The following is a 72089-nucleotide window of genomic DNA, read 5'->3' as shown; positions in this document are numbered from 1 at the left end:
CTGGTTCCCTGGCTGCTTCTTCAACTCTGCTGTGTATCTCCTGTGACTCCACTGCTCCCAGGGCCGCACAGTAGGAAACAGTAAAAAAGAAAAAGGGATTTACCTCACCTTCTTGGGTCCATAGCTCCTCTGATCAGAGAGGAGGGATCTCCTATTGCAGAGTTTTGGATTCTTGTGTGACTCCAGTGCCAAGTCTCTGGCTGCTTCTGCTGCTATGAGATTCCCTTGTGCTGGGAACTTAAGAGGATGGAGGATGAAAAAGAGAAAAAACTGGGAGATTCCACTGTCGAGCTGTATGTGCAGAGAATGAAATCTTGCTATTTGTGACAACATGGATGGGCCTGGAGGGCATTATGCTTGGTGAAATAAGTCAGAGAAAGACAAATATCATATGACCTTACGTATACATAGAATCTAAAAAACATCCCCTACCCCTCCACAAAAAATCAAGCTGGCAGATACAGAGAACAGGTGGGTGGTTTCCAGAGGTGAGGTCTGGGGAGGGAATGAGTGAAAATGTTCAAAAAATTCAAATTTCCAGTTTTAAAGTAAGTAAGTCATAGACATATGTAACTGCACAGCATGTGACTGTAGTTGGTGACATTGTATCACATATTTGAAAATTGCTGAGTGGATCTTAAAACTTCTCATTCCATGGAAAAAATTATAATTATGTATGGTGATGTGTTAACTAGACTTACTGTGATTACTCTAACAATATATACAAATATTGAATCTTATGTTGAATACCTGAAACTAATATGTTGTATGTCATTATAGCTCAATAAAAATAAACAAACAAAATAAAACATATCACAAAGCTACAGCAATCAAAACAGCATGTTACTGCCATAAAGACAAATACACAGACCAACGGAACAGAATAAAGAATCCAGAAATAAATCCACACACATAGGGCCAATGGATCTCAACTGAGGGTGCCAGACATAATGGGGAAAGGATAATCTTTTTAATAAATGGTGATGAGAATACTGGATATCCACATACTCTGCTATGAAATCGGACCTTTATCTTACATCATACACAGAAGTTAGCCCCAAATGGATGACTTGAAACTAAAAAAAAAAATACTAGCAGAAAACATAGGGAAAAATTTCATGACGTTGGCCTTGGCAATGATTTCTTTTTTTAAAAACTTTTTTTTATTGAGTTATAGTCATTCTACAACGTTGTGTCAAGTTCCAGCGTTGGTAATGATTTCTTGAATATGACAACAAAAGCCCAAGCAACAAAAGCAAAAATTGACAATTGAGACTATTTAAAATGAAAAAGTTCTGCAGAGCAAAGGAAACAATCAACAAAGTGCAAAGGCAACCTATGGAATGGGGGAAAAATTCGCAAACCATATACTTGATAAGGGGTTAATCTCCAAAATATGTAAGGAATTCCTGTAACCCAACAACAAAACCCCTCAAATAATCCAATTAAAAATGAGCAAAGGATCCGAAGAGATACTTCTCCAAAGAAGACATACAAATGGCCGACAGATGTATGAAAAATTGCTCAACATCAGTAATAACCAGAGAAATACAAATTAAAACTGAAATGCGCTGCCACCTTATACCTGTTAGGATAGCCATTATCACAGGCATACAAAAAGGAATTAACAGGTGTTGGTGAAGATGTGGAGAAACTGGAACCCTTGTGTACTGTTGATAGGGATGTAAATGATGCAGCTGCCATGGAGAACAGGACAGGGTTCCCTCAAAAAATTAAAAGTAGAATTACCATACACTCCAACAACCCCACCTCTGGGTATTTACCCAAAAGAATGGACATCAGTATCTGGAAGAGATATCGGCATTCCCATGTTCACTGAAGTACTGTTCACAGTGGACAAGATGCAGAAACAACCTAAATGTCAAATGATGGATGAGTGAATGAACAGAAGCAATGTATCCCTACAGGGGACATTACTCAGCCATAAGAAAGAAGGAAATTCTGTCATTTGCCACGACGTGGGTGAAACTTGACATCATTATGCTAAGTGAAAAAAGACAGTCCCAGAAGGGCAAACACTGCGTGATTCCACTTCTGTGAAGTGAGTGGTGTTACCTGGGGCTGGAGCTGGGCTGGGGGAAAGGAGAGTCCTTGTTCAATGTGTGTAAAGTTTCAGTCATGCAGTGATTAAGTTCTAGAAAGCTGCTGCACAATACTGTGCTTATAGTTAACAATGCTATAATGTACACTTAGTTTTTTTGTTTAAGAGAATAGATCTCATGTTATGTGTTTTTTATAAAAGGGGGTGGGAAATGGGTCAGGTAGACAGCCAACACTCGGCCATGTCTGTGTGTACCAATGCTGACCCACTGCTATCTCTAGGGTGTGCAATTTTGAGGAACATTTCACTTTCTTGGTGTTGCTGTTTTCTACCTGATCTTATATGATGACGCCCAAACACATATTTCATATTTTGAGAAAGGATAAAGAGTTTCCTGGCTTTTATTCACTTCTCCATGGAGCCTTCTTGGTCTGCTCCCTTCTCTGGGTGGTGGGAAGCTCTCGAGGTCAGTCTCGTGAAGTTTAGGATTTCAGTCTAACCCATCTTGTTTTGTTTGTGGCTCTGATCTCTGCATTTATCTTCTACCCCAGACTCGGTTGTAAGTTCTTTGAGGTCAAACATATTTCTTCTTGGATCTCCAGGGCATCCAGGGGTGAGAACTTGGGCAGAGCAGAAAAAGAAATTATTAAGTGATTTGTAGAGTACTCTGTTTCTGGGCAGGCCCTGGGGAGAGAGGCTAACATGTGGTCATTTTCTACCAATCCATTTATGAAAAAATATGATCCCTTTTGTGTATGGATCCTGGAAGAGAAGACACAATTCAAAGAACTGAAATTTTGCCAGGGCGATGTAAGCAGGAAGCAAATGATTACTTACTCAAAACAAGTCCTATTCAAGTCATTCTATGGCAGCTCCACTGAGCAAAATTGCATCTTAAAGGACTTTTGCATGTTAATGGACCATGGACTTTGGTTAGCAAATGTTTCAACTTAGATTCAAATATTCCTTCTTGTTGTCTGCAGGATTTATAACTCCTTAGTTACCCAAAGAATCCTCTCTCAATTTTCCAATAACACACCTTAAAATGAATCAAATGGTGCTGTGTAGTTAAGTATATCTACTTACACAATGCTTTTTACCTCTCAAAGTCTTTCCACCTACATCACAGTATGTCCCAAGTGAAAAGTACCATTGACATCATGACTCCAATCACTTTAGACAGGTAGGTAGGGAAACAGGACCCAGGAGAAGAAATGCTTTTCTAAGACACACACTTAATCGCTGGCAGTCTTGGACCGGAGTCTAGGAGGAATGATCCTTAGCTTTATCACTTTGTCAGGCTGCTTGGAAAATCTCGGTTCTCGAAGGGTTATCATTTGTTTTGGCCTCTCAGATAGAGCTGTCAGGGCAAACGAATTAAGTAAGCAAGACTGGAAAACAAGTGAGGATCAACAGCGATGTATTTCACTGGGAACGAGTGTATCAGATTCTCCCTGGGAGAGGTGTTGGGCAGAGTGTGGGGTGGTGGGCACTTGAGTCTGAGATGTCTGAGGATATCCCCAGGGGGTGGAGGCACAGGAAGCAGAATGGGCAGAACTTGGAAGGAAATCATCACCCACTGCTACAATCACGGGGCATTAACCCCGTGTCGGAGGTGCCAACTTTCCCTGTGCTGCTGTGGCACCCAAGCTCCTGTGCCTGATGCACAGTGAGGCCGAACAAACCAACACGTTGGAGTTTGGAGCAGAGTGTGAGTGTAAACAGAATTCACAAATGCTCCTCAACCTTTGCAACACTCAAAACCCACTGCCTGCTCTGTCTGGGCCCCGTCCGCCTTCTATCACTTCTCATCTCCAGCAACACGGGAAAACGCCCCCGGGGGCTGGCAGGTGCCGCGAGCCGACTCGCGAGCCTGCTGGGATCTGCAGGGCTCTTCAGAGCTTCCCCAGTGAGTCCCTGGACTGTGGTTCCTCGGAGCAGCCTTGCTTCTCTGTTCCGGGTGGTGGCTGGAGACACCTGCAGCCCCAAGCAATGCTGTCTTCCCTCCGACTTCCTGCTGTGGAGATCCCTCCGGTCCTCTGGGGGATCCTGGTGACTCGAAGACATCCCGCCTCCTTCTCTTCTGCAGGGCCCATGGGACTCCCGGGGAAGCACTCACATGTCCATCCCCTGTTCTCTGTGAGTGCAGGCTGGTCCTATCTTTGCCCTGCTCTCTTTGCCCAGCTGTGGACCTCTGGATTTCCCAGGTGGAGGTCGGAGCCCAGCCCACCCCACTCCAGCTGCCGGGGCGCATACTGAGCCCTTCCTGAAGCCCTGTCTGCCCCCTTCTCTAAGTGCTTCCTCCCTGCCTCCGCACCTCCGTCTGTGGGAGGAAGTGGGGTTCACAGCACAGTGTGCTCTCAAGATATGGTGCCTGTTTGTGTCACGGGGAGAGAGAGGGAGTTCTCAGGTGTGGATGAGGTCCACATTTGACCTTCCTGAATTCTGCATTTGGTGATCTGTCTCGCAGAGTCCTGGATGTCTCGGTGCTCAGCAGAAGTTGAAGCAGGAGGATTTCCACCCTACCATCCTATGGTATAAATGAGTCACGCTGCCTGCAAAAGGTTCTGGTTTTAAATAATACCTTTTATCTCCCCTCTACAGATGGACGCCTGATCTGTGTACAGCCCCTTCTATGGAAGGGCAAGCCCGACGGAAGCCAGCACGAGTGTCCTGCCCCATCCCTGCCTCCCACTCCTGCTCACGCCCCGCACAGCATGAAAGACTGCGTGGGACAATCTCTCTGAATAGGATTTTTGTCCCCAGCTGTCTGCGGAGCAGCCCAGCTGGGGAAATCACGGTTCCATATCCGTATGACCTGTGGGTGTTCCCTTTAAACTCAGCAAAACCGAGCCTTCGGACTCTGCACTTTTCCTGTCACATAAATTACGATGATCAGGTCGGTGGAGAGGTAGCAGTGGGGGCAGCCCAAGGCTGTGTTTATTAGACCGAATTAGCATAGACCTTGGATTAATACGTGTCCACGTCACGTGTCCAAGCCCTTTCCAAGGCTGTGCATCTGTAGAAGGACTTACGGGAAGGGCAGTGGCCTGAGTCACACCCAGCCACCCGGAGACCTACTGCTGTGCCAATACGGCTGAGTCTCAGAGCACATAGCTGAGGGGATTCACATCCACACACCCTAGCTGGATGCCTGCTGAGTGCTCAGCACTGAGGGGCCACATGCTCGGGATGGAGAAGACAGCCCTGCCCTGCAGGAGCTGGGAGCCAGCACTTGGTGAGGAAGTGAGTGGAAGCAGGCCCCTGGAGGAAGCATCCTCTCTGTGGGCTGCTCCTCCGGCTGGGATCAGCCGGCACTGCCCCCTCACCAGTGTGCTCATCCACCCCACCTCCTCACCCGGCTTCCAGATTCACGCCGACCCCCTGTCTCGGGTCCTCCTACTGCCCATTCATCTCAGGGTCCTGAACTCCCTCCTTTGAGTTCAGTTCTTGCCTGCATTGCTCATGGAGTACCCTTGACTAATGATATGAACTGGCTTGGACCCACCAGCTTTGACCTCCCACCCTATCCAGGGCGTCACTGCCAGAGTCCACCCTGCCGTGACCGTGGGGACCCATCACACACCGCAGAGCCTCACCCCAGCCCTGAGCGATGCTCTGTGATCTCGGTCCAGCTCTGCCCTCTGGGGGAGAGGATGCAAACCTGGGGTTTAACGTCCAGAGGGAATGGGCAGTCCTGTTCATACTACTTGCTGTTATTTATATGTTCCAGCTGTTTCTTTGTTTTAAAAAATTGAGACATAATTGACATGCAACATTATATTAGTTTCAGGTGTACAACATACTGATTCGATATCTGTATACACTGTGAAATGATCACCACAAAAAGTCTAGTTAACATCTGTCACCTGCAGGGCAGGTGAATACAGCAGCCTCCCCTGGTTCCAGAAAAGCTTTCAGGTATTGAGGTGCAGGTGCTGGCAGGAGGTAGCTATTCAGGGCACCTAGAACGGTGTGGTTTGCAGGGAGGAAGTGGAGCCCCGAGAGCATCTACTGTGCCCCAGACAGCCCTGGGCCCTGGGTTCCAGTCCTGATTCCATCGCTAACGAGCTGTTTGATTTTGGATGAGTCGTGTGCCCCTCCTGCCTCAGTTTCCTCACAAGCACAACAGGGGATTAATAATTCCCTCTCTCCAAGTAGCATACAAGCTCCCTGGGAGCAGGGGCCGTGCTGCGGACACCTGTTCCTCCAGGCACGGGTCCAGTTCATTGCACACCTCATCTTCCTGCCTCTTCTGTCAGTCCCTTTAATCAAGACCTTCGGGAGACCAAACGTGCAGATGGTTTGTCTTTCCCGAAGACACAATATTACCACGTGTGGTGCTTGTTCTCCCACGCTGGCCCCTCCTTTGATGCTGGGCACACCTCTGGAGGCAGGTAGAGAGGATGGTATGTGAGCCATCGGACAGAGAGGGAAATGGACACAGAGCTCTGTACACACTCTGTGCTCAGAAGTGCTCGGCACAGCCAAGGACTGAACCGTTTCCTAAGCTTTGGCTGCGTGGCAGGTGCTGGATCACAGATGGTCACAGAGTCTAAAATGTCACCCACAGCCATTAGGAATGCAGAGCTGCTCCTTGGGATGGGCCATTAACTGCCGTTTATGAACTGGTTTAAATCCCGTGAACGGTGCACCAGGGATGACCTTGGCGCAGGTGTCAGTAAATTACGCTGCACAGCGTTTGGTTCACTCTACAGTCCCTGGTCTCAAGGTGGCAAATTATTACTCAGTCAGCAGGCATGTCTTTTCCGTATTCATGGGGTTTCCACTTCTTCGTTGTCTGCTCATTTCTAAGTACTTTCCGAATGAGTCTCTGAATCCTTTCTGACTTCTCTCAAATGTATGGTTTAATTTCCATCAAGAATCACCCATGTTCATAAATAACCTCCAAAGTGACTCTGGGTGTTCAACCCGTGAAAAGCTGTTTTTGAGATGCTGGGGCTTCTGAACAGGGAGCCTGGGGATACTGCCCCAAACTTTGAGGCTTCAGTTCTTCTTTACTGGAGTTCCCATTTTGCACTAAGGTTGAACTGTAAAACACAATCATTTAAAAAGTAAGGTAAATTCACAGCCAGGCTGGGAAACAAATGCTGGTCCTAGGGTTTTGGGGCAGATCATTACAGATTTGGTTCTGAGCTTCCTAGCGGCCACAGGAAAGAAACCCTATCCACAAAACTCACGTTATCATTAGAAAAATAGAATCCAATTACTTAGCAAAATCTCAGAGTTTTCTATTATTGAAGCCTGTGGATTTTCACAAAAAGGCAGAGTATCTCACCACCCTTTTCAGAGGATGGGCTTGTGTTGGGGAGCAGTGCTTGGCTGTGAGGACCCCGTGTGTGTTTCTGCCTTGGGGTGGAGACCCTTGAGGGGCCTCTAGGGAGCCGAGGCTCCGTGGGAAGGGGGCTCCCTTGCTGTAGCTGGTTCTCCTGTGTGGTCCAAAACTTGATAGAGGACCTTGGGGATGAGCTCCCTGTCCTGGGTCAGCGTGGACATCTGCGCGGACTCAGAAGAGGGCCCCTCGTCCACAGGGACCCCTTACCGGGCACACTTGCTGGGGATGGGTGTGAGCACTATCGTGGCTGTCAGAGGCCCCCGGTCTTCTGCTCCACCTTATAGGGCCTGGAGCAGTTCTCGGGCCTCCCCTGCACCTGGGGGTCCTAGAACCGGGCAGTCAGGGTGGCCGACCTGCTGTGCAAAGGGCAAAGCTGATGCCAGGCACCTCAGGGAGGCTGTGAGCTCCTACCACACAGGGATGCCGTGTGTGTTCTCAGGACCTAATGTGTCACCGTGTTCTGAGATTTGTTTGGAGATGCAGCCCCAGCATGAAATAGCGATGTGAATGGGGTCATGTTTTCAGCCAGGGAGACTGACCCTGTGTTTTGACAATCGCTTGTGTTGCAGATAGACTTAAAGATCTTTGGCTCACTGAGCATGCAGGCATGAAACGCTGTCTCCCAAAGGTGACAGTGCCATCATGCCTTCTGATGGCCCCCTCTCCACCACCAGTGTCCCCTCGCTCTGATGACTGACCTCGGATCGTTTTCAGTTTCCAGGAGAGCTGTCTCAGGATCACAACTCAGCTCCTGGCTCTGCAGACAAGCACCTCCTTTGCACCTGGGGCTTGGGAACCCTCACTGTGGGAATGGTAGGGACATCCACGGCTGTGACCTGCCGGACTACTGGTCTCTGGTAGCCTCCAACAGCAGCTGTTACAGACACTTATGGTTCAGAGGGACGCCTCACACTCAGAGATAACTTCTCTGCAGGAGTGGTCAGGCCTTGAGATATGAAAAGTGCTTATTGGGCGGCTGCTGGGTATTTCAAGTCGCTGGACAGCGCCTGGGGTGTGAGGAGCTTTTTGTGCGTTTCAGGGCACTTTTCCCCCTTAATTCTCCCCACGCCACTGACGGAGGCCATCAGTTAGCCTGGCTTTGGTTGCAACTGATATGAAACGCTCCAACCAGCTTGATCTGTAAAGGGGACCTCCTGGCTCACCTCGTACTTGGGGTAGGAGGGGTGCTGACCTGGGCTCAGGAGGGTCCCCAGGGGCTGGCGCCCCTTCCCGTTCCTGCCTCCTGGCCCCGCTCATCCTCGTCCACACCGAGGCTCCTGGCAGCCCGAGAAACCTCGCAGCTACAGCCGCACGTGTGTCACCCAGAGAAGGAGGAAGGGTCTCTTACAACAGATTCACAGAATGAGGAGGGGTTTTGATTTCCCTCAAGCCCAGGAAGGTCTCTCTGCATTTCCTCGCCTCTGACTAGTTTACGTCTCCCTCCATGAACCAATTTTTGATGATCAGAGCGGGGGATTCCCTGACTGACCTGGGGACCTTCTCCCAGACCCGGGGGTGGGTTTCAACCTCATCAAGTCACATGGTTAAGAATGGGAAGGGAAGCAAAGGACTCTGATGAAAGGGGAGATTTGTGTGCAGGTGGGTAATGGGTGAGCAATTGGGGCTTCTCCAGGGTCAGAGGACAATGTGATGGCGCATGTTAGGGGTTTATTTCCTCTCTGTGATTAACTGAGCTAATTGAGGGCCTGGAGTCACAGATTTTATTCTATTTCTCTAAGATCTGGGACAAGGCAGTGCCTGGAAAGGGTGCTTCCTGAGTGTTTGTTGAGGGGAGTCAGGGATGTGTGAGGTAGGCAACAGAACTGGTTTGGCACAAGTGGTGGATTAAAACAGGGCCCTGGGTAGTAAATCCAAACAGATTTGAAACTCCATAGAGCAGCTGAGAGCCCAGGCTTGATCATCTGCACAGACGGGGCTGATGGGGAAGTTGGTGACAGTAGCCCAGCCGGTCCGGTGAGGGAGGGACTGCATGAGATCCCGCCCCCCCGACCGCCACCATCCCCCTGACTCTGGAAGAGAAGTGGCTGTCCTGGAATTCAGGGCACAACCGACAGAGAGCCCCGCAGTTCCTTTTCCCGTCCTGTAGGGTTTGGTGTACTTGGCGCTAGACAGTGAAATGTGGGTGGAGCTTTGGGTCCCGAGGTCTGGGCAGATGGGAGGCTGGCGGGCTTCCCGCAGTTGCAGGGCTCGCCCAAGCACGGGGTGTGGCATTTAGCAGGAGTTCTGGAAATGTGACCTCCCTCACGGTGCTTTGTGCCCGGCCTTGCTGTGGGGTTGCTGCAAGGTTCTCACTTTCCCAGGGACTGGCTGGCTTCCCCATCTGGGCAAATGGAACGCAGTTTCCTGGCTCTCCAAACCACCACTGGAGGGAGAGCACTCCCACCTCGGGGTTCTGTTCTTCTTACACAGAAGGCCAAGGCAGACCCCCCTCCCCACACCCACCACACGCCCTGCTCATCAGGCCTGTCTGCATCTCCCACAGGGTGAGAGATCTCTGGGCTCCCAGCCTCCTGGTACCCAGTCTTCCGATCCTCCAGTGAAGTGTCCTCTCAGGGACATGCAAGCCATGTGTCCCAGCTGATTTCATCTTTCCAAGGCACCACATTGTCACCGGGCGGCCTCTGTCAGGCTTAACTCTGCTGAGAGCCATGGAACAAGCCAGGCTTGATTTCCCAGCTGGGTGCCCACCCTCTGGGGAACACAGGACACTTGGGATAAGCAGGCAGTGCAGAGAGTGGTCCCTTCCTCTGAGCAGGAGGAGGAAGGGCAGTTAGCCAAGTGAGGATGAGGTTCTGGGACAGGGCCTCCCAAAGGAGGGAGTGTCCGCGGCTTCTGGAGGGAAAAGAGACTCCTGGTGGGCAGAAGTGGTCCAGAGGAGGGAGTGGGCCTGGGGACAGCAGGCACTACTCTGCAGTAGCTGGACCAGGAAGGGTCCCCTTCACCAGACTGTGGGCTCTCTGGACCTTCATCTTTGACAAACCAGAGGCAATAACAGCACACGGGCGTCTGGAGGTGGCGGTCACTGGCCTGGCTGTCTTTGTTCTCCTGCTTCCGCTGGTGAGTCCCTTGCTTTCTCTGGGTCCTCCTGCTTTGCATCAGAGTGTGTTTGGACCAGTGTTAGGTCAGGCCCCATCTGACCTGGGGAGGTCAGCTCCCTACCGCCTGCTGCGAGGATATGGGTGGGAAGGCAAAGGCTGGGAGGCAGAACAGAGAGGCAAAGAGGGTAGGAACGCATTCCTGGAATTATTCCAAACATAAAGAGCAAATCGCTGGCCCCAGAGTGCGCACTACATGAAGAGCACACGGGGAAAGCCATGACCTGAACGAGGCTTTTACTTGTGCTAAATGCAGCCTTTAGTGGTGCTGTCAGCAGAGCAGATGGCAGGCAGTGACAGGAGGGGAGGGGGTCAGGCCTCCTTCACAGCGCTCTTCAGGCGGCATCCAGGCCGGAGACAAGGGCTGCTGCGCCGCGGTGTGTTGGGACCTGGTTGCTCTCTCCTCCCGAAGGCGGTGTTGGTACATGCCGTATGGCTATTACAGGTAGATTTGTTTTACTTCGGGTATGTATTTCCTTCTGGAGTAACTAGCTCTTGGCAGATCAAGCTGAAAATTAATTGAAGGCCCTAAAGAGAGCTATTGGGAAGAACGAACGCCGTTCAGACCTAGGAGAGATACGTTCTGTTTCGAGAGACGCCCCGTTTGAGGGATGTGAAATCACAGGAGGGACTTCCAGGTTACCCCGATCCAGGCGAGCCTCGGTGTCTTGAAATCCAGAAGAAGGAACACGCACTGCATAGGAGCACTTGCTGGAATTTTAGAGGGATTTGGCTTTATGGAAACATCCCTTTAAACCGAGACTCCCTTAGTGCTGAAAAGCCACCCGTGGTGCTGAAACTGCACACAGACAGCAGAGCCAGCAAGGGTCCAGAGCTCAGAACTGCCGAACTTGCAGATAACCGAGGAAGGAGGATGATTGTGGCTCTGTGATGGGGTGCTAAGGGACTTGTTTTGGGATTCCTTATTAAACAATTATGTTTTTGGAAAATAACTAGCTTGCAATATTAAAAATGTAATATATATCTATGGCTAAATCCAAATTGTCCAGCAGAATATGTCTCCCCGCACCCCCTCCCTTATGACGTTACTGTGATGAATCGTTGATCATTTATCTGTCTGGAGGTTTCCTTTGCAGAGGAAAGGGTGTACAGGGTACCATTAAAAAGTCACCCTCGGGATCGCTTTGTATGGATTGTGCTTCAAACTGCTTTTTCACTTCGTATTCTGCCTTGGCGACTCCCCCACATCTGTGTCAGGATCGGCACTGCTCTCTGAAATGGCCACACGATATTTCATTGTGTGGCTATATCATCAATTTTCTACCTTGTTCTCTGATGGAGAGTATGTGTGCTGTTTCCTTGGCCTTTGCTGTTCTGCAAAACGCTGCAAGCAGCATGCTCGTTCACTGACTTTGTGCACATCTACAAGTATAGCTAATAGAGACATTCACCCAAATGTAGCTGAATTGTGAAGGCACAGTTTAAATTGGCTGGCAACAATTTTTCTTGCTGGTAGTGTGTGACAGTACTTGATTCTCTCTGCACATTTTTAATATTTGTCAAAATCACAGGAGAGAAGCATGCTTTCATTTATTCAGCCACTGAAAAATATTTATGAAGCACCTATTACATTTATTGAAAAATGTACATTTATTGAGTACCTACTGTATGCTGAGCATGTGTGTTGGGTTCTGGGAAAACATGGAAGGAAAAAGCAAATGGCAGGACCCTCTCCTGATGGAGATCGCAGTTCAGAAGGGGAGACAGACTTTAATGACATAGTCACACTGGCAAATGTAAGTTACCACTTTTGTAAGGACGGTAAAAAGGAAAGACACAGTAATCAGAGAGGCATGTAAAAGAGTGACCTGATCAGGGCATGGGCTGGGTGGCCAGGACCAGCTACCCCCAGGCAGGGACCACTGAGCTGCAACCTGCATGGTGTGTAGAGGCTCGTCAGGTGAAGGAGGAGGGGAGAGAACTTGGTAGAGAGAGGGACCACACCACGGATGAACATCCTGGGAAAACCCAGGTGGGGGAACTTAGGAGGGGGGTTCAGGGCCAGACCACACAGGATCCACTAAGGGTTTAGATCCTTTCCTAAAGGGAGGGGAAAACTTTTAAAAGGTTTAAACAGGGGGATACACAATCAGATTTGTGTTTTGAAGATTGTTGTGTTTGCTCTTAGAGGGAGATGACAGTAGAAGGTAACTCACTTTGCTCTAATTTACATTCATTTAATTTTGAGCGAGGCTGATCATTGTTCTTATGTGATCGATGGTCAATTTCATTTAATTTTCTTTAAATTGTTTGCTAATGGCCTGGACAACTTTTTTTTTTTTCTATTGGGTTCATCTTATTGATTTATAATAGCTCTTTGTATATTAAAGACATTAGACTTACATATATCAAGAGTTATAAATACTTTCCCAATTTTGTCTTTTAGCTGTATTTAGATGCTATTTAATATATATATCATCAAATTTATCATTATTTCCTTTAAGCTCCTCAATTTTGTGTCATGTGCATAAAGGCCTTCTCTCCTCTAAGTTTATACATGTATTTCCTTATTTTTCTAATGCTAATATGTTTTTATTTCTTACATTTTAATTGACTTATCTGGAATTTATTTCTGCTGGGAATTGAGGTAGGTTTACTTACTTAGTTTTGCTGATTGCTGGTCAGTTGTACATCACCATTTCTTAAATCTATTCATTTTTCTTGCCAATTTGAAATGTTACCTTTAACACCTACTAAATTTCCATTCCTGGGTTATGCATTTAGATGTAACTATTCTTTTTCTATTTCATTTTATTTATTCTTGTCTATTCCTGTACAAGTACTAATTAAAAAATTATAGTAGCTTTGGGATATATTTTAACATCTGGTAGTGTTCAATTTTATTTCCCCACCACAATTTTGTTTGCAGGGCTCACTGGGAGAAGTGACCAGCCAAGTGCCCATCACCAGTGTGAAGGTGCTTGTCATGGTCCCATCCTGTGTGTGACATTCAGCTGTCCATTCTAGAACTTTCCCTTGTTTTCAGTGTGATCTGTGCTCCCCACTTCTTGGTTTCAAGATGCCGGTGGGTTCAATGTACCCAAGCATCAGTGAAATAGGCAGATTTCAGAAGCATCTAAACCCTGCGTCACTTGGGAAGTGGGGAGTGCAGGCAATCCTTTGCTCTCTCTTACCTAAAGGTTCCGATAGCCAATGTCATCAGGAGAAATGAAACTTCCACTGTAGAACAAAAGGGGAATAATTTCACCTGCGTGGGCCTGACTGCAGACCCCTCTCCCCTCCTCTCATGCTGGAGCCTAGTTTTGCTCAGCCAGGTCTAGAGCACCTGCTTTCAAGTCTCCCTCAACAGACACAGCTTGAACTTGAGAGTCAGGTAGAACAGGTACAAACTGTTACCTTCTTGCGCTCTGACCTCAGACCTCTTAACCCCTGAGAACTGCAGGTCCTTCTCGGGACAGAGGAGGTAATGATGCTTGCTTTGAAGAGTTGTTCTGAGAAAAAGAACTAATACATGGATTGTATCTGGCACAATGGAGCTGCTAAATGATAACCATTGTTATTACACACATCACACATTTGTTCCAATAATAGCCAACCTTTCTGGATGTTGATTTAAATCAAACCCCAGACTGGAGTTTTCAAGGTCCCTACAGTCATTGCTTGGTCATTTATGGACAGTTTTTAAAGGAAGATGGGAGGGGGCATTCTAAACTATGAAAGCAAACAGTGAAGAATCGTGTCCGAATTATTAGAATTTCCCTGGTAGGCGTCACAGTCGAGACCCCACCCCCACGCTCCTGGCACACAGCCAGCCTGCAGCAGGCGGCCCAGGCCCCGTCAGCATGTGGGATCGCACCAGCCTGTGCCTGCGGAACGCACTTCTCAGAAACGGGAGGAGGGCAGTCGATGGTGGCGAGTCCTCTGGCTTCCTGAGGCCAGGAGCCACTGCTGGGCCCCTGGGATGGAGGCATGAGGCTAGGGTACAACCTCCATTCTCAGGGGCCTGCGGCTGAGCCAGGCATGAGCCGGTGACTGACCAGTCCTGCAGGGGAGCAGCGGGCTTCTTTAAGTGGTAGCGACAAGGAAGCTGAGCCTGGAGCCTGGAGCCAGGCTGTGGGGTTCCCAGCCCAGCTGACCTGCACAGATGTGGGCTTTCTGAGCTTCTATCCCTCATCAGAAGAATGGAGGAGGGTAATCACTCTTTTCTAGCAGGCTTGTTGCATGGATTCAATGAGCTGATATTTGCAAAGCACTTAGAACCATTACTGGCACTTGGTAAACACTCAGTAAATGTCTCGTCATTGCTAACATTTACTGAGCGTGGACTGTGTGCCAAGAGCCAGGCTGGGCGATACAGGCGTACAGAATGACGGCAGCCTCACAGGAGCCCTGACGGTGGTCTTCTTCCACTTCGATACAGGAGGAAACCGACCTGAGATCATGTAATGCCTTGAGATCGGGCTGCTGGTAAGTAACAGAGTTACCCAGTTACCCAGTGACTGGACGAGTGTGCAGGAAATACGGTTAGTTCATAGGATTATTCTTTCGGGGCTTAATACTGGGCTCAGAAAGAGTTATTGGAGCAGGTGGCAACCCCAGGTGTGACCTCTTCTGGTCTTCAGGTGTGGGCAGGTGGGCCACCTGCTGCTGGCGGTGAGGGCATCTAATGTCCTGCAGGGGACAGCATGGGGTTGGAGCCAAAGGCTGGTCCTGTCTTCACTGGGGGAAACGCGAGCTCAGGCCAACTCAGAAAATTATGACGGCTGTTTTTCCGTGGAAGGATCTTTTAATAAGAGCACCATGGCAGCCCCGAGGATCGGGATGTGCTAAGTTTGCCCTGTGAAGGATCAGCTGGCAGCCAGCGTCCACCATGTGTTTCCTCCCGGCCCCAGTCTTGGCAGGTGCACACGGGCTCCGCGTGGCTTGGCCCCGGCCCTTGGCTGTCTCGCTGCTAACCAGGCTGTACAGCTGCCGCGCAGGAGGTTTTAGTTAAAGAGTAACTGGCGAGAAAGAGGAGGACTCAGCCCATAAACTTTTATTTAAAGGAGATTGAAGGCTGCTCAGATGATGGTTTTGTGGCCCAGAAATCTGTGTGTAGCCATCAGAATGGGGCTGGAAGCCCACTCCCTGCCAACATCATGGTTCATGGACTGTTTGCTGTCCCCGCATCATGCGAGCTGCCCTGCAGACCTCGTCTCTGCTCCCCACCCCCGTGTGCAAGGTCAGCATCACGCAGGAGGACACTGAGGCTCAGCAAGCCCGCGGGACTTTGCCAAGACCCCCAGGGGGAAGCCAGCAGGTGGGATGTCATCACCAGGACTCGCATCTGCCTGGCCCCCGGCGGCTTCCACAACTGATTGACTGGCAAAACTCTCTCATTTTGACCCAACTTGGTTCAGATGGGACTGAAACGTCCCTTTGCGAAATTTCCAAGCAGGAAACAAGCTGGTCCAAACTGCAGCACAGACGGACCCTGCTTGAGGAAATGACACAGGTCACAGGTTGGTAAGTGATGTTAATAAACTGGGAGATGGGGGGCCAGACTTACAAAAGCATCCAAAGCGTTTTCTGTTAACAGGATGTCCCTCTCATCTCATTTGATGAATCCAGTGCCTTGTCTGAGACAGAGTCACGCAATTTAGGCAACTGTCACCTGCTCCCCTCTGCTTTTCCAGCTCTAAGGTTTGCACTGGACTGAATGCTTGTGTCCCCCCCAAATTCATATGCCAAAATCCACAAAGTGATGGTCTCAGGAGCCGCGGCCTTTGGGAGGTGCTTAATAGAATGAGTGCCCTTATAGAAGTGGCCTGAGGAAGTCTCCTTGTCCTTGCTAACTAAAAATTGGCACTGGGTCATGTTGGCACTTGCCATCTACCTCTGCTTGGCTTAAATCGCGAGCCGCTGCAGCCGCTGATCTCCAGCACTCCCTGTGTTCGGGATCGTGTGGCCCAGAAAGCCTGGGTTTAGTTTGAGCTCCCCCTCTGCTCAAGCCCATCATTCTGTAAAGCAGGTGGATTTACAGGACAACCACACCATGGACTTCTTGAGAATTAGGGAAGGCTTATTTCTTTAAAAAATTCCAATTCAGAACTGATCACCATTCCCCCAAAAAGGCAAGGCCAGAGCTTACTGTGTTCTGTCGAAGAAAATATCTGTTAAACAAATTACGAGTATAAACAAGATTTTAGTGGTGCACTTAACCAACTTAAAAGAACAATTGTTTTTGCATTTGATCCAATGCTGCTAATGTGAGATGTGTTTTCACCCATCAAAGCTGGGTCAGCAAATGTCTCCTTTGGTGAGACAGTGTGCATGGCGAGGTCAGGAGGTAACAGGCACGTGGAGCTGTTAAGTTCAATTTTACATCATCAGCCTGCAGGCCGGCCTCTCCTCTCTGAGAACGGAGAGTCTTAGACCTTTGGTGGGAGAAGCTGGAAGTCCATCCATCTCCCCTTTGCCCAGGCGGGGCTGTGGCCACACGGTCCCAGGGGCCCTGCCAACACCGTGGACTGGTGTGGAGTGCATCCCCTGCAGATGCCTGGTCTGTTGAGGGGAGGTGGCTCCCCTGACGAAAAAGATCCATCCCCTCCTGAGTTACAAAGCCCATCCTGGTGCCCTTTGCCTCGATTGGCCACACATAGCAAGTTCTGGTCCCTCCAGCCAAGACAGCCCCTCAGAGAGATAAGATGACCAGCTCTGGGGCTGGACGAGCCTCCTGTGAATAGCCAGAGCTGAAATTGTCTGGAGGGAGCGAGTCTTAGGAGAGAAGGGAGGTGCCGCCCCACTCCCCTCCCTCCCCAGCCACTCCCTCCGAAGGGAAGACGGTTGAGGTGGGAACTGCTTCTTTATCTGAATCCTCCCTGCTAGAGCACCATTTACGTTTGAAAGAGATGACTTGAAACTACCATTTTCCGAGGACTGACACTTGTGGCAGGCCCTCTCCTAAGGCTTTACATGCCCGGTGTATTTAATCCTCACAATCTCCCTCGAGGCAGGTACACGACCTGTTGGCTGAAAAAAAAAAAAAAGCGCAACCTCAAAGTTGAGAATTACGTTTTATTTGTTAGACATACTGAAGTCTTAAGACCAGGAGGCAGTCTCTCAGATCCCTCTAAGAGACCCTTCTGAAGAGTTAAGGGAAGAACCAGGATAAATAGAAGTTTTTGCAAAAACAAAAACAAAAACGAAAAACAAAACCCAAGGAGTCAAACATCAAAAGATTACTGTGAATTAAAGAAAAAGCAGACATCCCAAGTTAAGGAATTTAGTGCTTTCCTGTGTACGGGAAGATGCAAGAGTCTGGGCTCATTGAATCATTCCTTTGATGTGTGTGTTAGCTCTCTAGGGCCAGTATCATGTTTTCTCCATCCTGAATCCCCACAGGGTGGACAGTTGGGGGCGGATGCAATGTCCCTTGTTTGCTGAAGTGGCAGGTGACGTTCTTTGTCCACTGGATGCACACGGTGCACAAGTGCAGAGGGAGGTGCTAGGACGGTAGAATTTCTCTGAACAATACAGGGAGGAGTTTGATGCTGGGAACAGAGGTATCTAGGCGTGAGTAGATTAACTGACTACAAGTGCTCGGGTTTATTTCTGGACTTTCTATCCTGTTCCATTGATCTATGTGTCTGTTTTTGTGCCAGCATCATTACTGTTTTGATTACTCCAGCTTTGTAGTATAGTCTGAAGTCAGGGAGTGTGATTCCCCCAGCTCCATTTCTTCTTTCTCAAGACTGATATGATTATTTGGGGTCTTTCGTGTTTCCATACAAATTTTAGCTTTTTTGCTCCAGTTCTGTGAAAAATGCCATTGGTATTTTGATAGGAATTGCACTGAATCTGTAGATTGCCTTTGGTAGTATGGTCATTTTAGCAATATTGAGTTTTCCAACCCAAGAACATGGTATGTCTTTCCATCTGTTTGTGTCTTCTTCCATTTCTTTCATCAGTGCCTTATAGTTTTTGGAGTACAGGTCTTTTGCCTCCTTAGGTAGGTTTATTCCTAGGTATTTTCTTCTTTTTGACCCAGTGGTAAATGGAACTGTTTCCTTAATTTCACTTTCTGGTATTTCATTGTTACTGTATAGAAATGAAACAGATTTCTGTGTATTAATTTTGTATCCTGCACCTTTATTGAATTCGTTGATAAGCTTTGGCAGTTTTCTGGTGGCATCTTTAGGATTTTTTCTATATAGGATCATGTTGTTTGCAAACAGTGACAGTTTCACTTTTTCCTTTCCAATTTAGATTCATTTTGTTTCTTTTTCTTCTCTGATTGCTATGGCGAGGACTTCCAGAACCATGTTGAATAAAAATGGTGACAGTGGGCATCCTTGTCTTGTTTCTGATCTTAGAGAAAATGATCAGAAAACAACAGTTTCAACTAATTGCACTGAGGGGGTGGGGGGGTTAGGGCTGATGATTAAGACAGAAGGTCTACCCCTCACCACTAGGTTAGGCTACCGTTACGCATTAGTGGGTGCTGGGATGCTTGAGGATGTGCTGTCACTGACCGGAATGCCAGAGTCCCAGGTGGGGTGGGTTACTTAGATGTTGAGACTCTCCACCCCTCCTGTGAGAACTGTTGCCCGTGGCACAGTGCAAGGGTTCTGGTCCTGGCCCAGCCCCCTGCTCCCAACCTGCAGATTGGCAGGGCAGCCCCCATCTGTGGAGCTGTCTGATGAGGTTATGGGATGCTTAAGTGAAATAAAAGAAATGATCTACCTGATTAGTGTCACGTCTTCAGCAGATGCTGTAATTGTCAAAGCAGTTATTATTATTGTATTACTATAACTTCTCTTCCATTCCCCTTTAATTTTATAACCCTGGACCAAACTGCTTAACTTCTCTGCTTCGGTTTTTCCCCATCAGATAGGAAGGTTAATTCCTACATCTCAGGCTTGTGGGAGTATTATGTAAATTGGGACAAGGATGTCAAGAAGCTACACTCAGCGTCCGGTGCAAAGATGGTGCTTAAGAACAGCGAGTCCCTTTTGCTCTATCCTTGAAGATTATGATGTGTTTACTCCCTCCATGCATGAGCTTCACATCTGCTCACAGCTTCCTTCCCTTCCGTGACTCAGGAAGGAGAGGGTCTGAAGCCAGTCAATGCGTTGTAGAAGGTTCTAACTGCACTGAGGCTGCGAGGTCTGCCCTGGAAAACTTGCCTCCTCTTCCTTGTGGGAGGCGAGGCTCACCCTCTCCGAGGACCCCGCTGGAGGCTGAGTCTTAGCAGAATGGTCTTCCTCGACCTCTTCTCTCCTTCCTCCTCCTGAAGCAGAACAGCTCTTGCTAAAGGATTTTGCTCTCCGGCTTGGTATTTCCTGCCCTCCTCAGTTATCTTCAAGTCAAGCATTTTTTCGACCGTGAGCACGTATGCAGATCATTCTAAACAGAATCCTGTCGTGTGCTTTATATTCATGGAAACTTCAGAGCAAACGTTTAAAAGCCAAGCCATCTTGGAGTAATTTGCATTTTAATTAATACTTCAAATAAATTGCCCTTTAAAATTTTTTTCTGTTTTTGGCTTTTGGAATCTTTAAGAGCAAAGAATGAGTGTGAATGTTCCCACTCCAGCAGGGCTGCCTTTGGCCCCTGCTTTGGCTGCTGGGGCCATTCTGGTGCTGGGGGAGAGCCCTGAGATTTAACTGCCTGCCAATTGTTCTTTTGTGAGGGGGCTGAAAAGTCTTACTTTATTCTTTTCTTCGAAGAATAATGTATTAGGGTCGCTATCTAATTGAAGGTGGTGAAGGGATGGAGGTCCTGCACGGAAGAAACAGTTGTCCAAATTCCTCAAACCGTTGTTTGAAGGTGGCCAAATGAACCTCCACACTGTTTTCCATAGAGGCTGCACCAAATTACATCAGGGATGAATCCAAACGTGATTTCTGTGCAGGCACACAAAGATTTCCTGAGACAGATACACGGAAGGGGAGTTGCCGGGTGGAAGGGTACCTATTTCCGATTTGGCTGGAGATGAACTGCTCTCCAAAAAGGCTGTACCTGTTTACACATTTGCCAAAAACCGTGAATGACAGTGCCAATTTACCTGAATTAAAAAAATATTACCCTCGGGAGGAGGATATAGCTCAGTGGTAGAGCGCATGCTTTGCATGCTCGAGGTCCTGGGTTCAATCCCCAGTGCCTCCACTAAATAAATAAACCTAATTACCCTCAAAATCAAAAATAAGCCCCCCCAAAATAAATAAAGTTCACCTTAAAATATTACTACCCTCCATGTCTGGATCTTTTGAAAATCCTTTCCAACTACACCTAGTCCAGCCCGTCCTGCGTGAAGACGTTGCTCAGCGCCAGCTGCTCAGAGGAGGGAAGGCGGAGACGGGATGGGGAGTCAGGGTGAATCAGAGCCGGGTGCTAACGAGACAAGCCTCAGGGAGTCCAGACCCGGGAGGTGAGCGCGGAAGCTTGGAGAGAGGAAGGGCGTGGTCCCGGCGAGAGGAATCAGCAAGGTTAGGAGAAAAGAGGACAGGCGTGCGGGTGAAGGGGAGCTGGCTTCCGTCCTCTCGGCGGCCGGGCTGCCGCGCACCCGCCCGGAGACGCACGGGAGGCCGCGGTTCCCGCCCCAGATGCTCGCTTTCGGGGGCGCGGCGCGCAGAGAGCTGGGGGCGGGGCAGGATGTGCGCCGCCGGGTGCGGACGTTGGGGATGGTGGCGGTGGGGCGCAGAGAGGCAGCGCCGCAGCAGCTGTATTTCTGTGCCATGGAGGAAAGTCGCTCTCGGCGAGGGGGCCACCAGGAAGGTAGTGCTCCCACCAAACGAGCCGGACATCCCCTCCTCCTTGTCCCTGGGCGGGCGAAGCGCAGCGCAAAGGGGAGGGAGCGGGGAGATGTCCCTGGGGCGGGGGCTCGGACGCTTGGGCTGGAGCGCACGCTTGGGCTGGAGCAGAGGCTCTGAGCGCGCAAGAGATGGGAGGCTGCTCCTTGGGGGCAGATATTTGCGCAGACGTGTTACAAAGCCCCGGAGGGGACGGATTCCTGACAACAGTACCAGTTATTGACCGCCTATTATGCACTGCCAATGCTCTGAGCGTTTTGCAAGTTCACTCATCCAGCCAGCCCCACAGCAATTTTATTATTATTATTTTTGTTCCTTTTGAGGGAAATGAGAGAGCGGTTAAGTCATTCCATAATTAAGAGGCAGAGTCAGGAGCTGAGCTCCAGGCACACTGACTCCTGAGTTACGGTTCAAAGTAAACCACTTTGTGATATTGGTAATGGCCAGCTGTATGTCTCTGGGCATGTTTCTTGACCTCTCTGTGCCTCCATTTCTTCATTACAAATTAGGTGCAGCGCTAGGACCTCACGGGGACCTTAAATCTCAATTATTATAGTTTCTCCTCCTATGCCATCTCCTTAAGTTGAGAATTACAGATGGATGAGGAGACTGAGGATTGTTCCTGTGCGGTGAGGGGCTCTGACAGAGCAGACTGGCACTGGAGGAGAGCTGGTCGGGAGAGGGACTCTAGCAGAACCTGGAGAAGACTTCGGTCTGGCTGAGGACAGAGCGCAGGCTCTGAGCAGCTCGGGTTAAGGGGCTTCTCTATTTTCTGAAGAGGAAGAACTGGTAGCCATCCAGGAGCCCCTGAGAGGACCGTTCACAGGATGCTCCGATATTATGGTCAACTTAACCTTCCAGGTGCTCCTCAGCACAGACTCGGTGTTCAGCCATTTCCACAGCCCACATGTCCCCATAAAGTTGTGGAATAACCACTACCTCTCTGTAAACTCTGGGGAGTTGTTGCCACTGCTTCTGTGGGTCTGGGGTGGCGGGGAGTGAGGGTGCATCTCTGCACACACACTCTGCATGCACACTTTGCACACACACTCTGCACACTCACTGCATCACGGGTCATCTGGGCTCGGGTCCTCACACCTGCCTCGAGAGGCTGGTGGACAGGACGTCGCCTCATTAAGGCAGATAGTCCTCTGTGTGCAGAAGGCATCTGTGATACACACGTCGTTAGGTGTCTGTCAGTTACACTTCCTCGCGGAAACAGACATGTCACCAGGCCCAATCTCATGCTGGCTTAGTTCCCAGTCTTGAGAAGACGTTCAATTCGAATGTTCAGACATGAATATTTGCCATTTATTATTCTTCATCAGTTGAATTGTCCTTGCAAGTGGGACAATTAGTCCCAGTCTCCCGAAAGTCCTTTAAAAGAGGCCGTCAGGTTTTGCACCCTCATTCTGTAGAATTCTCCAGGGGTGAGTCCGTGGGCTGGAGGAAGGGGTTTGGTTATGGCCTGTCATGGTCAAGTCAGCTGAGGAGTGGGGACGGAGTTTTGACAACTCAAGCACTGATAACATTTAAAATCAAGGCAGGAGAACGGCTTTTATTAATTACCCATGTCTCCTCCTGCCCGTCTGTCCTCCGCCCCCCCCCACCAGCTGTGAAGCATTTGAGAAAATGGCAAATGAACATGATTATAAGCAATTATGAGTTTTTCTTTTTTAAGAGACAGATGGAATCAAGGTTTCTATTTTCAGAGGTTTTCAAATTTAGGTTATGTCTACATAATGCCACATTATTACCCAGGAACCATATGTTTTCTTTCAGTGCCATTGAAATTTCCTTCTAGAATGGGCCTGAATCAATGGTCAGCGGTGTGTGTTGGAGCAAGTTCACAGATGTTTTACCTGATACAGACCACTTCAAACTACTAACTCCACTTTCCCCCACGTTGATTTTTTTCACCTATCCACATGTTCCTCCCTTCAGCAAGCATTAATTCTGGGCCAGTTTTGTGCTGTGGGATTAAGATGCAGAGGTGAAAAGCAGCATGTTCTGCCTTCAATGAGCTCATTGTTAACTTCATATGGTAATTTGGGAGGATTCAACTTACTATAACGACACTGTCAAGTTTCATATATTTTCTGGATGTAGAAAACACTGGGAGGAATTACAAATTAGCCTCCAAGCTTGCAGCAAATCATAGGACAATCAGCACCTTTGAGAGATTATTACAGAAGTCTGCCAGCAAGAATAGGGCCTCCGTTCTAGGGGCATTTGTTTGTTTGTTTTTAATTTTTAAAAATGGAGGTACTGGGGATTGAATCCAGGACCTCACCCATGCTAAGTGCACACTCTGTCACTGAGCTATACCCTCCCCACCCCGTTAGGGGCATTTGGTTTAAGCTTCTGTGATTGAACAGCCAAGGTCTAAGGGAATTTTGCATTGAATGTCTGATTCCACAGAACAGAGGGTCCCAACTCCACTGTTTATCAGCATTACCTGGAGGGCTGGTTTTAACATGAGTTGCTGGTCCCCCACTCCAGACTTTCTGACTCAGTAGATGTGAGACGAGGCCTGAGAACCTGTGTTTCTAGCAAGTTCCTGGGGGTTGCTGCTGCTGGTACAGGGACCACACTTGGAGAAGCATTGCCTTGGAGGTCTGGGGATGTGTGGGTTCCTCAGTGCTTTGAATGAAAATGCTGTTCAGTAAATAAAAACATCTAACTGTTGAGCACCCACCCAGGTGCTACCCCAGTTCTCAGCCAGCACTTCATAGGTAAGAGGAGAGATGGGGCGATGAAGGCAGAAAACAGTCCAGTTCACAAGGGAGACCCTCTGGGTTGCCCGTGGCTGCCCCCGGATCCCCGCACGGAGGGCTGCACGCGATGGCGAGCCCTGCAGGGGCCAGGGCAGGACCTCTGTCCCAGCTGCGCCTTTGTGACTTCTGCCATCTGGCTCTGGGGGACGAGGCTGCTTTTCACACAGTGACTTTTCCCCCAGCACCATGGTTTCTCACCCCAAAATACGCTGCATAAATAAGAAGTGGGATTCTGGCACTGCACTTTGGGCAGATGCACACTCAGTGACTGACCGGACATAACAGTCTCGCGTCGGAGAAGACCATGTGGGACAGTTAAATTTGAGCCATTTGTTCACTGTGGATGAACCCAAGCTCTTTGGTAAGCATGTGTACCCCGAACGAGGAGGGGAGAGTTTCTGCATCTCTTTAGGATGCAGAATCCTTGCGCCAAGTCCCCAGACTTTGAAGCCCCCTCCCCTCCTTTTTACCTACAGATCCCACGTCTTCTACAGACATACTTTCCACGTCAGCAGCTCCTTCTAGTATCAGTATTTAAAAAAAAGAAAGTTATTGTTAAGCTGGCATGATTTTGATACAAAAAGTCTGCCTGAAATCCAACCCCCAACTCTCTACCACCTTCTGGAGAGCGACCCCCTTCCCCCTTCGCCCCCACTAAGAAGCTTCACTTCTTCCTTTGTGTACAATCTTTCAAATGGTTGTTTATTACTTAAACTTATTTCCCCGATTCAATTCAGATGTTGTTCTATCTATAAAAGTTGAAAACACCTCCCATTTAAAATCGATGAAAATATTTTCCATATGACTTTTTTTTGGTAGGCATTGTTTTTATTTTTAATTAATTTTTTTCCAATTGTAGTTTTAAAAAATTGAAGTAGAGTTGACTTACAATGTTGTGTTAGTTTCTGGAGTACAGCACAGTGATTCAGTTACATGTATATATCTCTATTCTTTTTCAGATTCTTTTCCATGATTGTTTACTATGAGATGCTGAATTCAGGTCTCTGTGCTGTACAGTAGTGGTCCTTGCTGTTCCCTATGGATTTTCCCTTAGCATTAGGGACTTGGGGATGAAGGAGGAGGGTACCAAGGGGAGAGGTGTGATGACTGCACAGAAGATGAGGGAGGCGTAGGCCAGGAACTTGGCCAGCGTCACCACTTACTGTGAATTGTTCCAGCTAACATGTCGCTCTTCAGCCAGAGGAAAGGGTGAAACAGGAGGAGAAGAAATAGGAGAAGTAACCTTGCTCATTAGGAGGCCAGCTGAAGCGAGGATGGAGGTCCTGGAGGGGGAGGAGGACGCTGCCTCGGGCACAGAGCCGGGCGCTGAGAGATGAGAGCTGGCGCCTGCCAGGCACGCAGCCCCGGCTTAGCCAGCTGCCAGCCTCGCCAGCAAGCGGCCTTGGAAAAGCTGCTGTCCCATCCATCTTCATTCAATTAGAGCTCATTGCACATAGGTCCTCAGGGGTATTTGGTTCGCGGTGGAACAATACAGATGACAAACTCACTTAACTTTGAACCAGAGCAGCAGCCAGAAATCGATGGCTCCTGGGACAGCCGTCACCGGGAGTGAGCTGGACCCCCCTCTCTGGCTGGGGCTGGACTCTGGTCCTTTCCCACGGGCAGCTCTGTCTTCCATCCTGGCAGATGCCTAATATCTCCCAGTAACCTTCGTAAACAGCCCAGCAGGTGCCACTGATGGCTTTGACCCCGAGAGAGAGCAAGTGCTAGTTGGATGGAAGGGCTTTGAAAACAATAACCATAAAACAAATATTTCCGGGCTGTGCTTTGCACGCCAGTTTGATGGTGGCCCAGGGCTCTTCTTGGCTGTGGCGTGGGCTGGCAGGGATGTGCGTGGTGCAGGCAGAACAGGCTGCTGGAGCGGTTCTGATAGACCAACAAAAAGGTCCCACTGTGTAGCACAGGGAACTATATGCAGTACCTTGTAATAGTGGAAAAGAATAAGAGAAGGAATATATGTGTAACTGAATCACCATGCTGTACACTAGAAATTAACACAACATTGTAAACCAGCTACACTTTAATTTGAAAAAAGCAGCAGTTCTGAGTGTCCTCTGCTTCACTGACAGGCTGCTCCCTGCCCCATCCCCTCCCCAAGTGCCTAGAAGATGATAAAATGATTGCACAGAGCTTTGGCTGGAACGTTGTGCTTGTGTGCTGCATGCAAGTTGGAAGCTGCCTGAATGTCGTGTTATTTTCTTATGACACTTGGAGTTTTCAAAGTTCCTTTTTGTAGCAGAGGGAGCATGGCATTTGAAGCTAATGAACTCATTCCCTTTATCTCGTCCTGCTCTAAGTTACATTGGTATGCTTCTAAAATGTAGACTCTTAATTGCTATTTTTAAAAGGCCATCTTGCTGGGAAGGGTCTGGTTAAGTAATGGCTTTCTTCTTAATTAATAGTAAGCAAGGAAGCTCCTTGAGTCCTCCACTTAGGCGGGGAGAAGCCTGACCTCTATGGGGACCCACGCTGACACTCAAGTGTTTAGGAGCAGAAGAAAAGCTCAGGCTTTGTCGTCAGACTGACATGGCTAGGAATCCAGCCTCCACCCCTCTGGTGCAGTAATGAACAAGACCCTCAAGTTCAAGTCATAATTTTATCATCTTTAAAGTGGGAACCATAACAAAGGTCCACCCTACAGGTGGCTGCAGGGAAGGGAGATAATGTCGTAAAGCACCTGGTCTGGGGCACAGCATCTCCAAGGGCCAGGCAGGTGGTGGCCATTACCAACTGGTTCTGGCTTCAGCGGGGCCAGACCCTGGGGAGGATAATATGGGTCCTAGAATAAGGAATGGTGCACCAGGGAACCAGCGCGGACATATCTGGGGACTGGGCTGGGAATAACACACGCTGACTTGGTGCTGGGAGGCAATTCTCCACGATGTCTCTTAGACTCTGTCTCTGTTCAGGCATGTGTGAGCCGCAGGCAGCCTTAAGAGCTAGAGGTGATGAAGCTCAGAGATGCCCCCCTGTGTGGAGACGGTACAGGATGGTGAATTCCCACCACTCTGGAGAGATGTACGTACATTCCAAGTGAAAAAGAGCTCTCTTCTCTCTCTCTCTCTCTCTGAGCGTGGGCAGCTACCAGCAGCCCCATCTAAATCTAGGACCGGAGCTTCCTCCTGTGGGGGTTCCTCCCCTGTGATGCTCTCCGCGGCAGGTGCAGGCACTATGTGGCCCTCACCGTGTCACCCGTGAGGCTTGGGGTTTAGGTGACTGCTGCTTTTGCCATGACAAGCAGTTGGTCTTTGTCTCTGCGCTGGAGGTCTTGTGTCTCCTGTTAGGATACGGACATAAACTGGGGGCGGTGGCCTTGTTGGCTGGCAAGGAGGGTGAAATCTCAGGCCCTTCATGCTTCTGATTTAACATTTTAACATTTGGTGCTGAGTCTTTGAAAAACAGATAACTCTCCCTACCCAGAAGGGTTATATATGTATAAATATAGCATCTGTCTGTCTGTCTGTCTATCTATCTACCTATTATCTATCTATCTACCTATCCATCTATCATCTATTAATCTATCTGTCATCTATCTATTATCTATTTATCTCTTTCTTTCTTTCTCTTTCTTTCTTTCTATTATTTATCTATCTACCTATTATCTATCACCTATCTATCCATCCATCAATTATCTATTATCTGTCTTTCCATCTATCTATTATCTATCTATCTATCTGTCTATCTATCTACCTACCTACCTGTTATCTATCATCTATCTATCCATCCATCCATCCATTATCTATTTATCTATCTACCTTTCTATTATTTATCTTTCTTTCTATTATCTATCTATCTATCTGGGCAGACGGGCAGAGTGACAACAGATAGAGAGATAAACAGATAGACTCCCATCCTAACATGCTGTCTGGTCCATACCTGGCTCTCAAACCGTGATGACAGTTTGAGAGCCAGTTACCAGTTGCATCCACTGAGCCTGCTGTGTGGCACTCGTACGTGCAGGAGGGGATGAGATGATGCTGATCTCTCAGGAAGATGTGGAGCAACACTGCAGGGTGGGGGGACCTGGCCCCACAGTCCCCACCAGGGAGCCACGCTGAACAGGCACGTGGAGCAGGGAGGAAAGTGCCAGGGACCCTCGCTCAGGTTCCATGATTGACAACTGTGTGGTCCAGAAAGGAGCAAGCAGGGATGCTTGCTCCTGGAGATGCTAGGGATGGCTTCCTGGAGGAGGTGACAGCAGTTCTCTGCTTGGTGGATGAGGACAGAGCGGGGGCACTTGAGGCTGGGGAGCCACTGGGTCAAGGCTCAGAGGAAGGAATGAGCATAAACATACTTGCCTTTCCTTCAAACCTGAGTTTTAGCCTGCTTTTTTTTTTTTTTTTTTTTGCCACAAATAGTCACCAAATGCTGCGTATTGACTTCTTGAATGCTGCTTACGTCCACCCTCCTCTTCCAGAGGCCGGGCTCCCTGCCCTCCTGCCGGCCAGGGTATCTTCACCAGGACCACTGTGGTTGTCCCAGAACCAGCCTTCAGCTTGCGCCCTCTCCCCTCCCAGCCTCCCTGGAGAGGGAAATGCGTCTTCCTTTGCTTAAACCATTGGGGGGTTTCATTGGCTTCAGGATTCCTCCACTTGGCTCACCAGCTCCTCGGTGGGCTGGCTGGTGCCGGGCATGTAACCCCATCTCGTCCCAACCCACCCTTGAATCTGCTGCTCCTGCTTCTCTAAAGGGACCACGGCTCTTTGAACGGCCCATGCTGTTTTTTGCTCCTCCGACTTCATCCCTCGGCTCGGATGGTGCTCTCTCCTGTCTGAAGGTCCAGTGCCCTCTCCCTGCACACAGGACTCCCGCCCTTCCCGTGTGTGCAGACCCTGGCTCTCCCATGCGTCTTCCTCACTGATGGAATTTCTCTAAAGGCGGGGTCCTGTTGCACTTGACTTTGCTCCCTGGGTCGAGGACTGCACCCAACCCATCACAGGTGCAGGTGGATAATGGCCATGAGGTCAGCTTGGCTGGAGATGGAAGAGGTTTTGGGGAGCAGCAGAGTGGACGTGGTGGAGGGCAGCAGGGGAGCCATCGGAGGTTTCGAGAGCCAGAGAGAGGGGTCTAAACTGGATCTGAAGGAGAGGGACCAAGAGATGTTGTGTTTCCACCTTGAAAGATGGCAAAACGGCAGTATTCTTCTCTGCAGTTTGAATTGGTGGCTTTGAAAGACAATCTCCTGGTTCCAACACAAGTATTGGGGGTAAAAAAAGAATATTTTTTCCCGCACCTGCTCACCTCTGGCTTTGCACGTCAGTATCTCCTCTTATCAACCCTGGTGCTGTGTGCAGGTGTGGCTGTTTGCTGAGGCCATGACTGTGACCCTGTGGGCAGGTAGGACCTCCTTCTAGGGGGTGGTCACTTTGGGGTTCTCCCAGGTGGCTCCTTGGAGAAGAAGCCAGCCCTGAAGTATGGGCAGGAAACCCTCTCCTCTAAAAGCATCTCCTACTCTGATCCAGATTTGGAGGAGAGTGTCCTGGCCTGGGGGCCTTCCTGGTGAAGCCAACATGGTGCCCACTGCACGGATATAAGGCAGGACCAGGAAAAAAGGGCTCCTGGGGGAGGGAGAGCTAGGAGCAAAGATGAGGTTGTCACGTTGGGTGATCTGCACTGTTTTCTAAGTTAGCTCAATCTCCACCCCCTTACTCTTGGCACCTGAATGAGTCTTACCTGAATGTGCTGGCTCCTGAAGGAAAGGCTGCACATCAGGATTGGTTCTGATGAGTCAAGGCACCCTTCCCATGTCCCCGAGTCCAGGAGAAGGTGGCATGAGGGGACAGAGCTGTGCTGTGCCTCTCCCCTGGGGTGTCCCCTCCCCTGGGCAGTCAGCTGGAGTACTCACTGGTTCCCCTTCCCCAGGAGAGCTGCTGCTCCAAGGAGAAACACATCTCAGCTGCTTTTTCTGGTCTTCAGCCATCCCTGGTTAGCAGGAATTGCTTTATTTCTCTCTCTGTTATGAACGTCTCCACACAAGCCTGATTCTTTGGCCAGATCGTAAACTCTTTGAGGATGGGGACTACATCTTTCAGTCTCTTCATAGTCCATCAAAGTTTACTAGACATTAGGAACGGGTGCTGGGTGACCTGGGGCAGCCCACTTCGCCCAGAATGCCTCACTTCCTGCCTCCCGCCCTGTAAGACCGCACTGTGAAACATTTCACCTGTCTTGATTTCACTCAAGTGGAACATTCTGTTGACAGAATGGGATTGCCTGGGGCAGTTTCCTCAAGGCAACATTCAGGATGACTTCAGGTTTTCCATTTTATCAGGCTCCCACCTGCACCCCGCCCGCCCTCTGAAATTGCTTTCCTGTGGCTTTTGCTAATGGCCCATACCTCGCTGCCACAGCGAGAACCTTAATGGAAGAAAACAGAAGTGAGTGGAAGTTGCCTCTCAGTAAATCCAAGATTGGGTGTGGGAGGAATGTTGTCCCTCAGTTTGATGTGAGTGTCAAAATGTCATGCAAGTTTCTTACCATTTAATTGAAACACATTCACTGCATCCCTAACATGAGACACAATCTTTTTAAGGCCTCTGTGAAACAAAAAAATTATAACCCAATTGTCTATTAATTTATCCAGTGAATTTAAGAGTGTCTCCTCCCGGAACCCAAGAGCGTATGAAGGTGGGGTTTGTTTCATCTGTGTCCACCTTCCCACCGCCCACCCAAAATTTCTTATTGTCTCCACGCAGTAGGTGCTCAATAACTGTTGTTGACCTGCAGGTGCACGAGGGGTCTTCTCCACCTGGGGTTTCTTATGTTCTGTGGCATGAGGTCCATAGCAACAGCTGCATCTCCTTAGCAACCATGGAGGTGATGGAGATGGATAATACAACCAGTGTACATCCCTGGACTCTGGAAAGGAATGTGACTGTTTGGAGCCACAGTGACGGATGAAAGGAGTCTTATGGGAGGCAGAATTAGCAAGAAGCCTTAGGTCAGGGCTCAATCCCCAAACAGCCCACTGCCTGTTGTCTTTGGAAATCAAGAACTCTGAATGTCAGGGGCTCTACCCTCCTCCCAAAGGTCCACACCAGCTGTTGAACTCAACACAGCTTCTAAAATACTGGGAGCTATTATTCAGTTTACTCCAGCCTTTTTGTTGTCATTTTATATTGACATTTCACGGGAGCTGTGTTGTTTGATCTCCAGACTGTCTTTGGCTCCCTCTTGGTCTGAGTCAGGATTTAAATAGGAGGGGGGTGTACAAAACAGATGGCGGCCTGCTGCTGTGATCTGTAGAGGTGGCGTGCCTCTGACAACTTCCTTTCTCCCCGGAGTTCCACTTTTGGGGCGTGCAGAGCCCAGAATGCTCTTATTGATCTTGAAACGGAAAGAGTTAGTTCCCAGTCACTGCAATTGACAAAGGGTTTTTGCAGCTCATTACCCGCCAGATTACGTGGCACAATTCATTAAAATTCTGTTTCATTGACTGCGTTTGCAAATAGGCTTGGGGAAGTTTATCACGTTTTGCCTCTCTCAGAACTTTCCTTCGGTGAGTGCCTTTTCTTCTCCTTTTTCCTGATAGAAAAAGTCTGAAATATTTTGCCACAAGATGTGTTATCATTTAAATGCAAACAGAAATGAAATACTGACTGGGAATCGCAGGCTCCCAGATTCCCCCTCTTTCTATTTGTTGCTGATTACGTGGGTTACTTTGATAAATGCATTTGCTTCAACCTCTTGTTACATTAATCTTGTGTAATTGTCATACTATTTAGCGGGCCTCTCTAAATTGCTCTTATTTGAATACAAGCAGAAAGAGAAAGATGGAAGGTAATTAAAAAATATCTTTTCCTTTGTTAATACTGAAGCATTAAAAAAGTTATTCTTTGTAAAGTTCCCATCTTCAGATGAACCCAGAGCACTGGTCAGAGGGCAGGAAATTGGGAGGGCTGTGGGTCGAACGCTTCCCCCCTCAGGTGTGTTGTGAGGCCACCTGCTTATCCTAGAAGAAGGTTTTCCTGCAAAGGACCACATGGTAAGTACTTGTCGGTTACGATGACTTAGCTCTGCTGATGTACGCGGACACAGCCACTGACAGCAGGTAGTTAAGCATGGCTGCGTTTCAACAAACCTTTATCTACAGACACTGACAAGAGAATCTCACACGATTCTCAGGTGTCATGAGATACTCCTCCCCACCCTCTCCCAATCACTAAAAAAATGTAAAACTATTCACATTCCTGGGCCGTATAAACACAGAGGGCAGGTGGGATTCAGCCCACCACTGGCAGGCTGTAATTTGCGGACCCCTGCCCTAGAGCAGTGGTTTTCAGCGGTGGTCCCCTGATGGACCTGGGAGCTTGGGAGATGGGCTGATGGCCAGTCTCGATCTGAGTTGGGGAGAGTGTAATGCCACAGGCTGTAGTTGGAGTAAGAATTTCTCTAGGCACCTTCTTGTGTTCTTCTAATACTTATAAGAAAGTCATCCTTTGCCTTGGTTCTCCCAGCCACGCCAAGGTGGATGGTGGTGTGAGATCTCTTGCCACGGACATTGTTGTGGTTGGAGTGGCACTTGGGTATCCCATGTGTCTGCTATTTGCCCATTTTCATCGGAGGCAGAGCAGGCAGAGTCCTGACATCTCAGCCTCTCCTGAGCAATAACAGGTAAGGTTGACGTGCCTTGTATGCAGTTACCTGGGGTGTTCCCGGCACCCTGACAGAATGTCAAATGGCAGCCATTCCATCCTTCGGCTCAACCTCCAGATCTCCGCCTCTGTCAATACCCGGCGAGCCTCAGGGTCAGTCCATCGCTTGGACGGTCTAATCACCCTTCTCCGCAGCTGCGCCCAGCCAGTACCAACTCATATTAATGATTTGATCCTGACTTGATATGTCACAACAACAGTAATGACTCCCTCCTGCACTGGGATCTGCTAATATTCCTGGAGCTTCACGATCATTAGCTCAGAGCCTTAAAGTGGGACTCTGGGAACGGAGGCTGTCTGCTAATAGCCGCATCCCGGAAACGAAGCCTCCAACGCGCTGACTTTAAACTGTTTTGCTGAGCTCTCACAGTTGGAAAGTGACTGAGCCAAACTGCACACACAGATTTACCAGAATTAAAATGTCTGTTTTTTTCTTCTAGGCCACTCTGGGTTTAGAAACTATAAATTTATTACATTGTCCAAGAAACAGGCATCAGGTAAAAATAAACTGCTTGAGGTTCCAGTCTGCATTATGGAATCTCTAGCTACCCAGGAATGTCCAGTGAGGGTTCCATTAGTCACAAGAGCCAGACCAGGAGTGTCCTCCCCACCTGGGCTGGTAATGAGCCCCCTCCAGGGCTCTGAAAGTTATGCAGAGCTGCGCCTGCGGGGGAAGGGGTGACTGGCCATTCTGCTAAGTCTCCCGCTGCAATTCTTAAGCATGGCTGAGCCTGGAAAAGCACTCGTGGGTTCCATCTCTGTGACTCCTCTGCATGCTTGGAGGGGTTGTAATTGCACAACATTATTGGAGGCCATTTTTCCTTTCTTGTAAAAGGAAAAAAAAAAACATTGGCTTGTTTAAGACATTGCAACTGGAATTATATTTGCAAAGCTTGAGGCCCAATACTGGCATAAAAGTTGGGTTTGCAATGTTTCTTCTTTTCCTCCTGTGGAAGCACAAGGAAACCTGTGAATCAAGCTCTGCTGCTCAGTGGTAGGCGGTGTGCTTCGGGAGACAACAGTCCCTCCGGCATCTTCTGCTCTCAAATGCGATGTGGGAATTAGCTTCTTCCCAGATTTGCCTCCTCTGCCTTAGCTTTTCTGCCAGTAAATCTCACCTGGAGGCTGACACTGATTGCCCAGGGAAGGGGAAAGTGGCTGTTGCCTGGAACAAAATGCCAGTTTTAGGCTTGAGTGTCAAATGGAAGACTTTAACATCTTGAGAACCAAGCTTACAAAAGAGAAAAAAGGCTTTGATTGGATTCTCCTGAACTGTGTTTTTACCTATGGTCCCTGACAAGCCATTTCCTTTTCTTTCACAGGGATGGACTTTTTTTTTTTTGTGTGTGTGTGCCTGTGTGTGTGTCTGGGGTGGGGGGGTTATTCGGTTTATTTATTTAGTAAGTAATGGAGGTACTGGGGATTGAACCCAGGACCACGTGCATGCCAAACATGAGCTCTACCATTTGAGCTATACCCTCTCCCCATAGTGATGAAATTCTGGGCACAGTACCACCCAGAATACAGCTGCCTTGCCAGCCTCCTGTGCAGTGTGAGAGGATGTCACCAAGTCCCAAGGCTGGAACAATGGGATGAAGCTGGAAGTGTCATGAAGCAGCTGCTGGGAGCCTCCCTTAAAACCTGGTTAGAGTGAACTCCATGCTGCCTCCTGGACTGTGGGGGATGAGGGCAGTAGTGGAGAGTTACAGAAAGGAGCCTGGTCCTGGAAGGCAGAGCTCTGGCCCCATGACCTCTGCCCCTGGTGTTATCCCATGAGCATGCTTCCTGACATGGTGAAGAATGGACTTTGCAGATGTATTTAAGGTTACTAATCAGTTGACCTTAAGCTGGGAAGAGCATCCTCGATTAATCAGGTGGACCAAATCTAAGTTGCGTGAGTCCCTGCAAGGAAAGATCTTTAACCAGCTGGTAGGAGAAGGATGTCAGAGATTTAAAGCTTGAGAAGAATTCAACTTGTGGTTGTTGGCTTGAAGATGAAGGAGTCCAGGGGTCAAGGAAGTGGGGATTTCAGTCTTAAAGCTGCAATGAACTGCAACAACCTGGATGAACTTGGAAGTGGATTCCTCTCCAGAGCTTCCAGGTAAGCGGTCAGCCCCACCAGCACCCGGATCTCAGCTTTGAGAGGCTCTGAGCAGAGAGCACAGGTGAGCTGTGTCTGGATGTCTGACCCACTGTGAGATGATAGTTTCATGTTGTTTGAAGCTGCTACCTTTGTGGTAACTTGTTACGCAGTGAGAGAAAACTGGTGTGCTAACCTTCACGTGAGTGGAAAAGGACTTATTATTTGGATCTTTTACAAATTGCGGCCAAATCTAATCATGACCTATGCCCATATCAAGACTAAAGTTGACATGTTGACTCCAGAGACAGTGGTGGAGAGCAAGGATGTTCCCATAGGAGGGGCTGGACTGAGCAAGGGAGAGTGGGTGGAGAGCACAGGGATTTGAGCGTTCTTTATGGGCCCCATCCTTCCTTCTGTGGGGAGGAGGCAGACGGACAGAGGCTTCCTGATGTGTGGGTGAGTCCTGTCCGTCACTTTTTTTTCAGAAAAAAAAAAGGAGAGGGGCTGCCATTTCTCACATGGCACTAGATGGCAAAGAAAAAGTGCTTGGAGATGGGTGTACGGGGTGACTCCCAGGTTCCCAGGGTTTCAGGCAAGCTGTCCCTAGAAGATGGGGACCCTGTGGGTGATGCTGGCCTCGGGTTCCCCGAGGAATGGAGCGCCAGCCGGAAGGCTGGGTAAGTGGAAGGAGCCGTTGACACCCACCTTCGTGGTAGGTCTGGCGAGAACCAACCTCCCTCCTTGAGCATCCAAGGGCCCCTGGACAGGCAGGAAGGAGAGAGAGATATTCTTGAAGAGAGGAGGCAGTCAAGAAGACTAGTTGCCCAAATGCTTTCAACTGGCAAGATCAAGCAGTTACAGATAGCCTGCCATCAACAGGGGTTCAAGACCAAGTTTAAGTTGAGAGACAGATAATAATGGTTGTGACAGATTTTTTTTTACATTTGGCTCATACTGTATAGTTTTCTAGCCTGTGACATCCAGAGTTACCCTTTCCACATTTTTGGTTCATTTTCCCTTGCCATTTTCACTCTTTATTTTCAAAGACTTTCCTCTTTCGAGAAACAAAACCAAACATAATTCTCTGTCACCACTGTGCTGAGCGCTATTGAGTTAATTTGTTAGTTATTTTTTTCCTTTTAAAAATTGTGCAGTATGTCGGTCATATAAAATAACACACATAAGGGTATTTGCGTTAGTAACTCATAATGGAATAGATATCCACCCCAGATTTTGTGTTATTTACGTGTTTGTTTTTCTCTATTGTTTCACTATGTTCCTGTACATTCTTCAGTGATACAGTATTTTGTTTTGCCTGCTTTCGACTTTCTAGTGAGTGAATCCTGCAGTTTCGCAGGGGCTTCCTTCACTTCCCCGTGCTCTGGTCCGCCTCTATTTGTGTCTGTGTCTGACCGGGTTTGCATCGCTGTGTTGAATAAAGATGCCAACGTTCAGTTATTCGTTCTGCGGAGCAGGCCCGGTCAGGTCACTTCTAGTGTTTTTGCTGTGAACACCCCCCGCCGTCTCCTGGTGCACATTAGCAAACGTTGCTCGAGGGTGAAACTGCGGCCGGAATTGCTGGGTGATGGGTGTGTGTCTGTCCTGGCCGGGTCGGGGCAGGGGGCTTCCAATGTTCGGGGTGTTTGACCCTCTCCTTCTCTTACGGGACCTGCAGCACAGCGGGGACACAACACTGTCCCCGGGAATAAGCTGGTACCCACACCGCATAACCAGGACCTACACGGTTCATCTCAGGCATTGATAAGAACACCCTGTGCAGGGCTTGGGACGCTTCTGCAGAGAAATTGGCCCGCAGGCTGGCTGGGCAGGAAGCGATTACTTGACACCGTGGAAGAAAGCTGGAAACAACACAGGGAAACTGGGTGGGGGAAGATGTGAGTAAAGGGCAGTAAATGACCCTCCTCCGGTCTGAACGGTGAGCGTGGGGCTCCTTCCCTCCTGACCCCTGGCAGTGCGCTGGCCGCATCCCGGCAAACCCAGGCCTCGCACAGAGCTGCGGCTCGCTCTGTCTGGGGAACCCACCAGCCCTCCTGCCACGTCTTCTCCAGGCCTCCTGGCATCACTGTGCTCTGTGGATGGTTCCCACGGGTCTGGGCGCCCCATTCAAGGTTTGCTTGCTCTGTCCCGGCCCCCCTTTCAGTTTCTGGGATGTCTGGTCCATTCCTCCGCCGAAGCCAGATAGAGGGACTTTCTCCCGCTGCTCAGCCTGATTTGGGCCCTTAACCATCGGCCCTGGCCAGGAAGGCCCTTCCCTGATCCTACCTGACAGCCCAGGGGGCAGGCAGTACAGCTCCCCAAATCTGAAGTCCCTGTTTGAAGGAGGAGGGGACTAAGGTAAGGAACTGACTTTGGGCTGCTCTGCACACAGCAGGGTGGGAACCCTTGTCTGCTGGCTCTAAACTCTGCTCCTTCTCAGCTCTGGGGGTGGCAAACCTCAGTGCCCTCAGGGGCCAGGAAGACGGTGTGAAGTCACTACGGTGAAAAGAAAGGGAGAAACTGGCCCCTAATTGGAGAGGACGAGTCCTGCTGCAGGCATTTACGTGCGTGCAGAGCAAGAAGGAAGGTTGATCCTTGTCCAGGCTGAGCCACTGTGTGACTTCTGTTGGGCTCTCTCCACGGGGGATTGTGGGCCACCTGGCAGAGAGCCATCCGGTCCACCGGGCTGTGTGTGGCTGGATGCAACCATCCACTTCACACATCCCCAGAGCCTAGCACTGTGCCCAGGACACACGGCACTCCTGAGTCATGGCTTAGGGGACCTTACGTCTGTTCTGGAACAAGACAGATTTAGAACTCCGATGAGTTTTGAATGCACAGTTGTCTCAAAGGCTGAAACCCTCACCCTTGCTTTGCATTCATGGCTTCCGTCCTGTTCCAAACAGGGCTAGGGTGGAAGGAGCCCCATGCTCCCATCTGCCTAGATTCCGCTGTACCCTCCCTGCACAACCTTCTCTCTTTGAGTCCCCTTCTGTGACTTTGTACTCCCTGACTTAGGCCCTCGTCACGTGTCGCCTAGCCCCCCAGCAGCCTGTGACGGTGAGCACCTACCCAGTCTCCAGGTGACACAGCTGAAAACTTTGCTTCTCAGAAGTGTTTCCGACCCCAGCCCAAGATGACTTTATTTTTTTAAGTATGTCCTTGGGGTATCATATTCCTTTCTCTCCGGGCACTCAATATGTTTGTAATTATGCAGTCAATCGTGTGACTCTCTCTTTAAAGACTCCCTCATACTGGAACTTGAAGGGGGACTGGGTCTGCTTTTGCTCAGTGCTTGCTCCGTATCTCCTGGCACAGGGCTGGGCGCTGGAAACCTTGGTCAGATGATTGCTGACTGTTGCACCCCTCCCCGCCTCCCCTCACCCACGCCGTGCACTCCATCTTGAAAACACAGCGCACGGGGCTGGCGGGAACCTACACACCCTGAAGGAAAAACCATCAGTGTGCTGTTTACAAGCTGAGACAAAAGCCTACATTCATACTAATTTCTAAAGAGCTTGGGCTGGTTGTTTGGGTTTTTTAAAAATTAATTCATCTGCTGAGAGTTGAGGAGCACACACCCTAAGGGACAGTGATTATGTGCTAATTAACCTTGCTGATTAACAGTAAATTGGCATTTGGTTGCAGTGAAAAACTTATAAGCCCACCCACACTTGTTTTTGGGGAGTCAGATCTGCTGTTAGGGAGATTTTCCTGACTCAGTGCCTGCTTTTGATGACAAACTAGCCTGCAGAACAAAATCTGGAGATGATGTCCCTTCCTCAGAGTGATCCTGCTTACACATTTTGTCCTTCGGGGAGTGACCCATGCAACCCTCCCCTCTCACCACCCTCCATACCTGTCTACCCCCTTCTCTACTCCCAACTCCGGTTGAATGATCTGTATTCATTTCTGTGAAAGTCAGAGGTATTAAGAAATACTTCCGGGCATATATCTGTAGGAAAGTCTAATTCAAAAAGACACAGGCACCCTAATGTTCACAGCAGCACTATTTACAATAGCCAAGACAGAAACAACCTGAATGTCCATCGACAGATGACTGGATAAAGAGGCTGTGTTATATTTATACAATGGAATACTACTCAGCCATAAAAAGAATAAAATAATGCCATTTGCAGCAATGTGGATGGACCTGGAGATTGTCATTCTAAGTAAAGTAAGCCAGAAAGAAAGAAAAATACCATATGATATTGCTCATATGTGGAAACTAAAAAAAAAAAAAAAAAAAATGACAGAAATGGACTTATTTACAAAACAGAGACAGACTCACAGACGTAGAAAATAAACTTATGGTTACCAAGGTGGGGAAGGGGAAGTTGAAGGGATAAATTGGGAGTTTGGGATTTGCAAATATTAACTACTATATATAAAATAGATAAATAACAAGTTTCTACTGTACAGCACAGGGAACTATATTCAATATCTTTTAGTAACCTATAATGGAAAAGGATCTGAAAAGGAATATATGTGTGTGTGTGTGTGTGTGTGTGTATACGTATATATATGTATATATATAACTGAATCACTCTGCTGTACACCAGCAATTAACACAACATTGTAAACTGACTATACTTCAGTTAAAATAAAAACTGTCTAAAACTTGGAGACAAGTCAAAAAGATGACAGCTTGTCTTTTCAGTTTCACACTGGAGAAGTGATGTAATCTCCAAAGAGTGGGCTGGGGATCCCAGGAAATCCCAAGGCCCTTGCAGGGTGTCCATGGGGTCAAAACTATTTTCATGATAACACAAAGACGTTATTTTATTTTCCCTGGGTTGACATTTGCAGCTGTTGTAAAACCAACAGTGGGTCAGACTGCTTGCGCCTTAGCGCTAATCAAGGCTGTGATGCTTCCTGCCACATGCTCATGGTAAAAAAAAAAATCTGCTTCTTTGACAAAATCGGTGCTGATATGAATGAAGTTTTTGCTACAGTATAATGGAGATGTCATCCCTTGCAAGATCTGCAGAATTTAGTGAGTCAACATTTCTAAATGACTTGCCATGAGAGAAGAATGCAGGGATAACATAGCCAGTCATAGTCTAAGGTAGACCAGTGGGTTTTCTTGTAACAGAACAAAAACTTATAAGTTACTTATACGTACGTCAGGTTGCAACTTGCAAGGAGAAACTACCACTTGTTTAGTTTCAGTGACGTGTCAAAGGAGATGATCCACAGGATCTAGAAGAGTTAAGGTAGTAACCCCCTTCCCAGTTCTGACAGCGTATCCAGGTGAGGTTGGATTTCTTCCGTGTCCTCAACCAAAACAACATCTAGTAACAGAGTGAGTGCAGAAGCAGAATCCCGCTGTCTTCTATTAAGCCGGACATTAACAAAATTTACAAAGATGGAAACCATGCCCAATTTTCTCGCTGAAATTTTTTTGTTGGAAAATATAGTTATTTTTCATAAAAATATGTTATTTATATTAACTTATGATGGGTTTATCATCATTATTTTAAAATTAAATACTATTAATAAAGTCCTTATTTAAATTTTTATTTTAGCGAATATTGATGGATGCAACTCACGTCAACAAAGCTCCTTGGGGTGCTCTCTGCTGGGTTCTCCCTTGATCAGTTATGTAAAACTGACCTGTTCACCATTGACACGAAAATCGTTTCTTAAAAACATGATGAGAATTTCGTTTGGCAAGGGATACGGGTAAAAATTTTGGTATTAATGCCCACCTCTGTTCACTTCCTGGTTGTATATGTTGGAAAGACACCAGCCCAGGGCCCCCTCCGGCTGTGGGGTGCTGCACCCTCGTCTGCCTCCCAGGCTGAGCCATCTTACCGGGACTGGGAGGTCCGGAACCCATCCCGTGTAGCTGTTCTGGGACAGGATGATGCCTGTGGGGTGCCTGCCTCTTCTCCAAGCCTCAGTGATCCCAGTGCAGTAGTCGGCTAGGGGTATGGAGGCTGGAAGTCTGACATCAAAGTGCTGGCAGTGTTGGTTTCCTCTGAGGACCATCATGAGAACCTTTGTTCCGGGCTTCTCTCCTTGTTGGCAGATGGCATATGGCCACCTTCTCCCTGTGTCCTCATGTAGTCTTTCCTTGGTGCCCACGTGCCCTTGGTGGCTCTTTGTGTGTCCAAATTTCCTCTTCACGACAGATTGGGACCCATCTGAAGACCTCTTTTTGACTTAATTATCTCTCTAAAGGCCCTATCTCCATATACAGTCACGTTTTAAAGTACTGAGAGTTAGGTCTTCAACAAAGGAAATTGGTGGGGCGGGCGGTGGGGGGTGGGGTGGACACAGCTCAGCCCACAACACTGGATGAGCTCTTATCACAACCTTTGTGTGTAACTGTAACCCAGCAGGACCCCATTGTCATCGGTGACCATCTGATATCTGTAATGGTGTTTGTAACCGCTTAGCTGAATCATGGTTTAAAGGGCTTTTCTCATGCTCTTGCTGACCAGGGTTGGGAGAGGAGGGAGGCTTGGGTGGTCCACCCAGTCCCCTCTTGGTGCCCTGCTCTTGCCCCCAGTGCCCTGCTTTTGCTCCTCAGAAATGGCAGTTGGGTTTCCGCTTTCTGTATCTTATTGTTCATAACTCGCCCCGACTGGCATGCATGCAGTTATTTTTAGTCCCTTGTGGCTTTTTTGTGTTCTGTTGTTTGAGGTACAGGTCCTGGCCTGTGCAAACATTGCAGAAAGAGGTCTCAGGCTCAGCCTGCCTAAAATGCCAGAAGCTTTTACCAACCTGACTTTAAAATGCACAAGTTTTTCTCTAGAGCATTTCCCCACAGACCCTGTTCCTATGCATCCTTTGTTTTAGGCACAAGAATAATAGAAGAGTCCTAAGGTTGGAGGTGAACTTCACACCCAGCAGAGGGAAGGGGACCACTGCATTTGAGAAAACAAGAACAACTTTGCAACAATTTGCTACCCTGTATGTGATCTCTATGGAAACCAGCATGGCTCCTTGAACTCTTGAAATTTTGCCATAAACCTCCCCCCACCGCTGGCCTTCTCTCCCCAGCAGCCTCACAGTCTTGGAGGCAGTAGACCACTGTGACCTCCTTTGCCTGCAAAGAAATAAAGCTGCCTTTTCTACTTCGTCCAAAACTCTGTCCTTGAGTCTCAGTTTGGTAAGCGGGGTGTGGAGACTGCATTTTGGCAACATGACGAACACCTGGAACAGCTCAGGGGCCCTCAGCAGTAAACAGTTGTGTAGCTCACTGGTGGGCTTGCTTTCGGGTCGGGGGTCCACTGCAGGCTGGCCAGGTGACTCTGGCTTGGCTTGCCCACCTCTCTGGGGGATGGCTGGCTCTTGGCCCACTGAGAAGGGCCTTGGCTAGGGAAACCGAGATGACTGGGCTCTCCCTCTGCATCTGCTTCTCTAGCAGCTACACCCACTGTGACCTCTCAAGGTGTTGGGAGAAAGCACATCAGGGAAAGCTGAGTGTAAAGACACCTTTAAGTCCCTGCTTGAATTCTGTTCCTCAAATCCCAGCCCTTAAAGCCGGATGCTGTAGACTGAGCATTTGTGTCCCCCCCAACCCCGCTTTCATATGTTGAAGCATGACACCCAACATGATGGTGTTAGGAGGTGGGCCTTCGGGGCTGATGAGGCCATGAAGGTGGAACCCTCGAGAACTTGATTTGTGTCCTTGTAGAAGGGACCCTGGAGATCTCCCTTGTGCCTTCCTCCACATGAGGACACTGCGAGATGGGTGTGGTCTGTGAACAGGTGGTTCTCACCAGTCACCGAAGCTGCCAGTGCCCTGACTTCTCTTCCTCTAGAACTGTGAGGAATGAATTTCTGTTGTTTACAACCACTCTGCTATGGCAGCCAGAATGGACTAAGACACCAGTCATAGGGCTGAGCGTGGAATCAGAGGGAGAGCGTCACAAAGTCACACACAAAGGGAGGGGTAGGGGTGGGAGGGTCCAAGACTGGGCCCAAAGCCATCTGGCTACCACACCCCTCCTGGGCTCACAGAGCTGTCGCTGATCTTCTATGTCAGCCCTCCTTGAGCCCGTTTGAGTTTCCATTTGTTTCCAGCTTATAAAATGAGGAAGCAGACGTGTTTATCATGTGCTGACTGCATTCCAGACATTTGATTCCGCTCCCCCATTTGACTTTCCCAACAGCCCTAGGAAGTGGGCATTATCATCCACCTCTGACAGGAAACTGGGACTCAGGAGAGTTACATAACTCATCCCAAATGACTCTGTAGGAAGAATTTTTTGAGTCCAGATCTCTCTGATTCCCGAGAGCTTTTCCCCTCACAGGACTTTTTAAGCCTTTCCACCAGATTACTCTGGGCAGAGAATGGATTCAAACCCCTAGGGGGCCTGAAGGCTACTGCCCAAATTACCCACAACAGTATGAAAATTCTTCAAAGTTCTACATTTTGTCTTAAAAATTAATATCAATTTGGCATTCTACTGCATCGTATATCCTTTTAGCTGCAAAAGCTACTGACATCTGTAAGTGGAGTAGGTGCCCCAGGAAGAAAGGCATGCCATGAACATTCTGCAGTACCCCTGGCATGCAGCTGCGCTCCCCGGGAGCTGGCCCAACTCAGTGTGTGAGGCACGGCTTGCGCTGGGCAGCCTTCCTGGAACAATAAAATTGAATGGCAGGCCTTGTTTGGTTGTTAGCATGCACGGCTGCAAATTGATGTGACAGATTTTTGGCATCTCCTGTCGCTTTTTTTTGACATTCCCAGGCGCTTCACTGGTCCTACATTTAATTTGTCAACTGGGTTTTCTGTAAGAGCTAAGGAACAGCTTAGCAAGGAGAAGACAGTGTTGATCTTGGGCTTTTGAAGTCTGCTACTTAAAGGCTTCTTTAGAACTGACCCATTTTCTTTCAGAGCTCTATTGCATGTTGACACCAAACCTGGCGTTAGGGGTGCCTTAGAGGTGACAGACAGCTATCTCACCATACTCTGTGCCTTCAAGGAGCTCAGGGTTTCCTTTCAACAGCATTCCAGACCACCATGTGACCACAGGGTAGAGTTGGAATATTACATGGTGAGTTTTTACATTTTGGGGCTTCAGAGCAATATGTAAATGAATCTCTGGTTAGAACTTTGAGTCTGGTTAGAACCTTGAGTATCTGGTTATACCTTGAGTCTCTGATTGGAACCTTGAGCCTCTGGTTGGAACCTTGAGACTCTGGTTGGAATCTTGAGCCTCTGGTTGGAACCCTGAGTCTCCGGTTGGAAATTTGAATCTCTGGTTAGAATCTTGAGTCTCTGGTTGGACAATAGGTTATAAGACCATGGGCTTCCTAAGTCTTTCAGAAATTATTTAGGTCATTGTCATAGACCTGTGACCCACAGAATACGATTTAGTGTTATGGGAACAGCTCAAGATGTGTTGTATGTGGTAGACGGCTCTGGTCTGCCAACTTGCCTTCTTTTGACCTCACCTCTGAGTCCAGCCATGGCAAGGGTGGACAGTTCCATGCAGGCTTTGATTCTCTCTCTACTGATGGTGTCTAGCCTTAAGCATGTGCCCCTTGTCTTGGCCTTCTGCCCTAGGGCTCTTTCAATAGTGGAGCTACAGAAGCTTGCTCAGCCAGTGTGTGTGCAGAAGTGCAGGGGAGTTACAACCTGAGGGGTCAGCCCCATGTCCCTGGGGACAGGACCTGACCAGATGAATGCTCCTGCCATTTGTGCTCTGGCAATAATACTGAGGGGGCACTGTGTGCACTGCTCAGGGGTCCTACTGGACTAGGGGCTCCCTATTGCCCAAGGCAGTGACCTTGGCAATGCTATCCTTGGTTGACTTTCCCTCCTTCTCTGTCTCAGGCTTCCCAGCCCCTGTTTCCTGCCATCACCCCCCAGCACAGATGGCCTGCACCCAAGCCTTTTCTTCAGGCTCTGCTCTCTGAGGAATCCAGATGGACACTGCCTTCTTTGGGCAAGTTGCTTCATTCTTCTGGTCTTTCCCAATTGTCTCAACTCTTTGAAAGTCTATAGTTCTATTTGAATGTTTCTTCCCTCCTGGGGACATCTTTCTCTTCCCCAGTCATTCATAAGCCGAGTTTTTGACATCCATTTTGGCTGGTTCTCGCTTTCGGATGACCCCCTTTATACTCCCGGGTGCTCTGGAATGATGACAGGCACCACTCCTCCTTGGAGACCTTCTCTTCTCCTCTGCATAGCACACTCATTGTAGCCCATTTTTGGAACAAAAGGCAGGCACTCTTTGAAATCTGGGCTTTAGCACCAAGACACCGATGCTCATTGTGAAGTTTATAGTCAGTTATTTCTTACTGACAATTTTTCTTCTTTTTTTTAAAAAAATTCTGACTCTCCTTCATTTGGTTTACCTAAGTAAAGGCTGCCCATGTAGGAAAAGCTAATGGGTGCCTGACATGGAGTCCTTGCTCGCACTGATGGCACCAAACACTTGTGGGAAGTGGCTTAGGTAACAGCAGCTTTGTGTGTCTGTCTGCTGCTCCCCAGCTCCTCTCACATCCCTGAAGATCATCCACTGTAAGCTCGTGACCTGTGCACATGATGGGGTGGGACTAGGGGATTGCCAGGTGGAGGGGAAAGACTCACCTCACTTCTGGCTTTTACTGAACATTTTCTGAGTTGTAGGAATTCACTCTAACTCCTGACTATGAATTCTTATACTGGACTCCAACCTAGAGTGTCAGCCTGCAGCAACGGGTACCACTTACCAAGCGTGTGTGTGACGAGCTGGGCCCCCTCCCTGTGTTCTCACAGCCACCCTGCATGGCTGGCATTGTGGTATTCGTTTTGATCAGTGGGGCAACTGAGACAACTCAGAAGACTCCAGTCCCCTAGTTCTTATTTTCACTCAGAGTAGGTGGTTGATAAATATTTGCTGAAGAAATCAATGAGCAAATGGGACTCAGAAGTTAAGAATTTATCCCTGGGTGGCAGAGCCGACTGGAGTTTGAACCCACATCTGGTTGAGTTCTAAGCCTGCCCACACCCCCAGGGCACCCATTTTATTCCATCAGGGTCTCTACTCTACCCAGACAATTTTGCCGTTGCTCTTTGTGTACCAAGCTCATTTCTGCATCAATACATCGGTTCACACATCTCTACCAATCTAGAACATTCCTCTCCCTTCTGTTTAACCAATTTCTTGCTTTTCTCCAAAATCATACATTGGTTCAACACACGCACGCAGTACCTGGGATTATATTGCACAGATAACTTTGTGACATTTTCCACTTAGCACAAGTTATTGAAGACTCTTTGTAAATACCATACATTAGGGTTGCATACATGGGAAGGCAGGGCTGGGTTAGGTAGGTTTCTAGTTAGCTCACAAGTCTTTCCATTGGAATGTTAGTAGGCAGCTGAAGGGCTCAGCTAGAGAGGGCTAGAGAGCTGGTGTAAGTCTGCCGGAAGCTCACCTCCCCAAACCTTGGGTTTTTCACTTGGAAACTGCAGGGGCAGCTCCTATGATTTCAGCTCTTTTGCACTCGAAGTCATTTGATTTTGTGAAGTCAAGACTAGCAAAATGAATAGTCATAACAATGTTGTTGACAGAACAAGGTTTGCCCTTATGATGTTTCCACCTCAGTGCTGGGCTGATCTTTGCAGTTCTTGTCTCAGGAAGAAAGGGCTGTGCTGACCTTCAGAGAGTACCTGCCACCCCCTTCCAGGCATGGTATTGTTCTTTCTCTGTGCTGTGAGACCCTTTGATGTCTGCCAAAGAGAGTGGAAAAAATAGTTTCACTCCTGCCTCCTCTGCTGAGTGGGGCCCTCAGGGGCACGTGCCATTCCAGCCCTGCATCCCCAGTGTGTGTCCAGCAGAAGACCTGTTACTGTGGAAGACACTGCCTGATCTCAGCCCCATGCATGGTTCTCCTGTCTCCCAGCCCTGTATTCTTTCCACTGCAGAAAGTGTTACCAACCTCCTCATAACTCAGCGATTCTGCAGGAGCAGAAAGCTTGCTGTCCTCTGCCACTTTAAGTGTCCCCAGGTGCTTTAGCTAATGGTGTGTGCGTTTTCAAGTCCAAGAATTACAGCCACCAACAGTTACATCTTTCCAGCATCTGATCAGCCATCACCAGGTCAGTCTCTCTTGGGACATTCTAATAAGCAGTAATTCACTCTCCCAAATGAGACATTCCCATACCACATTTGCCTTTTAATTAAACTATCATTGTCTCTAGAATTTAATGATCCTAATCTCCCTGAGGAGGAGGAAAAGACAACAGTTTTCACCAGGTGGTGCTCCTGGGTTTACACAGACCTGTTGATTTGAATGAGCTCAATTACTTTGAATAAGTAATGGATGCCAATGGATGTGGATTGATTAATGTGGATCATATTCCATAGATGTCTTAGGGTTGCTTTCTCATTCTGTGAACAGTTTAAAGTGGTGGTTACATGCACAGGTGTTACTGAACTCAAATTTGGCTGCTTGCCACTAGAAAAGCCAGTACTTGAGAGACAAGTGTTGGTTGGAAAGGAAAGCTTGCTTTATTCAGGAAGCTGGCAACCTGGGGAGAAGGTAGACTCATGTCCCAAAACCAACTCTGAAGATCCTACTTGGCCATGACAGCTTTTAAAGGGAGAAAAGGGAAAGTAACCTTGGTGACTCATTGAGGCAGGAGTTTAGGCTCTGTCATTTTCCATCATGTGCAGACTGGATGCCTCCTCATGGTCTCTCTTCAGATGTTATTTTGTCCACATGGTCTACCTGCAGGATTGCAGAGGGGGCCCTTGGGAGTAGAGAGCTAATCGTTTTTTAACTGCTTAATTCTTCATTCCTACTTCTTTTAATCTAGGAAAAGAATCAACAGTTTAGGCAAGGCATGGTGTGCGTTCAGAAGACATAAGTCAGGAATCAGGTTAAATGTGGCTTAGAGATCTCACTTCTGTGAGGTTTGAGGGGAAGAGAAATGGGCAAACAGGAAAGGGGCAAAAGGGCTGCCTGCAAGTCCCCATTCCCTTTCTATGGGATGAGGGGTGAAGGTCTGTCTTCTGCAATGCTTCATACTAAATAGGACACGGAGTCTCAGAGGGGAAGATGCCCACCTGGGTCTGCAGCATCTCTCTGCAGAGAGTTGTAGTTGCCCACTTACATATACGGGCAGAGAAAGCCACAATTGCTTTGATGCCCACACAGATACAGATTATTATGAGCAACAGTGCACTTCCCCTGCACAGCGAGACTCACTGGGAAGAGATGGTGACATGTGCTCCATGGGGACGCTGTCTCTGTCACAGGCCTGGAGGATTCCAGCAATGGTAAGCACTCTTGCTCCCAGAACAGACTCCCCACATTTTCCAATTTATTTTTCTGTCCCAGGCCTCCAGTCTGGTTGTCTAGCCTGGGCAAAATATTTCCCCCATCCTATGACAACACTGTGTATGTTTCTTTCAAGGACTGTTGGGAAGATGGATGGTGCTGGGGAGAGTCTTTAGAGTAAGAATTAGATCTCAGTCCCTACTGTGGGCCACTGGATGTGTTTCTTAAACTCACTGGAGCTTCATGGCTTCATCTGTGAAATGAGGATGATAGTATCTGCTTCATGGGGATCTTGCAGGGATAAGATATCATAAACTTAATTCATGTTAACATGCCCTTTTTATTACTTTATTTTATTCTTAAACTTATAAATTTTTTGTTGAAGTGTAGTTGATTTGCAATGTTAGTTTCAGGTGTACAGCAAAGTAATTCAGCTATACATATAGACACATATATATTTTCTTTTCAGATTCTTTTCCATTATATGTTATTACAAGAAACTGAATACAGTTCTCAGTGCTATACAGTAGGTCCTTGTTGTTTATCTATTTTATATTCAGTAGTGTGTGTATGTTAATCCCCAACTCCTAATTTATCTCTCCCCAACATTTCCCCTAATTTGCTCTTTTCCAAGTTGGGCCTCGGCGAAGTACTTGTTAAGAGACAGACAGACAGATAGACAGACAGACAGATAGATGGATAAACAAGCACTAGATTTCCTTTGGTTTCCACATTTACTTAGGGATTTCTAGATGAGTGGGTCATCAAGTCGCTGTGTTAGGATGACAGCTCTCTGCCTCCTGCTCCCCAGGGGGCTACACTGGGGGTGTTTGAACAGTTCCTACCAGCATGGACTGGGGGCCCAGGTTGCTTGCTTTAAATCTCACCTTGACTGCCTCCTCGCTGTGTGCTACTGAGCAAATCACTTAACCTCTCTGTTTCTAGGTTTCCCCACTTATAAAATGAGGAAAATAACAGCCCCCTCACAATGTGGTTGCAAGGATTAAATAAATCAATGTGTTCAAATTCTGATAAAAGTCCTTGGCAATAACTTGTTAAAAAATTTTTTTTAATGGAGGTACTGGGGATTGCACCTAGGACCCTGTTCATGCTAAGCATGTGTTCTATCACTGAGCCATACCCTCCCCCATCAGGGATAACTTGTTAATTTGCCTTCTCCTTCACCCTTACAGTCTGTCCTGAGAATAGACAGAGGGCTCTGACCAAAACTTGCAGGTGGATTGTTTGTTCCTCCGGTGGAGCCCTCCGGGGGCTCCTATTAGCTGAGAAGAAATCAAGTCCCCACTGGGCTTGTTGTCAGCCCCAGTCCCCTGTCTGGTGTCTTTCTTCCCACCCTGCCCAGACTCCCTCCTTCCTCTCCACAGACAAAGAAAACCCAGACCCTCTCCTGAAAGGTCACCCCTAACCTACCACCTGGCCGGCCCTCAGCTTGGAATCTCTGCTCCGGCCACCTTGCCAGAGGAGCCCCAGTTAGCTGTGCCCTGGAAACCTCTGCCACCTGTCAGCTCCATCTCCCAAAACTGCGTTCTTTTTAGGAGGCATTTATCTGTACTCAACCCGATTTCTGTGTATTTGCTCATTTGCTTATTATCTGCCCCTCCCATTACAGTGTAAACCCCGCGAAGACAGGAGGCTGATCTGTTCAGGTAGCTGCTGTATTTGCAGCGCGGAGAATGGTGCTTGGTGTTTGGTAGAAATCCCCACAGTATTTGTGACTGTAACTGAATGAACGAATTACCTGCAACCCAACCAGTCTGGGTTGGCCGGTGTTTGGGCGTTGCTGGTGCATTGAGCCCTCGGTGCCAGGGTAAGTTTGTGTCACGTGACTTGTGCGGGTCCCCGGCGGGGAAGCCAGGCCCCTTAGGGCATCGACGGGGTCCTGGGGGCACGTTCATGCCTGCCCAGCTCTGTGGACTCCTGCTTGACGAAGCCCATAGGCCGAGATATGAGAACATCTCAGAGCTTCGGTTTCTCTGGCTGGTGATCTGATAAAAAAAATATTTACACGAGGACTCCTGGAGGTGGGAGGGGACACTGAGGCGCTCCCTGCCTCACAGAGACTTGTGAAAAAGGGACAGCTGCAGTTCTTTTGAAATTCTGGATTTCCACCTCTACTTGCAAACTGGCGTAAGGGTATTTGCTCTTCCCTAGAGGAGTGGTTTCCCTATAAAGTTCTTTGTTATGAATTTGTCTACCTATTACTCATTTCAGTCACAGATGTTTCGTGAGCAAGTACTGAACACAGAACATCTTAGGGTGACGGTAACAGCTTTTGTGCTGGGCCCGTTGCCACCTGCCCCTAATTGTCACATCAGTGTTGGGAGGCAGTTATTCTAATCCCTTTTGCATAAAGGAAGAAACAGAGGTGCAGAGAGGTACTTCTGCCCAAGGTCACGGTGAGCAGACAGCAGTCCTGGAGTCGGACCCTAGCCTGTGACCTTCTTCTGTCCCTGACGTCTGCCCTCTCTGGCCCCAGGCATCTCCCCTCGCAGGGTACCACTGACAGAGCCACACTGGGGTCCTGCTCCCCCGACCTCCCCTGTCTGCAGCTGCAGTGACCCAGCCCCATGTACTCCCAGTGTGGCCGGCACCCAGTGACCCCTCATCCAAGGTGACGGGGTGACCACGAGGAAAGCCCAGCCCATCACTTCCCCATCTTCACTCACAAACCTTCCTTGCTTCTCCAGAAGAGTCCCAGGAGGGAGAGAAGCAGTTTTCCAAAGAGTTCAGGAGACCAGCACACTCGGTCAGTGTGAGGCTCCAGTGCCCGGCCAGGCCATTAGCCATCTGTACTGTGTTCCACCTCCTCTGTGAGGGTTGCCTCCTGGCAGGTGGAGGACCAGGCATTTGGCACCTAGCTGATCCTGTGGGGTGTGCCGGGCAGACACTGGCTGTGAGGTTGGGGCAGCTGCCCATGTGAGCCTGGCTCCACCTAGACTCGCAGCAGTGTGGTGTTTCAGAAGCCAAGTTCGTCCAAAATTAAGACATTGATATTATATTCAAGAGAAGTCTAGCTGCGAAGGTGAGCCACTTTCTGTTCCAAATGGGGCATCCCAGTGTGGGGAGATGCTGGTTAGGTGGGTGTGGGTTCTGGTGGTGGTAATGGTCTCTGCTCTCTTCTGGCTGAGCTGGGAGGAAAAAATTTAGAGATAAACATGTACCTGGAAGGGTGTTCTGAAGGACAGTGTACTGAGACAGGTCAAAGTGCGGAGCTATCTGCTTTTTAGATAATTAAATAGATCTCGTTTCTACAACTATTACCTGAGTGTACAGCATTGCTTCAGATTTGGTCATGATGTGAAGACGTCTGCTTTGTCTGTATCTGGGCCTGGGAACCACATTCCAGATTCTGCTTTTCCTACACTCAGTGTTTTGAACACAAATATTTGAATAAGGATTATACTCGCATTGAGGAATTTTCATAGAAAATGTATTTTTCAGAGTAAACACTATTATCCTATTTAATTTCTTGGTCAATTTTCTATGCAGTGCAGTTAAACTGCCTCCAGTTGCTTCCACTTTTATTCCTCTGAAATTAGTTTTACCTAAATCAGTTCTTTTCATATACTGTTTTTTTTTTTTTTTTGCTCTGGAGATTTAATTTATTGGCCAGCTTTATTATTCATAAGAAACGTTACTGATTATGGCTTCTGCCATTGTGAGTTTTCTTTTGTGGTCATTAATTCAACAAAGTCCAATTTTCTGGGTCAAATTTTACCACGTGCAATGTCACTGCCAGATTTGAGTTGATTATTTCTACCACTATTACTTGCTATGTATTGGACAAAAGATTGATTACATTTATTCCTTCACTAATCCATGAGAAAATAAAAGCAATTCTCTGCACACAATTCCAAGTGTGCCCAACAGTTCAGGATCATCTATTATTGGTTAAACCATGTTTCCCACATATTTCTGTCCATTTGTGTTCTGTGAATGAATGTGTCCATGCTGCTCTTAGATCAACAAGTCAATGCTGGGGTCAGAACAGCAGACTTGGGGCAGTCTTTGGGTGTTGATGAACCTTCCTGACAGGGTGGCAACACGGGGCCCTGGGAGTGACCTCGTGCCTCTGGCCCTTCACAGCCCCCACTGCGATGGGTCTACGCAGACCCCAGGGCCCTGGTCGGGGCTGGACCATGAGTGCGCTGGGCTTTCCGTCTGGGGTTCTTGTCCAGCTGGAAGTGACAGGGTTTGTCCAGGGAGAAGTCAGGAGGCAGAGACAAATGGATGCACCAGAACAGCATTCAGGGAGAGCACTGAGTTCATCGCGAAGAATTACCTTAGAGAGCTTCTTGGGACAGACCTCATGCTCAACCACCATGATGTCAGGGCTGAACTGCCAAGAGGAAATGAGGATGGAGTCTTGGAGGGGACCCCTTGGGAAGGAACGAGATGGAGAGGGGGAGGTCATGATGGAGCTGGTGTGAGTCTGGGGTGCTGTAACAAAGCACCCCAGATGGGTGCTCTAAACATCAGAAATGCTGGAGGCTGGAAATTCCAGTGCCAAGGTGCCAGTGAGTGCAAATGAAACACTTTCTAAGCCTCTAAGATACATATGACACACAAGTGACCAGTGATTTTCATTTATCTCAGGATCTTCATAGGATTTGATGAGAGTAGCCAGCTTTGACAGCAAAGGGGAATATTTAAAACTGAGATAGATACATTAAACTTTTAACAACACTTCTCTTCTATAAGTAAACTTCCCAGGTGTCTTCTTCAGCCACTGAGGATGTTCTAGAAACGACACCTCACAGAGGAACCTCACTCATCCGGATTAATTCATCCGGCATCGGTGGCTGCCTGCTTTGTAACAGAGCACATGCCGGGGGCATCGTAGTCCATATCATTGTGTTTCCTGACATACACATGTAAGTGAGGATGGACTAGAGACATCTTAGTTTACTTCCGCTTCATTCATTTTCCATGAACGATGTAACTCTCCAAGGTACTGGTTTGGGTAGCTCTCCAAGGTACTTATTTTGAGCCTGGCCCCAGGGGCCCCTCTCCGGATTCATCTCTGCCGGTGCCACCGTCTCTGCCTGCCATTCCTTCCTCTGAAGTTCAAGGCCCTCATGGTCTCAATCACACTAAATTACACTGCTCTGGATGGTCAAATGTCTTCCTCAACTAGAATGTACCCCCCTTGTGGGCAAGAACCAACTTTCATGCCACCTTCTCCATCACAACTTCCTTGGCCACTGTATCATTACCTGGTTGTGTTTTTTCCCTAGCACTCACCAGTATCTGAAATAGTTTACTCATTTATCACCTGCCTGTCCACTAGACTAACATTTTGGTTACCTTTCCTGCCCTACCCCCTAGTATCTAGAAAGGTGGGTGCCAAAGAAATTATGGGCCCTCTGTAAATACTTGGGAGTGGGGAGATACACCTCTTCAGCAACCCCCCCCCCTCCATGGCCAGCACGGGTCTGAGCATATCTCGAGCTCAACACAGGCTTTCTTGTCGATCAGTGGGGTGATTGACTGGTACACAGGGCCAGACCCTGTCAACAGATGGTCAGGGATGGGACTGTGAAGGCCCCAGGTGTCTGGCCTGAATGGGCACAAGGCATGGCTGATTTTATGGGCCCACTCATGGTTGCTGATTGTAGCAGTACCAACAGAAATGGCTTCAGTTACAGAGGACAGCACCATCCATCACCAGTGTCTCGTCGCTCTGCTCTGAAAACTGATTTCTATGAAAGAGGATTTTGATGGGAAAGCCAGGTCTGTGCAGTGGGAGTCAAAGATAAAGAATGAGGGATGCTTTTGGGGTCTTTGAGTAATTTTTATTTTTAATTGAGGAGGCAAATTCTGAATGGGGAATTGGCAGGTTTTCTCCTCCCTCAATTTTCAGATGAGATACATCTTGGTTCCTCATTAGGATTCTAGGTTAGGCCATCAATTTCCTTTTAAGCAGAAGTCCATTCTGTGGGGATGACCTTTGTCTCAACCTATCTAATAAGAACAGACCAGTGCAGCAATGCTGCAGAGGGTCAACACAACTGCCACCTAAATCTTCTTGTAGAGCACTGTGCAATCCAGCAGATCCCAGAAAAATCCCAGGACATGGTCCCTGATTCCCCCAACCCTGCAAGTGGGACATCCACGGAACAAATGGACCCACTGAACAGAACCTGGCACCTGAAGACCAAGCTTTGTAAGTTGCAGGGGCAGCTGTAGGCTTCCTGGAGGAGGCAGTCAGATGGATTTCAGAAGATGGATGGGGCTTCCTTGTCCAGAGAGGAGGGTGAGACCGTCCAGGTGGAGGCAGGTGTGAACATGGTGTGGTAACAGGGAGGAAGGAGGTGGAGACAGCAGTGGGTTTGCCAGGAGTGAGGAGGGCCCTTTAAAAAGGGAGGCTGGGAAGTGAAACTTTGTGACCTGGGGGACTCCTCCAGTCATACAGCTGGCAGTGGTAGAGCTGGGGGAGTTTAGCTCAACTGGCTTAACCACCAGAAGTGCCAGTCCACAGGATGCGATGTGACTCAGTGAAGGTGGGTGGTGAGGTCACACGTAGTGTCCTTGTCCAGGCTCCTCAGTGACTTGGTCCCTTACCTCTAGCTGGTCCCCTTGCCCTTCTTGGTACCAGGACACCCACCCTCAAACTGCCCAGTGAGTGGAGTCTGGAGCCATAACCACGCATCTGACATAGGGGGAGGGTCCACGGCTCAGACCCAGCAGGAGGCTTCAGTGGCACCTCCAGCTCCTGCCTAGATCCCGTTTCTTCGACTGAGAGAAGCTCTCAGCTTTCAACCTGGCTCTGGACAGGACAGAACTAGACACAGTCAGAGGAATGTGCATCCATGATGGATACTCTCCAGCCCTCTCCTACTGAACTCCTTATCCGGCTGAGATGGAGATGATCACATTCAGTAGTTTGGGACCTAAAAATAGTTCAGCTTTACTCCACTGGGTTAGGGAATCTCCGAGAAAACTCACAGAAAGAAAGAGGCGAAGATGAGAGGCGTCCCTCATTATCAGTGGGGGCCCATCCATCGGTCCTAGCACATGGGACATCAGGAGTGGCTTCACCTTCTCCATTTCTTATGCCCCCTCTCCTTTTGGCAATAAAGGCATGCTTTTAAATGGTTTTACTCTTGAATGCTTCTCTCTCTATTGCTAAAAATGACTTCTGCTGAAAAACAAGAAAATTCAAGAAAATTGCATGATTTAGTGGTGTAAAATCCTGTGTTTAGCGATTCCCTGTCACTCCTGTGGTCCCGGGCCAAGTAATTGCTCTAATTTCCCTCAGGAGAAACATGTAAGAAACTGTATTTAAAAAAGATCTAAGTGTTCTGCCTTTGTCTGGCGTCACTGATAATAATTCTATCAAAATACTAAGGTAGGTGGAAACCCATTTAATCCTTATAGCAACATGCGAGCTGCTACTATCTTTGTTTTTCAAAAGATGGCATCCAGGTTTGGAGAGACTGGGGAAGTGCTTGAGGTCACTCAGGTGCGAAATGTGGGCTGTCATTCACACCCGGGTTCACCTTGGCTCCAAGACCGTGAGTTTTTGCCATTAGATTACCTGCCACTGTCAGGTAGGAAGGCCACTGCTTTTACCAAAGAATCCCCAACCTCTCGCCAACCTGGCAAGTTTTACAGATCATGACATCAATACCCGTTAATTCATAAAGTCACCAATCTCCTTCAGAAAACCCACTGATCAAGAATTATAACCTTGTAATCAACACATTCTTATTTAATTACAAAGGCTCTGGAGATGGAATGTAATTTCATGCTACGTCTGCTTGGCTTGCTTATTGCTTTAAACCAACTATATCACTGAAAGTATTTAAAAGAGAAATTGCTCCAGGGGATACAAAATCCTTAGATGTTTCCATCTAAATAAACTGGCGGTGCCATTAAGGGGCAGAAAAAGGAATATTATTAAGCAGTCTGTAATTAAAGTATTGATTCTTTCTGCATGAATAAAAAGCAAAGATGTATTAATTAGCGATTAATATAACCTAAGATTAGGCTAGAAAGATACTAAAGTGAAGCACTCAATCCAGTGTGGAGTGGTATATTGTTTTCCAATTAGAAGGTTTCTATTTGAGGAAAAATTGTAAAAAGACAAGTTCATGTTCCTACTCCACTTGAAGCTGAAATTATTTTTCTTAAGAGTTTGGAGCTTTTTTTTTTTTGACATATCTGTGAATTTCTTGAGCTGCTGGGAGGGGTAGGAAAACATAGCCATTTTGTGTTGGAGAAAAGCATTAACTCTGGGTTCGCACAGTCATCATCGCAGGCTAGGAGGCAGTCACGCAGTGGACCAGCTCTCAGATCTGGCTCCTGTATCTTCACTGAGGAGGGTGACATCTTCAGCAGGAGACACACCATTTCATTCCACCAGGAGGTTCAGAGGGTGAGTGGCCATGTGGAGGACTTGGAGCAGGTCACCTCTTGGCTTCCCTCTGGGGGACTCTGAGTGTTGAGGTGGGCAGGACCAGGAGCAGTGAGCTGCAGAGGGAAGGTGGGACTGGAATCCGGGATCTGCCCCTTTGCAGTGGATGCTCTAGAAAAGCACCAGCCGTGGACTTCTTTTGCTTATTGTCCTTCAAAGCAGTCGAGTCTCCATGCAAATTAGTACGAATGAATTCAGCAACAGTCGAACAGCTACAAAACTTGGACCAATCTAACTCCATAAAATCAGCTGTTTTCTTTGACCTGTTAGGCAGCTGTCCAAGGGGCTTCCCTGAACAAGTCACATTCCCACTGGTCCCTTTGAGAAATGAATGTCATGTTCAGATGGATGTCACATGGCTCCAACATTTAACTGATCTTACGGAGGAGGGTTTAATACACTGCTGATTAGGCATTCCACTTGCAAACTCTCAACTTAATGCTATGGAGAGACACTTGCGTAATCAGAAAGACAGCAAAGAAAATCATGCGCAGGTGGAGCAGAGTGGGGTGGCTGCACCGGGGGAGCAGCCTACATCAGGGTGCTGGGGCAGCTGGGAGTACTGGGGGTTTCCAGCAGACTAAAGTTTGGCCGCGCACGCGGGAGACTGGGGAGAGCTGTCCATGGTGGCACCTGGGAAAAGGGCCCTTCTGCAGAAAGGTGCTGGAGGTACTTCCACGTGCCTCAGGGCTGGGGAGATGCTGAAGACAGATACATCTTCCCATCAAGGGAACTTCAGGTGTGAGAGTCGTCTGAGGGACAGGGAGCTCTGAAGATTTCACACACCATTCCTACAGAGAGTTGTCTCCAGAATCCCGGCTGAACCTGGAGATCCCTGGTGCTAAGGCATTGGGGGATGATGGGTTAAACAAGGGTGTTCCTGCCCCTCACATCCCCTTCCTTCCCTGAGCTCCAGTGCCACAGTGATCCGCTGCTCTAACTAGGAGGCAGGTGGGGTCACAGAAGGGAGAGATGGCCAAGCAGGGAAGCCCACTTAACCCCTCACCATCCCCTCCCACCTCCAGGCACTGGCCAGCAACACGCCTGAGCTGGGAGGAAGGAGGTTCCATTGTAACTGAGAATGAAGTCCTTGAATAGTACAGAGAACTGGATGTATTTATTACTGAACCCAGAGTGTATCTGTGGCTTAAAGCTACTGGGGCCTCTGTTACCTGAGGGTGTACAGTGGGGCACGTGGGTGTGGACGACCCACCCAAGGGGGTTTGAACAAGCAGAGTGGGGCAGGCAGGGTTAGAATGACATCCTAGAATCCTGCCTGTTCACAAATTGGTCACACGGGTGGGTCTGTGGCCCCATCCTGTGTAAGGAGTTATGCTGATGACCTCACACATTGCCTGCCACCTGACCCTCCTCACCGCAGACCCGTGAGGTGGGTGTTGTCCATCAACCAACACTCACTGACTCTACCAGATGCAGGGCCTGGAGCCTCGGCCAAACTGAGGATCCATTTGCTCCGAGCTCTAAACACAGCTGTACTGTGGGACACCACCATCCCACAAACAAAACATGAGACCTTGTCTGGAAGTCTCTGGGGTTGGAACGTTCTTATTTTGTGCTCCTTTTACAAAGTACAGGAAGGACATCTGAGTCTCCCCGGGAGACCAGGGGGCTCAGCTGAGTTCTGGGCCACTGGAGCAATCGGTTTGCACGGCAAGGGCTGTATTTTCTGCCTCTTTCTATTGCGTCCAGATTTAACTGGCAGGACCGAGTGGCTGGAGGCTTTCTCCCCATCACACCAGGCAGGGTGCCACCCCAGCAGGCGGGGACCATGGGACGTGTGCCAGGGAAGCGGGAGGTCTGAGGGGTAGAGTCCAGACAGCTGTCACCGAGCATCTGCACAGCCCCTCCCAGGTGATGGCGGTGGAGCAGTGAAATCTGCTGGCCCCGAGTCACTGCCCCACCATCCTCCATTGTATCTCCTTCCCAGGCAGCTGCTGCTCTGTCTCCTGGGGACCTTCTGTGATTGCATTTGTCTTTGGCCTTTTTGCTTATTGAGAAAAGGTTAGTCAGCAGCGTCTCCTCTTGAGGGGCCTGCTCCTGACTGGGGCTTCCAATGGAAGGGCAGGGTGGGTTTTAGGGAGGGACATCCCCCACCGCCACATGCTCCCTACCCCCAGCACATCCTCTCTGGGATGGGGCAGAGTTAGCATCCACCCAGGCTCCAAATTTCCTTATTATATGGGACTGAGAATTCTCATTTCTGTACTGTGACTGTATCTGAGAATTCGCCATCCCAGAAGGTTTTATTTCATAAGAGAGATATAAGATTCTTTACATAGCCTGCACTTGTGTTCAGGGGCAGGGAAAGGAGTCCCCTGCACCTCCCCCCACCCCCATGGCCCCAAAGTCATGAATTTGACAAGAGACAGTAGGAGGCAGAAATAACATTTGGTTTCTGAGGGTATCCCAGGGGTCCTCCGTGATCAGTGTGCTGGTTTTGTACATGCACCTGCCCCCACATTTGCCACATAAACTTGGATCTGGACCCGAGCCCTGCCGTCCTCTTGGTCTCCTGTCAGTGAGCTTGCTTTCAGAGCTGTGACATCAAGAGCCAGCCTTAGGCAAAAAGAGCTCTTTGATTCCCGCCTACCTGCCTCTCCTGGCCTTTCTAATCTCCCCTCTTCTCTCCTCGCTCTCCGCACGCATCCCCCCCGGCCTTCAGGATGCTGTCTGCACGACTGGAGGCACACAGGTGTGGTCTGAGCAGCTAGGGGCAGTGGGGACTGCTCTGAGCAGGGCTGACAACCCCGTCTCATGGGCCAGTGGGGTCTCGGCTGTCCACCTCCACCACACCCTCACCTCCCACCCAGTTGGCTCCTCCATGGCCCTTTGATTTATCGCAGCAAAGGTCTGAAGCAACTCCTTAGGAGAGGTGGGGAGGGGTCCCCCAGGGGAGGGCCTCCAAGAAGCAGGCTAATGTGGATTGGGCAGCAGTGCTGGGTGACTTTGCTTCCAGGCCTGTGAACGGTCCCCTGACAGGGGAAGCGTTGCTGTGAAAAGGCGTGCTGGGCACAAGCCAATACAGCAGGATCTGCCCTTGGGGCATCTGCAGTTTTGGGTTCATGTTTTGGATCAGTTTTGCTCAGATGATGGTGGAGTGGAGCCCTGTCTGAGGCCGAGAAATCGGGAAGAACACTAGGCATTTCACGAAGGGGTTTTAGTGCTGGGCGCTGTGCACACGGGTCCTGGAGGGCTGCAGAGGAGTGGAGAGGAGGCACTGTGGGGGCCGGGGGATGAGTGTGTAAAAAAGCAGTGTTCACTGCTCAGGATGATGGACAAAGGGAGTGACTGGGTTCACAAACCAGTGGCTCAGAGAAGGGGCCCCACAGAGCCGGCGGGCCCCAGCTGGAGCTGATGCTTTTGCACCTTAGAAGCTCAGGGGATGTCCTCTGGGAAGCTCAGAACTTTGAAGAGGGGCACTGCCTGGTTAGCCTCTGGAGGGGTCACTGTGAGGGGGGTTCTCTATGTGACAAAATGAGCTGGGACTGGAGCCACCTCTGCTGCTGGAGCTCCCTTTCCTGGCAGGACCAGCCAGCAGGACCAGCCAGCAAACGGAGGGAGCCCACCTCTGCCCCCACCTCCTGTCTTGCAGCCTCCCTCCAGTGGCCCTATGGGCAGAAGTCAGCTGACGAAGGAAACATGCCACTTGCTGGGCCCCAGTCCTGGTGCCTCAGGGTGGAGGACAGAAGGTAGATGTGGAGGCGAGAGATGGTTCCTTAGTAACAGGCTTGGCTGGGACCGGTTCTGCTCTGGAGCTGAGCACACTGACTTGATGCTAAGCCAGAGCCTCTGTCACTCAAGGTCAAAGCCAACAAGTATCAAACTTGTGACATGAAGCTCAGCATGTGAAGGAGTTTTCTGGTCTGGTGAGGGGAATACAGGTTTAGGAGTCACCGTGTTGTGGGTTCATATCCGACCCACCGCGCACACACAGTGCGGAGCTGTGCACAGCACCCAGGGCCTCTAGGCCCTCCTTTCTTCATCTGTAGGATGTGGTTCTGGCGCTCTCCTTTCAGAGACGGCTGTGAGGTGCTGGACAGAGTATCTGGCCCCTGTTCTCTGTCTACGAGTTTTCACACCTGTGTGGACAGGGGAGGCTACCTGGGGTCCTGGTTCTAAAGGATCAGGCCATCAGCCACTGCAGCTCCCCCCCACCTTCCCAGCCCATGGTGCACCCTGACAAGAATTCTGGGTTGAAAAAAACCAGGACACTGGCCCTAGAGAACTAAGATTCATATCTAAGGGATAATTTCAATGAGCCCAGACACTTGCATCTTCCAATACCTAAAAAAGCACTAAAATCGTTACCTTGAGATGTCTGTTTCTTGCAATTAGCAATAATAGTTTGATATTCAGTTATACACATACATATATATTTAGCAAAAAACTCCTGTGTATCCTGGCTCCTCCCTTACCTCCTCAGAGCTACTGAGAGGCTGTCTCCCAGGCTGTAGTCCTCAGTAAGTTCCTCCAATAAAACCTAATGCACAACTCCTAGGTTGTGTGTTTTCTTCAGTCGACACTTCATACTACACAACTCAGATTCAGGTTCCATTTGAGGTCAAGATGGCTTTAGGGTCACAACCGTGGATTGTTGTCCTTGCTGACCAAGCGCAGACTTGTTGGGCTGGTTTCTGGGTTGTCTTTGTCAGGTGAGGCTTTTGTCTCAGAAGTGACCTGGGAGGAATGCAGAGGGGCCAAAGGCAGGGCTGTTCTGTAGGGTGGCGTCAAACCCCTTACCTTGGTATAGTGGCATGTTCCTCAAACAATAAGGCCAGCCCTCAGGATCTCCTTGGAGTGAAAAGTGTGATTCCTCCTCTTGCTTAACTTGGATTTTTGTCTGTTCCTAAGCTAATTAGCTGTGAGAGGGGGAAAAAATACCCCCAAGAGATTGCATTTTCATTCTAATTTTTAATGCATGGTTTGAAAGCCCAGTCCTGGTGAGATGCTAGAGGAGCTATGGTTCTTTCTGAGGGGGTTTAAATGCAGCCTTGTTTTCCTTTCTTGAGGGGAGCCCTTCATTCCTGGGAGCCCCTTCACACACACCAATGAGCACACATGCACATGCTGCACAGATGTCAGCCACACAAAATCAGTACATAAATTTGCAGAAGGTTTAAAAAAGATCCACAGAGAGAAATGAGATCCCCTAGCCAGGGCTGCCATGAGTACTTGAAAGAGAGTTCTCTCTTTCTCTCTCTCTGACTCTCCGTTTTGGTTTTCTTCAAATGGCTCCTTTGTGGGACATAATTTTTTGCTTTTTTTAAACTTAAAATAGCATTTCCCCCAAACTCCTCAGGGAAACATTAGTTCCAAAAGGGTTTCAGTAACATTACACAGAAAAGAAAGTTCTGTGGTTAAATAAATTTGGTTAGCACACAGTTAAACAGGGTTCTATCTTTTGCAGGACTCCTCAGAGCCTTTGTATGCTAAAGTACTCCTGGAACCATATATATAACAGATATATACATATATATCATACACAGATACACATATAACACACATGTAACACACATATAACTCACACACGACATAAATATGTACATATGTAATGTACACATAACATCTATAACAGATATATACACATATAACATACATACAAGTATACAAATATACACATATAACATGCATACCTATATGTATATGATATTACATATCCATCCATATATATATATGTAACACTTGTAACAGATACACACATACATAACATGCATACATAGATACATACATACCATATATGTGACACATATATAACATATATACATAAAACACACATAGATACACATACAACACATATATAACATATACACACACAACACACATGTAACACATAACATATACACATACATGACATACAAAAATACGTAATGTAACATAACATTTATAACAGATATATACATATACAATAGATATACATGTATACATGTATAACATATACACATATAACATGCATATATATATATGTATAACATATTACAGATCCATACATATATACATATGTAATACTTGTAACATGCGCACATATATAACATGCATACATAGATATATAACATATATGTAACACATATATAACAGATATATGCATAGTTAACACATATATAGCAGATATACAGTGTGTGTCTGAGTGCTGAGCACATAGGGCATGACTGAAAAATAGAAACGATTGTGAGGATGACGGTCTGTATCTACAACTGTGTTGATCCTCAGCTGGGAATGAATGGTACCCAGTGGGAGTTGGCAGAGGTGACTTGAGGAGAGAATTCACTGCTTCCTAGAGAGAAGGGAGACAGACGAGGTCATATACACTTCCCATGAGATAGGTTCGTGTTACGAGCTGGAACATGGAATCTTTCTGTTCATCGCAGAATATAAATACACTCACTGAAGGATAGAAAGCTGGTGGACGAAATCGAATAGCGTAAAGGCAGCACAAAGGAGAGAGAAAGTACAGAGCCAGATAAAAGGACACATTTTCATAGCAAGTGAACCCACGCAGCATCTCATCCACCATTTTTCTGATTGTGTTTTAGAGTTTATTGCAGCTGAGAAAATCGTGAACCAGATGACCGGCTTCAAGGATGAGAGAAAGGGGGTTGCCACTCTCCTCTTACCTTGCTGTGAAGACCACAGGCATAAGCCAAGCCTTTCAGAAATGAAAAGAAACAACTGGAGCCTGCATTTCTCAGCCTCCATCAGAGCTGGTCCCTAGCCCTAACCCTAACACTGCACCCTTCTCTCCCATGGCTTGTTTGGGACGACCACGTGCTTTGTCCACCCTCATGGACACCCCGGGCTGCTGCAGTATATTTACATAATGGAATACTATTCAGCCATAAAAACAATAAAATAAAGCCATTTGCAGCAACATGGACGGACCTAGAGACTGTCATTCTAAGTGAAGTAAGTCAGACAAAGACAAATATCATATGATATCACTTATACTTGGAATTAAAAAAAAGGAACAAATGAACTTATTTACAAAACAGAAGCAGACTCACAGACATAGAAGACAAGCTTATAGTTACCAAAGGGGAAAGAGGTGAGGAGGGATAAATTGGGAGTTTGGGATTTGCAGATACTAACTACTATATACAAAATAGATGAACAACAAGTTTCTACTGTATAGCACAGGGAACTGTATTGTATATCTTGTACTAAACTATAATGAAAAAGAATATGAAAAAGAATATATATGTGTGTATAACTGAATCACTCTGCTGTACATCAGAAACTAACACAACGTTGTAAATTGACTACACTTCCATTTAAAAAATTACATTAATTAATTAAATTAAATAAAAATAAAACCCCAGAGTGTATTCCTCCATAGCCAAAGATATTTATCAAAGTGCTATGTGTAACAGCCAAAACTGGGGACAACTCATACGTCCAATAACAACAATTTTGGTAAATAGATTGTGGTCCCTCTACACAGTGGGCTCCTAACCAGTCACTAAAAATGAGACCATGGGTACTTCTTGGTTCCAAAAGATGTTCATGAGATATTAGCGACAAAAAGCAAGTTGCTGAAGTTGAATAGGGTGGTCCCATTTTTAAAATTAATTACAGAAGAGAAAAGCATTTCCAAAGACTACCTGTCAGGTTGCCAACAATACTGAGCTCCTGGGACTTGAATCATCGGATGATTTTTCATTTCTTCTTCGTACTTTTTTACTTTTTTAGATTTACATATTTGCTAAAATAAAAAATGACCAATAAAAATACTAAAATATGGCCATTGTCTCAGGTTCTAAAAATGAAGATTAATGTTTTTTATTCTTATGCTCACACTTCAGCAGTTTAGAAAAGCCTTTGGTGACAGTTTCACCGATAATTGAAAGATAAATAAACTTACACATGATGAGTGTTCCTAGGTCTGATGCTGACTCTGCTGCCGACATTGTGAATTCAGCAGTGACCTCCCTGCTCTCTAGAGTGAAGGGGCTGGAGGAGATGTCTGAGGCCCAGCTCTGATGCCCACTTTGATGCTGTCCCTGCCAAGCCACCCTCTGAGCCACGCAGGGAATATCCACTGCCTTTGCAAGCATGGGGTCAAGTCCATTTAGAAACAGATTGTGAAGAAGAGGGGAAAAAAAAAAAAACCAAGTCACGTTCATTTGTTTCATTACAACAATTTAATAGGAACAACCATAAAAAAAAAAAAAAAAAGGGAAATGTCGAAGTGGGCTATTAAAGGCCTCCAGCAGGAACGGGTGCATCTAGGAGCAAATGGTAAATGGGAGTGATCTCCAGAAAGAAATACAGAGGGGTGCGCTCGCTGCAGCAGCTCAAACACCATTTTCATTTAGATCATACGAGAGGCTGAGACCCACGGCAGCCACGCGTGGCTCCGAGGGTTCAGCTGTGCCGAGAGGAACCTTGCATCCCCCAACCGCAGGCGATGTACTCCTGCCATTGGTGCAATGTGGTTCAACTGTTGGAGTATTAGGGGGTGGTTCTGGGCCAGTGCTGTGCGAAGGCCCGGTATTCAGACTGTTGTCACAGGTCTCAGCCAAGAGAAAGAGTGGCAAGGATCATGTCATTATTGTAGAGGAACGCACAATAGAGGAGTGACAGCAGCCCCTGCTGAGAACCACTGGGCTTGCAAATGAGTGTGTGCAAGCCAGACGGGTTAGGGGTTAGGAGAGGGTCCTGGGAGTTAGCGTATTCTGTCCAGGGCATCCACAGTGTCTGTCCCCACAAGAGCCCAGTGCGGGGAGCAGGGGCAGCTCTGGAGGTGTGCAGGGACCAGAAAGAGCCTTTCCCCAGGCAGTTCCAGGCTCACATTTCTTTCCAAACTCAGGAAACAGCCCCTCCATCAGCTGGAAATCTAGGGACCAAGAAAATACATCCAGGCACCTGCCTTTGACCCCTCCCCACACCACCCCACACCCCGTACAACGCATCTCTGGTGGCCTATTTGTGAGAATAGCAGTCTTTCCACAAGCCACCTTTGAAATTGGAGATTGATGGAAGGAAACCACTGGGAGGGGGACGGGGAGGGGACGAGGGTGTCCCTGAGCTGACATTCCCTGACTCCTGACTTCACCCATGGCCATCTGACCGCTTCACAGTAGAGAAATGCAAACCTGTAGAAAGTTTGCTTTTCATGCTTCTAGTTATCCACACTGAGTTCTAATTTGCAACTTGTTTAAAGGTATCTGCATCCATTTAAATTAAATGTCCAGGAAATAATTATCTGGTAATTTTCCAGTGGAGGGAAAAAAAACCAGAAGAAGCCACGTCCGTGCCTTGGCGTCACCTGTGGACCCTCACGGTCCAGGACTGGGGTTGTGCCTGTCCAGGTGCCGGGCGGGGCTTTGCTCACAGGTCAAGGAGAGAGAGGCAGAGCAGCTTAGCACCTTCCACGCTCTACCCTGAAAGAGACCTTCCTCCTGGGACTTGGAAAGGAGGTGGGTGTAGGGGAGCAGGATGTCAGCAGGTGGGCTCTGGCAGGACTACTGGGGAGAGACGGCTGTGTATTCCTAGATCACAATGAATGTGGGTTCTTTTCCTGAAGATGGTTAGCAACCTTAATTCCCAATCAAGAAGAGGGGGGACGTCTAGTCTAGAAACAAAGAGGCATCTCCCAGTGTGGACTCCCCTCCAGCCATTAACTTGCCTTGACACTTAATTCCACTAGAAGACAGATGCCTCCCAATGGGCTGAGGCTCCTGTGAGCAGCAGGGTAGTTTTTCGGATCCCAGACAGGAAAGGAGTAGGAGCTGGAGGCTTCGTGTTGACTCTGTGTTTGGAAAGAGGCTCAGCTTTTCTAGAATTCAGCATCCTCTTTCATAAATGAGGGAGGCTAGCAATGCTTTCCTTGACTGATAACAAAGGACTGACAGATGTAACTGGTGCTGACCCTCCCCCTCCATCCTGCCTTCACAAAGGTGATGGCTGGAGTTGCAGCAGCCCTCCTGTGGCCATGAGGGGATGGCCAACAAGCACATGTATGTCTGCCTGACATATCTGAGCCACTGAATGAAGCCAGCAGGCAACTGCCTCCAGATTCCTTGTTCAATGAAAAAAAAACAACCTATTGCTTTAAACCACAGTCAGTTGGGTTTTCTGTTACTTCAGCCAAATTCAGTGCTAACTAAAGGAACTTTGCTGTGATAATTCAGTTAACAATGTGTGGACGTTGCACAAGACAAAACCTAGAAATGGCAGAAGCTCAATATTGTTAGTCCTTCCTTTTAGTAGACTCTTTGGAAGAAAAACCTCTCTCCTGGAACTGGAGTACCGTCAGAGGGAGTGAAGTTATGCCATGTTTGCAGTGTAGACACGTGAGACCATGAGGATGGGACCATGTGTGCACACCCTCATCCGACAGAGGAGGAAATGGAGGCCCAGAGGAAAAGTGACTCGGCCAAGGTCACCCAGGGTGTGAATGGTGGAAAATAGGTTACCCCCACCCCCAGGGTCCCGATGGCATCTGCTGACCCCCTTCCAGGGAGGGTCCAAACTCTGGAGAGTGGCTGGGTGCAGCGGCCTGAATGGCCTGGAGGGGCACTCACCTCGGAGTCTCTCTCTGCTCGGCTTTCCTCTCTGTGTCCCTCCTCACCACTCTCCCCAGTCTGGAGCCCCAGGTCTTCCCACAGTGGTTACTTCTTTGATGGAACTGTACTATACATACAATTTTATAATTGCTTTGTAAAATGTAATCTGGTTATCATCTTTTTAAATAAAAATTTTAATAATGTTATTATAGATTCATTTCCCTTCACTGAATGTATCCTACTTCACTTTACTATAACCTGTTGACGTACATTTGAGATATGGCCAATCATTTTTTGCCGTTAAAAGGAATTACGTGAATGTTTGTATGCACGGAGTTTTTAAAGTATTGCAGAAATTTTCTTCACAATAAAAACCCTGTAGTGAAGTCTATGGGTCAAAGACATGAATATTTAATTGTTAAATTTTAACAAGTGGTTTTTCAAAAGGGTAGTGCAACGTTTGGCAGGCATCAGCCATGCAGGAGCGCAGTTGTCTCTGCAGTTTTGCTAACTTGGGGTGCTGTGCATCACTATGGGGGACAGACAGGGGTCTCTGGCCCGGTGCTCCTTGAACTGCACAGTCACAAGTTTTTTTCCCTCTCTTTAGATCTTTAGAAATGTTTCCCAATTTCTCAATTGCAAAGAAGCTGAGGGGGAGCAAATTCAAAAATTAAGATAATTCACGGAATTGTTTACTTCACTTATTCTTCTAGTTACCAAAAAAAGTAAGATTGAAGAAACCTTTTTAAAGTCCCAGAAGTACAAAGGAGAAAATCAGCCCCAAACGGCTCATTTATTATTGAATACATTTCACAGTCTGAAAAAGTCAAACTGTGCTGCGTGGAAGGAAATGGAAGGGGAAGATCTCATTTCCCAATTTCTGTTCTTCTCCCTGGAGGTAACGGTTTCTAAATGTGTCTTTGATTCTCTCTAGAATGAATTTATATACACGTACTTGCAAATTTATAATATTTTGGAGAATCGAAGATACTGAGTGTCAGCCTTGGTCTTTCTGAAACGTGTCACCGGGGAGTCTTCACACAAACCTAGCAGTGCCACCTGGCTGGCAGTGGTTGTGGGAGGTTCCAGGTTTTGAGGCATTTTTCTTTAAAGAAATTTTACATAAAGCCTCATAGAGTCTTTGAGGCTTTTTTTTTTTCTCAAGAAAGTGTATATAGATCCTCAAAGAATCAATGAAACAGGATGTATTTATTTCCAAAAATTTTTTTTTATCTACACAAAAGGGTCATGTTATTCAGAGCGTTCTGTATCTTGCAGGGAAGTTAAAAAGTTTATATGCGGTCACACAATGAGTAGGAGGAAGAGCAGGATTTGAAACGTGCTTGTCTGCTGGGGAGGCACACATTTCTAACCACTGTGACATCTCCTCCGAGTGGCACACTTGGGACCCACAGAAAAGCGTTCGAGGGGGCAGAGCAGGACTCCACGTAAGGGCCAGTTCCAGCAGTGGGGTCTGGGTAGAGGATGGCGTGCGGGTGAAGTGAGCTGGATGTGGCACATTTCGGGGAAACGACCTTCCATCCTAGAGGAACGGAAATACTTGCATTCCAGACGGTGTGCCTGCAAGTCATCTCACTCTAAGACCTGAGGAGCTCTCCCAAGACACGCCCAGAGGCAGGTCTAGCGGTTGGGGGTCAAGTGCACTTTGGTTGAAGGCAGGAAGCAGGGTAATCGTCTTAACTCTGGCCTTGACTCACAGTAGAACATTGAGCCAATCTCCCCTTTGTGCCTCAGTTTCTTTCTCTGTGAATTGGGAGAAGCTGGCCTCGATGTGAACGAAGGTAACTTCTAACTCAACAATCCTACGACACTTTCTTCAAACCTATGGTTTTGTTGCGCAGGCTGAAAAATCTTACTGGAAACTGACGTTCAGGGATGACATCTCAGCTTCGGCTCGGTGGCAGCCCTGGGACTTTTCCTATTAAAACTCTCAAAAGGAAACCCATGGCCATCCTTCCTCATCCTTTCAAGACTTCAGGGAGCTGACAGCAGGCATGTGAGCAAAGGTGGAGGGTCCGAGGTCACAGTGGGTTCATTTGGAGCAGAAGATGTGATGCTGGGGAGATTCCTCTGTGCAGATGGATCCCTGACAGGACAGCCACCTGTCTGTCCTCCCAGAGCTCACGTTCCACCAGGGAGATGGGTGAATAAACCCACAAGACACACATTGTTGTGTGAGGTAGTGATGGCTTAATGCGCATCATGGAGACAGGGTGGGCGAAAGGCCTGAAGTGACCATGGTGAGGTCAAGTGGCCTAGTTTATTTTATTTTATTGTATTTTTTAAATGGAGGTACTGGGGACTGAACCTAGGATCTCGTACATGCTAAGCACGTGCTCTACCACTGAGCTATACCCACCCCCCGGTGGCTCTTTTAGGTAGGATGGTTGGGGCAGCCTCTTGGATGAGGCCACATTTGAATGAAGGGACAAAGTTTTTCAAGGTGTGTGTGTGGGGTAATATCCGAGTTTTATCCTAGTTCTGTGGGGAGGCATTAGAGGGTTTGAGAAGAAACCAAGCGAGTTCTGACTTACGTTTAAATCCAGCTGCTGTGCGAAGAGTTGATTTTAGGGGCAAGGTTGGGGCGGAGAGCGCAGCTAGGAGGCCCGAACAGCGTCTGGAAGAAGCGGTGGCCTTTGAGACTGGGACGGCGGGAGGTGGATGGACTCCAGATATATTTTGGAAGAAGAGCCAAGGGGATTCACCGTCAGATCAGTGTGAGTGGTGAGGGAAGGAGGAGGGACGAGAGTGGCAGAGGTTTTCGTCTGCACCTGGATGGATGGACATTCACTCACTGAGGAGGAGCCTGGGGTGGAGGGGCAAATCCCAACCACTGGCGACCTGCGTTTAGACGTCAAAGGTGGGGGGGGGGTGGTGGGCGTGGAGATGGATATGAATTCGGATCTCAGATTTGTGGTCAGGACCAGGGAATATCTGGAGTGTCTGGGAGCCAGCAGTTTGTCTGTGGTTGCTATGAAGGCCCCGGGACTGGGTGGGTGTGAGGCAGGCCCTGTAGCGAGCTGAGCTGGGGGGGTCACATCCACGCCACTCTGGGTCGGCTCCAGGTTTGGAGAAGGGTTGGGAGGGCCCCTCTGTGGCCTGAAGTCTCGGCCAGTCTTCCCAGAGAGCTCTAAACTCTGCGAATTATCGGGCAGGTGATACCATTAATAAAGCTAATCCTTTCTTCCTCATTTAAAGTCATTGTTAAACTCTATTTCCTTATTTTATTTTATTTTAATTAAATTTTTAAATTGAAGTATAGTTGATTTACAATGTTGTGTTAGCTTCTGGTGTACAGCATCGTGATGCAGTCATACATGTGTATATTCTTTTTCATTATAGGTTATTACAAGAAACTGAATAGAGCTCCCTGTGCTGTGCAGTAGGGCCTTGTTGTTTATCTATTTTATATACAGTTGTGTGTATCTGCTAATCCCAAACTCTTGATTTATCCTTCCCCACTACTTCTTTCTCCTTCTGGTAACCATAAGTTTGTTTTCTGTGTCTGTATCAAATATTTATTGATTGACTTTGTGCCAGGCGGTCTTCTAGGTCCGGGGGTTATAACCATGAACAAGAACTTGTCTTCTTAGAGTTTACGTTCTGGTGAGAGCAGACAGATAAGAAAAGGGTAAATAAATAAAAATATAATATAGAGTTAGGAAGTTGTAATGTTATGAAGAAAAAGAAGGCAGAGTGAGGGAACAGGACCTGGTGGAGCTGCAGGTTTGGACGGGATGGCCTAGGAAGGCCTTCATGGAGGCCACTTTTGGGCAGGGGACTGAGTGAAGTGAGGGAGGAGTCACATGAAGGGTCTGGTGGGACTGATCAGCAGGAACTGCCGTGCAAAGGCCCTGAGGTGGGAACAGGGTGTCCTTCGCAGGCAGCCAGCAGGGAGGGCACCGTGGCTGGAGCTGCCTGAGGGCCAACAGGCTGTAACAAGGGCTTACCTGTTCTTGTGCGGGAGCTGGGGCACTGACGGCTTCTTTGTAGAGGAGTGACAGGTCTGACTTACATTTTCAGGGATCAGTCTTTGGGCTGAGTGGATAACGGGTCACAGGGAATAAGAAGCGGGGAGGGGACCCTTCAGGAGGTGGGTGCAGCCAGGTGAGAGATCGGAGCTGGATCCGGATGGCAGTGGAGGAGAGATGGTCAGATATGGGATGGATTCTGAGCCTCGGGGGTGCGCTGACGGATCAGATGGGGGGGGTGAGAGAGAACGGGCTGAGTCAGGGCACCTGGCAGAGTCTAAGTCCGAGTCACTGTCTTCCTCCTTCTTCTTTTCTGTCCTCATCAGAGGGAGAGAGCTAGCTTAGAATTCCTTCTTAATTGGGACTAAACTGTCCCACAGCAAAACCACTCTCCCCATCAAAGAGCGTCGGGGCCTCCGTTATCTCCGCAGCCCAGATGGGGGCATCCAGGGCGCTGTGTGAGACTCGTGTGTTATCAGCAGCGGTGCAACCCCTCCTGCCTGTCTCTTGTCCTTTCTCTCCCCCTTTCTCACCTTTTTAACCCGTGTTGGTGAAATAGACAGTCAGGACAACATCAAAGTGCACAATACTTTTATTCTCCCCACAAGAAGGCTTGTCCTGATAGATCAGGTTTTGGCAGAGGATAAAGAAGAAAATATCACTGTGACCCCAGGCGGCTACCAAAAAACATCGTGTGTTATCTCTGCTGCCCAAGAAGAGAGACAGGGCATCCATCCTCGGGAAGCTCTGGGCTCCGGGAGCGTGTTTCTCATCCGTTCATTTTTCTAATGGCAGATGTGAGAGTCTGAGGATCTCCTTACTGAGAGTTTGGTTATGGAAACCAGGTGTTTCCTAGTGTTTATAACTCAAGGGGCCTCAATCACAGGGTGCCCGCTTCATGCCAAATACTCTCAGAGGATTCCCAGGGAGATAGGGGCAGGTTCTAATGCTCCTGGAGGCTGTTGGTCATGACTGGGCTCTTGTTTCTGCCAAGAAATGGCTCCAGGGACCAGCTGAGTGTATCTCTGGCAAGAAGATCAGTTCTGGCCTGGGAACCGCG

At 48.2% G+C, this 72089-nt stretch overlaps 1 non-coding gene across 1 annotated transcript; it reads left to right on the top strand.

Annotated features, from left to right (window-relative positions):
• Positions 1-20592: 20592 nt before the first annotated feature.
• Positions 20593-20665, top strand: TRNAA-UGC. Its single transcript has one exon. It is a non-coding gene; the product is annotated as a tRNA-Ala (tRNA).
• Positions 20666-72089: the final 51424 nt, after the last annotated feature.

Source organism: Camelus ferus, chromosome 5 (assembly GCF_009834535.1).
Source record: "Camelus ferus isolate YT-003-E chromosome 5, BCGSAC_Cfer_1.0, whole genome shotgun sequence".
Lineage (NCBI taxonomy): Eukaryota > Metazoa > Chordata > Mammalia > Artiodactyla > Camelidae > Camelus > Camelus ferus.
Note: the sequence above shows the minus strand (reverse complement) of the source record. Positions and strands in the feature narration are given on the sequence as shown.